Raw genomic sequence first — 72,089 nt, forward strand, 5'->3', positions numbered from 1 at the left:
TAATTTCCTTGTTGATTTTCTGTCTGGATGTTCTATCCATTAGTGTTAATGGGGTGTTGAGGTCCCCTACTATTATTGTATTGTTGTTGATGTCTTCTTTTAGTTCTGTTAAGAGTTGCTTTACAAATTTTGGTGCTCCTGTGTTGGGTGCATATATATTTATAAGTGTTATGTCTTCTTGGTGGAGAGTCCCTTTTATCATTATATACTGTCCCTCTTTGTCTTTCTTTATCTGTTTTGTTTTGAAGTCTACTTTGTCTGATATTAGTATAGCGACACCTGCTTTCTTTTGTTCATTATTAGCTTGGAGTATTGTCTTCCATCCCTTCACTCTGAGTCTGTGTTTGTCTTTAGGTCTGAGGTGTGTTTCCTGGAGGCAGCATGTTGTTGGGTCTTGTTCTTTGATCCATCCTGCCACTCTGTGTCTTTTGATTGGACAGTTCAATCCATTTACATTTAGAGTGATTATTGAAATGTGGGGGCCTACCACTGCCATTTTATGTCTTGTTTTCCGGTTCTCTTCAATTTCCTTTGTTTCTCGTCCCATGGTTTAATCTGTTCTGATGGAGAGCTGCTACTCTCTGTTGTTGTCCTTCTACTTATCTCCTTTGCTCTTGGTTTTGTAGCCCCTTTCCTTTTTTTGATTTTTCAGGAATGAGGGTTTTCCTGAGCATTTCTTGAAGAGGAGGTTTTTTGGCAATGAACTCCCTTAATTTTTGTTTATCTGGGAAAGTTTTTATTTCTCCATTGTATTTGAAGGATATTTTCACTGGGTAGAGAATTCTTGGCTGCAGGTTTTTGTCCTTCAGATTTTTGAATATATCATTCCACTCTCTTCTAGCCTGTAAAGTTTCTGCTGAGAAATCTGCTGATAGCCTGATGGGGGTTCCTTTGTAGGTTAATTTCTTCTGCCTGGCTGCCCTTAGTATTTTCTCCTTGTCGTTGACTTTTGCTAGCTTCACTACTATATGCCTTGGGGTTGGTCTTCTTGCATTGATAAAGTTTGGAGATCTATTAGCTTCTGTCACATGAAGTTCCATCTCTCTCCCCAGGTTTGGTAAGTTCTCAGCCATTATTTCTTTGAATAGGCTTTCTGTCCCTTTCTCCTTCTCTTCTCCCTCTGGTATACCTATAATCCTTACGTTGCATCTCCTAATTGTGTCAGATAATTCTTGGAGAGTTTCTTCATTTCTTTTTAGTCTTAGTTCTCTCTCCTCCTCTGCCTGCAACATTTCTATATTCCTATCTTCCAAATTGCTAATTCTTTCCTCCATATTATCGGCCCTACTGTTCAGTGTGTCTAGATTTTTCTTAATCTCCTCTATTGTGTTCTTCATTTCTAGTATTTCTGTTTGGTTCTTCTTTACAGTATCGAACTCTTTTGTGACATAGCTCCTGAACTCATTGAGTTGTCTATCTGAATTCTCTTTTAACTCATTGAGTTTTTTAATGATGGCTGTTTTGAAGTCATCATCATTTAGGTTATATATTTCATTGTCTTTGGGATTGTTTTCTGTGTGTTTGTCATTTTCCTTCTGTTCTGGAGATTTAATATATTTTTTCATATTGCTTGATGGTGTAGATTTGCGCCTCCGCATAGAGATAGAGTTAGTTACTGCTTCCACTTGTTTCTACTGGTGTGGTGGGGGAACAGCTGTTTATACTGCACCAACCAGGAATCCTATCCGCAGTTGCTAACTGGGCCTGGGCCCCTCCTCGTAGTCACAGTGGTCCTGTGGGTTCCCTCTTCAGCTGTGGGGGCCGTCACAAGGGGGCTTCAGGCTGCTGGTGCCTACTGTTGCAGACCACCTAGACGTGCTCCCTCCTTAGGGTCTGCAGTGGTGTTATGGGCTGTCCCAGCGGCCAGGGGCAGGATCACTTATATTTGCAGCTCTGTCACTGTTGGTGCCCACAAAGTCTCACTTGTCCACTATGGGTCACAGCAGAGCTATGGGAATCTTCTGCAGTCTGTGGTTAGCTCACCTAGCTATGCTACTTTTGTCCCAGGGTCTTCCAGCCTTGTGGTTGCCGGGTGGGTGCTCTCTACTAGTGCTGTGCAGAGGCTTTCGCTGAAGCTGCTGTGAGCTTGTAGAGTTTCCCCCTGGACCACAGAGCTGGGTCACTGGAACTCCACCCAGCCCCAGTCCTCTCCCCCAGGATCTCAGGGAGCCCCTTGCCCTGTTTGGGGGATAGCCGGAGACCTTGTGTTCAGTGGCAGCTGGCTGGCTGCTGCCCTGCCTGGGATTCTCCTCTCCGGGACCCTCCCGGTGTTGTGGGTGCTGGGAAGGGCCTCTCCACTATTTGTGGGTAGAGGCTATGCCTGCTGCCAGGACAGAAGCCCAGAGTTTCCCCTTGGGCCGCAGCACCAGCCACCGGAACTCCACCCAGCCCCAGACCTCTCCCAGGAGATCTCCAGTAGCCCCGTGCCCCAACCGAGTGATAGCTGCAGTCAGTGGGGCTGGCGGTGGCAGCTGGCGGGCTGCTGCCCCATTTGGGATTCTCTCCAGGAGCCTCCCAGCGTTGTGGATGCTGGGCAGGGCCTCTCCGCTAATGGCAGGTAGAGACTTTGCCTGCTGCCCAGATGGAACTGTGAAGTTTCCCCCCCCCCCCGGGCTGCGGAGCCGGCCGCTGGAGCTCCAGCCAGCCCCAGTCCTCACCCAGGAGATCTCCGGTAGCCGCAAGTCCCGGCCGGGTGGTAGCCGCAGTCAGTGGGGCTGGCGGCGGCAGCTGGCGAGCTGCCACCCTGTTTGGGATTCTCTCCGGGAGCCTCCTGGAGTTGTGGATGCTAGGCAGGGCCTCTCCGCTAATGGTGGGTAGGGGTTTTCCCTGCCGCCTCTGGTGTGTAACTCTGGAGCTTCCCTCCGGGCTTAGGTGTAATTGCGGGGGGCTTAGGTAGGGCTCTGGTCACCTGTTTCCATCGTTGCTCCTCGGGTGTGCGCTCCCTCCGGCCCTTGGTGTGTGGCGATGTTCTGGGGGCATCCTCTGGGAGAAAGCTGCTTGCAGGTACTAGGCTGTTCGGGGGTCAGGGTTGGAGAGTTTTCACCTATCTCCACCTCCTCCCAGAGGGAAGTCCGTCCACCTTCCGATGTATAGCAGCGTGGGTCTCTCAGGCGTCCTGAGATGCTATATGGATATCCTTTGTTAAGCGATGAATGTCCAATTAGTTGTAGATTCAAAGGGGGAGAGACAAAGAAGACTACTCACGCTGCCATCTTGGATCAAAAGCCCTCCCCTAAATTTTTTTAATAGGCCATTTTGAGAGAACTGCCTGGTTCACAACAAAATTAAGGGGAACAAAGATTTCCCATCTATCCCCTATCCCCACAGTCGAACACTTGTTACAACTGATGAACCTACATTCACACATCATTACCACCCAGAGTCCATCATTTACATTAGAGGTTCCACCTCTTCAGATTTTGGAAAAGTTTGACAAGGATAGACATCAGTTCTTCTTTAAATGTGTGGTACAATTCACCAGTGAAGCCATCAGGTCCAGGCCTTTCCTTATTTACTTATCCTTGAGAATGTTGCATGTACACTTGAGAAGAATGTGTATTCAGTTGTTTTGAATGGAGTGTTCTATATATGTCTATTAAGTCCAACTGGTCCAGCTTTTCATTTAATTGCACTGTCTCCTTGTTGATTTTCTGTCTGGAAGATCTATCCATTGATGTGAGTGGAGTGTGGAGAGCCTCTACTATTATTGTGTTATTATTACTATTTCCTTTTAGGTTTCTTAATCGTTGCTTTAAACACTTTAGTGCTCCTGTGTTGGGTGCATAGATATTTATAAGTGTTACGTCTTCTTGGTGGAGTGTCCCTTTGATCATCATATACTCAACCTCTTTGTCTCTCTTTACCTGCCTATCTTTTTTTTTTAAGATTTCGTTTTTCCTTTTTCTCTCCAAAGCCCCCCAGTACATAGTTGTGTATTCTTCGTTGTGGGTCCTTCTAGTTGTCTGCCTTATCTTGAAGTCTACTCTGTCTGATATAAGTATGGTGACACTTGCTTTCTTTCATTTGCCATTGGCTTGGGGTATCGTCTTCCACCCCTTCACTCTGAGCCTGTGTTTGTCATTGGAGCTGAGATGTGTTTTCTGGAGGCAGCATATTATTGGATCTTGTTCTTTAATCCATCTCACCACTCTCTGTCTTTTCATTGGAGAATTCAACCCATTTACGTTTAGGGTCATTATCAAGATATGAGGGCTTAATGCTTCCAATTTATCACTCATTTTCTCTTACTCCTGCATTTCCTTTGTTTCTTATCCCATGTTTTTTGGTCTACAAATTGAGTTAGGTAGTTTTTCATGTTGTGTTTCTGTGTTTTCTCCTTATCTATTTTTTGTGTCTCTGTCCTGCTTTTCTGTTTATGGGTTACCATGAGGATCAGATTAAAAATCTCATAGATAAGATAGTCCATTTTCTGATGGCCTCTTATTTCCTTAGACTAAATTGATTCAGTCTCTTCCTTCTTCCCCTCCTAACTCGTTTTTCTCACATCTTATGTTGTGAGTTTGGGGTTAAAATGACAGGGTTATCTTTGCTTTTGGTATTTTTTTTCACTTTATCTTTAATGCTATACTTGAGTATTTGCTAACCTGTTCTGATGTATAGCTACAATTCTCTCATTTGGTCTACTTGTCTCCTTACTCTGTGCTTTGTAACCCCTTTCTCCCTCTTTTTTCAAGTATGTGGGCGTTCTTGAGGATTTCTTGTAGGGAGAGTCTTGTGGCTACAAACTGCCTTAGCTTTTGTTTATCTGGGAATGTTTTTATTTCTCCAACACTTCTGAAGGATATTTTTGCTGGATAGAGTATTCTTGGCTGAAAGCTTTTGTCCATTGAAGACAAGAACATGTCATTCCAGTCTCTCCTAGTCCCTAAGCTTTCTGCAGAGAAATCCTCTGAGAGCCTGATAGAGGTTCCTTTCTAGGTTATTTTCTTCTGCCTTGCTGCCCTTAGTATTTTTTCTTTGTCATTCACTTTTGCCAGTTTCACTACTATGTGCCTTACAGTAGGTCTTTTTATATTAACATATTTAGGAGATCTTATAGACTCTTCCACATGGATTCCCATTTCCTTCCCTAGGTTTGGGTAGTTCTCTGCTCTTGTTTATTTGAAAGAGCTTTCTACTCCATTCTCCTTCTCTTCTTCCTCTCAAACACCTATAATTCTTATGCTGCATTTCCTAGTTGAATCAGATATTTCTCAGAGAATTTCTTTATTTCTTTTTAGTCTTAGTTCTCTCTCCTCCTCTATCTGGAGCATTTCAATATGTCTATCCTGGATTATGCTGATCTGCTCCTCTCTGATGTCTGCTCGAGCATTCAGGAAATCCATATTTTGCTTTATCTCATAGATTGTGTCTTTCATCCCCAATATTTCTGATTGATTCTTTTTTATATTTTCAGTCTCTTTTGTGAAGTAGCTCCTGAACTCATTGAATTGTTTCTCTACACTCTTTTTCAAGTGGGTGAGTTTTTTGATGATGACTATTTTGAATTCTCTCTCATTTAGATTACATACTTCTGTGGCCTCAAGACTGATTTCTGGGTACTTGTCATTTTCTCCCTTGATTGGAGATTTAATATAAATGTTGATACTGCTATGGGGCATAGTTTGTTGTTTAGCATCCTGGTAATATTTAACTGTAGTTACTACCTATCACCACTGAGAGGAGGTCAAGAGCTGCGTGTTCTGAGCCCTCTTCCTTCCACCAGGATCCAAGGTGCTGGAGCCGGCACTGGTTGGGTCTGGGCAAGGGCTGCTTTCTTCTGCGTGCTCTCACAGGCTTATTTGATCTGCTCTTGTTATCTGCTCTACTGTGGTGTTGGCTTGATGAGGTCAAACCCACAACAGTTTTCATCCCAGTAGGGGACTTTTCCCAAGGCTGCAAGGGCCCTTGGAGATCTCTGAAGTTCCCATGAACGAGGAACCCCTCACCCACCTTCCTTCTCAGAGGCCACGTGCAGTCCCAGATTGCAGTCTTTTAGGGATAGAGCAAAGTTTTCTCTTACCCTCTTCCACCTCCTCCAAAGGAGGCTCCAGCCTCTCTGTCCTCCAATGTATGGTTGTGTGGGCATCTAAGACATATTTTGTGTTGTGTGGATGTCCTCTGTTGGAGTATGACTGCCTTTTTAATTGTATGGTGGAAGGGATAGATCACTGGAAGAACTCACTCCACCATGATGCTTACGTCACTCCCTGTGTCTTGTTTCTTAATCCATCCAGCCATTCTGTGTCTTTTGATTAGAGAGTTCAATCCAATTACACTTAGAGTAATTATTGATATATGAAGGCTTAATACTTCCATTTTATCTCTTGTTTTATGGTGTTCTATATTTCCATTATTTCTTTTTCCCTTGTATTCCTGACTGCCATTTCAGTTTGGTGGCTTTCTCTTTATTTATGGTTTGTGGCTCTGCTCTAATTTTTTGTCTAGCAGTTACCATGAGGTTTCTATAAAATAGCTCATAGAGGGGCTGGCCCCATGGCTGAGTGGTTAAGTTCATGCCCTTCACTTCAGCAGCCCCGGGTTTCAGCAGTTCAGATCCTGGGTCTGGACATGACATGGCTCATGATGCCATGCTGAAGTGGCATCCCACATAGCACAATCAGAAGGACCTACAACTAGAATATACAACTATGTACTAGGGGGCTTTGGGGAGAAGAAGCAAAAATAAGATTGGCAACAGATGTTAGCTCAGGTGTCAATCTTAAAAAAAAAAAAAGAAAAAATCTCATAAAGGAGATAGCCCATTTTCAAAAAGCCTCTTATCACCATTAGCATAAATAGGTTCCATCCCTCTCTTCTTCCCCTTCTGAGTTATTATTGTCACAAATTATTCTTTTTTGTGTTGTGAGTTTGTGACTAAATTGAATTGTTTATAGTTATTTCGGTGCTTTCCTTCCTGTTATCGTTTATGGTATAATCAAGTGTTTGCTAACCTGTTCAGATAGAGAGCTGCAACGTTCTGATTTTGTCTGTCTATACATCTCCTTGCTCGAAGATTTGTAAACCTTTGCCTTTTTGTTTCAGGTATGAAGTCTTCCTTGACTGTTTCTTGTAAGGGAAGTCTAGTGGCAATGAACTCCCTCAGCTTTTGTTTATCTGGGAAAGTTATTTCTCCATTATATCAAAAGGAAATTTTCTTGGTGCAAAATGGCGAGGTGAGCTGACCCGGGATTCTCTCCCCTCCAAAATACAACAAAAGATTGGAAGAACTGAATTTCAGAGAACAAAAATAATGCCAGCTCGTTAGAGACCTACAATACCAAAAAGGCGGAGATCATAAACTTTGCTTACACCTTCAGAGGCACTGGAACGGTAGGAGAGAACATCGCTCCCTCCCCTAGAGTCTGCGATAGCTGCGGCGTGGGTCGGGAAGGAGCGGGGGAAGGGCTGCACGACCGGGGGATCATCCAGGACTCCTGCCGCTGATTCAGTGGAGACCCGCTGATGGGGGGAAAGCTTCCGTGCGCGGTGACCCCATGAATCAAGGGCCTTGGGAGACCAGAGAACAGAACTGATCTGAACCCAGACAGGCGCATGTGAGTAACAGCCCCTCCCCCCCCAGCAAAGCCAGTGGGCGCAGCCATCTTGCCCCAAGGTGGAGAGCTCATAACACACCGCTCTTGATCCCCATCTAGTGGTGACAGGCTGTAACTGCAACCGAATTCTACCACCATGAGAAAAAACCGCTCCTCTACCATCCAGCAATTTATAAAAGCCCCAGACCAGAAGGAAAACAATAAAAACACAGAATTAAGTCCTGAGGATTTGGAATTAGGTAAACTAAGTGATAATGAATTCAGAGCAGCTATAATCAAAAAACTCAATGAGGTAGAGAGAAAGATAGAGAAACAAGCCAAGTTCTGGAGTTACTTCACAAAAGAGATTGAAATCATAAAGAAGAATCAAACAGAATTACTTGAGATGAAAAACACAATGGACCAGATAAAACAGAATATGGATTCCCTGAATGCCCGTGTAGACAACATAGAGGAGAAAATTAGCATAATCGAGGACAGACAGGCTGAATGGCACCAGACAGAGGAAGAAAGAGAACTAAGAATTTTAAAAAATGAGGAAAATCTCCTAGAGATAATGGATTCAATGAGGAGTAAGAACATAGGATCATAGGAATTCCCGAGAATATGGAAAAGGAAAATGGAGCAGAAAGTGTGCTTAATGAAATTATTGAAGAGAACTTCCCAAATCTAGGGATCAACGGAGAAATGTGTGTAGAGGAGGGTTTTAGATCTCCTAGATTTGTCAATGTTAAAAGAGCTACCCCAAGGCACATAGTAGTAAAGTTGGCAAATAGGAATGATAAGGAGAGAATACTCAGGGAAGTAAGGGAAAAAAAGAGAATAACCTATAAAGGAGCCCCTATCAGACTGTCAGCGGATTTCTCTACAGAAACCCTACAAACTAGGAGAGAATGGAGTGATATATTCAAAGTTTTAAAGGATAAAAACCTTCAGCCAAGAATACTCTATCCAGCAAGAATTTCCTTCAGATATGAGGGAGAAATTAAATATTTTCCAGACAAACAAAAGTTAAGGGAATTTGTAACTAAAAGCCCTCCATTACAAGAAATCCTCAAGAAGGCTCTCATACTTGAAAAAAGAAAAAAGGGAGAAAGGGGACACAATCCACAGACTAGGGAGACCGATGGATAGAACCAGAACAGGATAGCAAATATTCAATTATAGCATTAGGGTAAAGGTAAGGAAACTACCAAAACAAGGACGATCTTAGCACTCTAACTACAAATGAATAAGACGAGTTGGAATAAAAAATGAAAATAACTATTTAGGAGGGGAAGAGCAAAGGGTCTAAATCAGTATTGGTCAAGTAGGTAAGAGACCACAAGAGAATAGACTATATTATACATGAGATTCTAAATACAAACTTCAAGGTAGACACTAAAATAAAGTACAGAACAGAGTCACAAATCATAAATAAGGAAAAATCTAAGAAACCCAGCATAAGAAATTGCAGTATTAAATGGGTAATCTAAAGCACACAGGAAAAGAAACGCAGGAAAGCAAGATAATGAGCAACAGATTGACAGCATTAAGTCCACATGCATCGATAATCACTCTCAATGTAAACGGATTGAACTCTCCAATAAAAAGACACAGAGTGGCAAAATGGATTAAAGAACAAGATCCAACAATTTGTTGCCTCCAGGAAACACACCTCAGCCCCGAGGACAAACACAGACTCAGGGTGAAGGGGTGGAGGACAATACTTCAAGCAAATAGCAAGGAAAAAAAGGCAGGTGTTGCAATTCTCATATCAGACCAAGTGGATTTCAAAATAAGACAGGTAAAGAGAGACAGAGGGACAATATATAATGATCAAAGGGACACTTCATCAAGAAGAAATAACGCTTATAAATATCTATGCACCCAACACAGGAGCACCAAGATTCATAAAACAACTATTAACAGACCTAAAGGAAGATGTTAAAAACAACACAATAATAGTAGGGGACTGCCAGACCCCACTCACATCAATGGACAGATCATCCAGACAGAAAATCAACAAGGAAATAGTGGAGCTAAATGAAAAACTAAAACAATTGGACTTAATAGACATATATAGATCACTCCACCCTGAAAGAGCTGAATACACATTCTTCTCAAGTGCACGTGGAACATTCTCTAGGATAGACCATATGTTGAGAAACAAGGAAAGCCTCTACAAATTTAAAAAAATTGAAATAATAACAAGCATCTTCTCAGATCATAGTGCTATAAGGCTAGAAATTAATTACAAGAAAAAAGCTGAGAAAGGCGCAAAGATGTGGAGACTAAACAACACACTACTGAACAAGCAATGGATCATTGAAGAAATTAAAGAAGAAATAAAAAAATACCTGGAAACAAATGAAAATGATAGCATGCCGTACCAACTCATATGGGATACAGCAAAAGCTGTATTAAGAGGAAAATTCATCACAATACAGGCACATCTTAACAAACAAGAAAAATCCCAAATAAGCAACCTTAAAGCACACCTAACTGAACTAGAGCAAAAAGAATAAATGAAGCCCAAAGTCAGCAGAAGGAGAGAAATAATAAAAATCAGAGCAGAAATAAATACTATTGAAATGAAAAAGGCAATAGAAAGGATCAATGAGACAAAGAGCTGGTTTTTTGAGAAGATAAATAAAATTGACAAACCCCTAGCCAGACTTACAAAGAAAAAAAGGGAGAAAGCTCAAATAAACAAAATCAGAAATGAGTGAGGAGAAATAACAACAGACTCTGCAGAAATACAACAGATTATAAGAGAATACTACAAAAAAACTATATGCCAACAGAATGGATAACCTAGAGGAAATGGATAAATTCTTGGACTCCTACAATCTCCCAAAGCTCACTCAAGAAGAGGCAGACAATTTGAACAGACCAATCACAAGGAAAGAGATTGAAATAGCAATCAAAAACATCCCAAAGAATAAAACCCCAGGACCAGATGGCTTTCCTGGGAAATTCTACCAAACTTTCAGAGAGGATTTAATACCTATCCTTTTCAAGCTATTCCAAAAAACTAGGGAAGATGGAACACTTCCTAACACATTCTATGAGGCCAACATCATGCTGATACCAAAACCTGACAAGGACACCACGAAAAAAGAGAACTACAGGCCAATATCACTGATGAACATAGATGCAAAAATTCTAAACAAAATTTTGGCAACCAGAATTCAGCAATTCATCAAAAGAATCATACATCAGGATCAGGTGGGATTCATACCAGGGACACAGGGATGGTTCAACATCCGCAAATCAATCAACTTGATACACAACATCAACAAACTGAGGAATAAAAACCACATGATCATCTCAATAGATGCAGAGAAGGCATTTGACAAGATCCAACAGCCATTTATGATAAAAGCTCTGAACAAAATGGGCGTAGAAGGAAACTACCTCAACATAATAAAGGCCATATACGACAAACCCATAGCCAACATCATACTCAATGGGCAAAAACTGAACCCCATCCCCCTGAAAACAGGAACGAGACAAGGATGCCCTCTATCACCACTCTTATTTAACATAGTACTGGAGGTCCTTGCCAGAGCAATCAGGCAAGAAAAAGGAATAAAAGGAATCCAAATAGGGAGGGAAGAAGTGAAACTCTTGCTGTTTGCAGACGACATGATCTAATATATAGAAAACCCCAAAGAATCCATTGGAAAACTGTTAGAAGTAATCAACAACTACAGCAAAGTTGCAGGGTATAAAATCAATTTGCATAAATCAGTAGCATTTCTATACTCCAATAATGAACCAACAGAAAAAGAACTCAAGAATACAATACCATTCACAATCGCAACAAAAAGAATAAAATACCTTGGGGTAAACTTAACTAAGGAAGTGAAGGACCTATATAATGAAAATTACAAGGCCTTTCTGGGAGAATTGGATGACGACATAAGGAGATGGAAAGACATTCCATGTACATGGATTGGAAGAATAAACATAGTTAAAATGTCCATTCTACCTAAAGCAATCTACAGATTCAACGCCATCCCAATCAGAATCCCAATGACATTCTTTACAGAATTAGAACAGAGAATCCTAAAATTCATATGGGGCAACAAAAGACCCCGAATTGCTAAAGAAATCCTGAGAAAAAAGAACAAAGCTGCAGGCATCACAATCCCTGACTTCAAAACATACTACAAAGCTACAGTAATCAAAACAGCATGGTACTGGTACAAAAACAGGTGCACAGATCAATGGAACAGAATTGAAAGCCCAGAAATAAAACCACACATCTATGGACAGCTTATCTTTGACAAAGGAGCTGAGGGCATACAATGGAGAAAAGAAAGTCTTTTCAACAAATGGTGCTGGGAAAACTGGAAAGCCACATGTAAAAGAATGAAAATTGACCATTCTTTTTCACCATTCACAAAAATAAACTCAAAATGGATTAAAGACCTAAAGGTGAGACCTGAAACCATAAGGCTTCTGGAAGAAAACGTAGGCAGTACACTCTTTGACATCAGTATTAAAAGGATCTTTTCGGACACCATGCCTTCTCAGAGAAGGGAAACAATAGAAAGAATAAACAAATGGGACTTCATCAGATTAAAGAGCTTCTTCAAGGCAAATGAAAACAGGATTGAAACAAAAAACAACCCACTAACTGGGAAAAAATATTTGCAAGTCATATATCTGATAAAGGCTTAATATCCATAATATATAAAGAACTCTCGCAACTCAACAACAAAACATCAAACAACCCAATCAAAAAGTGGGCTGGAGACATGAACAGACATTTCTCCAAAGAAGATATACTGATGGCCAATAGGCACATGAAAAGATGCTCATCACCGCTGATCATCAGGGAAATGCAAATCAAAATACACTAAGATATCACCTTACACCCGTTAGAATGACAAAAATATCTAAAACTAATAGCAACAAATGTTGGAGAGGTTGCGGAGAAAAAGGAACCGTCATACACTGCTGGTGGGAATGCAAACTGGTGCAGCCACTATGGAAAACAGTATGGAGATTCCTCAAAAAATTAAAAATAGAACTACCATACGATCCAGCCATCCCACTACTGGGTATTTATCCAAAGAGCTTGAAGTCAGCAATCCCAAAAGTCCTATGCACCCCAATGTTTGTTGCAGCACTGATTACAATAGCCAAGACGTGGAAGCAACCTAAGTGTCCAGCAACAGACGAATGGATAAAGAAGATGTGGTACATATATACAATGGAATACTACTCAGCTGCAAAACAGAACAAAATCATTCCATTTGCAATAACATGGATGGACCTTGAGAGAATTATGTTAAGTGAAATAAGCCAGCGAGAGAAAGATAATCTGTGTATGACTCCACTCATATGAGGAATTTAAAATTATGGACTAAGAACAGTTTAGTGGATACCAGGGGAAAGGTGGGGGGTGGGCACAAAGGGTGAAGTGGTGCACCTACAACATGACTGACAAACATTAATGTACAATTGAAATTTCACAAGATTGTAACCTATCAATAACTCAATAAAAAAAAGGAAATTTTCACTGCATAGCGTATTCTTGGGTGAACGCTTTTGTCTTTCAATATTTTGAATATATCATTCCATTCTCGCCTAAGCTGTAAGGATTCTGCTGAGAGATCTCTTAAAAGCTTCATAGGGGTTCCTTTGTAGGCTTTCTTCTGCCTTGTTGCCCTTAATATTTTTTCTTTGTCATTGACTTTTGCCAGTTTTAATAGTGTATGTCTTGTAGAAGGTCTTTCGCATTGATGTAATTTGGAGTTCTATTAAAGTCATGTACTTGTAAGTCTGGTTCCTTACCCAGGTTTGGGAATTCTCAGCTATTATTTCTTTGAACAAGTTCTCTGCTCCTTTTGCCCTCCCTTCTCCCTCTGAAATACCTAAAATCCTTAGGTTGCTTTTCCTGAGTTGGGTATTTCTCAAAGAATTTCTTCATTTTTAAAAAATTTTGTTCTCTCTCCTCCTCCACTGGAAGCATTTCCAGATTTCTATCTTTTAGGTCACTTATTCTCTCCTATATATGGTCAGCTCTAAGATGTATGATTTATAGATTGTTTTTTATATTTTAATTGTGTTCTTCATATTGACACTTTCTGTATAATTTTTTTAAATGTTTCTCTTTTGTGAAGTATTCCTTCAGCTCATTAATTTCATTCCTGAGCTCATTGAACTGGATTTCTGAATTTTCTTGTAACCTGTTGAGTTTCTTTATGACAACTATTTTGACTTCTGTCTCGTTTAGAATGTAAATTTCCATGACTTCATGATTGGTTTCTGGAGACTTGTCATTTTCCTTCTGCTCTGAAGTGTTACTGTAGGACCTCAGTGTTTGATGAATTGATCCTTTCCTGGCACATTTTTGGTAGTATAAGTCTGCAGATTCCACCTACCATCAGTGGAGGGAGGAGGAGCAGTGTTTTCTGAACCTTCCCCGTCTGTTGGAAGTTGTGCCACTAGGGCTGCCCTTTATTTGCACAGCCTGGCCAAAGCCAGTTGGTGGGTCACTGTCTTGCAGGCAGGGCCATTGCACTGGGCAGGGGACCAGGTGAGCTGCTGTGCTAGGAAGGTTGGGCACATTTTTTGTGCATGGGTTGGCAATGCATTCACATGTTGTTGGGCTGAGTTACTTCAGTTGGTGTGTGGGGAGCTTCTGTGCATGCTGAGCCACCATCATTCAGTGGGGAGTGTTCCCATAAGTGGAGTTCTTATGGCATAGTGGGTGCTCCCTCATGCTGGAGTACCACTTCAAAAGTGTTTGTGCATGGACCACGCTGCACTTGCCTCCTCTCACAGTCAGGCCAGCCTCTGTTTGACGCTCTGTGACATGGGTTGTTGCCACCAAGGAGGGGGAGGGGTGTGCTCACCATTTCCACTGCTTCCGAGGATCCACTCCACCTACCTGCTGATGGAAGGCTGTGTAGATACCCCAAACTTCATATTGTGCTGTGTAGGGAATCCTCTGTTGGTTAATGAATGCCCATTTAGTAGTAACTTAGAGGGGAGAGACAAAGAGAGAATTCACTCAGCCATGCTGCTGACATCATGAGACAAGTCCCTTGAGCATTTCTAATATAGGACTGTAAATTCATTGTTTTGCATTTGGCTAGCCAGTTTTCCCAGCACCATTTGTTGAAAAGTCTATAGTTTTGACCATTGCATGCTCTTGGTATGCTTGTCAAAAATCGTTAGACCACCAGTGTAAAGGTTTGTTTCTGGTCTCTCAGTTCTACTCCATAGTCTTTCTAAAGGTGAGAATCACATTGTCTTGATAACAGTGGCTTGGCACTAAGCTTTGAAATTGGGAAGTGTGAGTCCTCCAATGTTGTTCTTTCAAGTCAACACTGTTTAGGCTATTCTGAGTCCATAAATTTCCATACACATTTTAGGATCAGATTAGCATTTTTGCACAGAAGACAACTGAGGATTTCATAAGGATTGAATTGCATCTGGAAGCCAATGTGGGAGTATTGCCATCTTAACAATATTAAATCTTCCAATCCATGAACGTGGGATCTTTAAATAATTTAGGCTTTTCTTAATTTTCTTCAATACTATTTAAATTTTTATGAGTATAAACCATGCGCATCTTAGGTTAAATTTATTGCTAAGCATTTTACTATTTTTGAAATGATTGCAAATAAAATATGTTTCTTCATTTTGTTTGGATTATTCATTGCCAGTGTATCAAAGACAATTGATTTTTCAATTCATTTTGTACCTTACAACTTTGTGTATGAGTCACACTTTCTTATATCATTGTATGCCTCAATTTTCTTGTTACGACCTGGACATTTTATAGAATATATTGTGCAAACTCTGCACAATGATTACTACCTACCCAGGGCTTGTGGTTTACAATTTTGGTGACTTGGCTGGACTCTTTCAGTGATGTCCATTTTCTACACAGGGTGCCTCCATGGGCATACACCCAGTCACCCTGGAGAGATGGTCATTGGAGCAGGGCTGTCTGAGTATCTTTTCCCCTGATCTCATGATGTTGTTCATAATGTTATTTTCATCACACAGAGCTGTGGGTTGGTGTGCTTGGCGTGGATCATAAAGTAGCTCGGATCTCACAGACTCTTGTTCTGACTGATATTTAGTGTATTTTCTTGAATAAATGTGTCTCTCAAATCAGTTCAGAGGGACAAGAATAGAAATTTCTACCTGGCTCTCTGGGACCACACGAGGAGCCTTTCTACGCTCCTTTACTGGATAGTCCTTAAACTGACCTGGTTTCAGATTCCAGGGAAATACCAACTTGAACATCATAGAGGCCAAGAGTGGTAAACTCCCTGTATGGTGACAAAAGGCCATCCCCAATGCAATACCCACTATTCTAGATCTCTCTGAGGTGCTCATGCACCAGAAGAAAGATTAGGCGTTAACTTCAAGGCCCTTTTTTATTTGGGGCACATGTGAATTTTACTTTGTCTCATTCAAGCCCTGTTATGTACTGATACATTATTTTTCTAGAATATCTGTTTTTTAAAAAAGAAAAAGATAGCAGGTCTTTGAAATATGTCTGAGGACCAAGGAGGTGCCACGTTCTGCACATAACACCTTGTGCCAGGGCAAACAAGGCAGCCCATCAGGTCCTTGAAAAGATTCCAAACCTCAGAAAAATGGAAAGTTTAGTTGCAAGTACAGAGTGGATGGACGGGAAGGACATGATCAGCACTCCTTATATTGGGAGTCAGAGACTATCTCCAGGAAGAAATAACATTTCACCTAAGTCAGGAAAGAAAAGTCATTTAAGACAGGGACCAGCTCTCCATACCCTCTGGGACCCTCCTCCCACCCACACCCAGTGGACTCCACACTACACCATCAATATTCAATCAAGCCCACAGGAAAGAGAATTCTAATGTGTGTTATGTTCCATCACCACACAAGGTCTGGAGGAGGAGAGGGCCAGGACATGAAGATCCTGTGTGATCAAGCTGGGCACACTGAGACCCTCCCATTGGAAAGATGGTTCCTTTCATGAACGGGAAACAGAACCACACCTGCAGAGAAAGTGGTTTATTGATTGAATCCATGCACGGTGGGAACAAAGTGGAGTTTCAAGGAAAGGATTGCACCTCTGTTGCACAGAGCATCACCTTTGTGCTTGAGATTTCTTGATTTTCCCATGGAGATTTCAGAGGCTTCATTGCATTCATGGCCATGGGTTAGATGCACTGTACAGCAATTTAACAAGGTGTTGCTGTCCATGTTAAGGAGTTCTACTTATTTTTCCAGTCAGTCACATGAGTACCAAGCTGTTTCTCTTTTCCTCCTTGTCCTACCTGCTCTTCCCTATCTCTACTGCTGCATTCACATGCTTCTCATAAGATATTTCACTGTCTCTTCCTCTCTGTCTCTCACCTTTTCTCCCTGTACGTTCTCCTGCCACTAATCCTCCCCAGATACTCGTCGTTCCATTTTTAACCCTGCAAACTCTCTTTCTTATTCCTTTTCTAACTCTTCATCTTTTGTATTCTGTCTTTATTCCCTTACTCATCTTGTACCTTTTCTCTCCTTTTTCCTCTCCCTCCTCTCCAAACCTCTGCTCCCTACTCTTCCTCCTACATCCTTTCTACCTCTTCCCATTCGCTCAACCTGTCTCCTCTTGCCTTCTAACTTCTCTCTCTGTCTTCTTTTTCCATCTTTTTCTCCAGCTCTATCTCATGCCTGATCACTCGCACCTTTTCTCATCATCCCCAGGACACTTACCTTTTTATTACTAGCAATATTTCCAAGCTCCATGATGATCATAGTTAGGAGTGACTGAGCACCAAGAAATGCGAAAAAGACTCCCATCAGTTGTGCAACTTTCATATGTTAGGCCACGATAGACAAAGGGAAAGACACATTTGGCATAGTCTGAAAGTACAAGGAATGGGTGAGAAAGTGCTTCATAGAAAACATTTTCTGTGTGTTATCAAGAGAAAGGGACATGAATGCAACATGTTAGTTAAGACAAGGTAAAGCCTGATGCTTACATCAGTGAGCAATTATGCAAGCATCCCCTTTCAGAGGGAAGCCACATGCTCATCACATGAGGATAAGCTCCATACTCACCTGTGGCAGCACAATATTTCCAACTCCCTCTATAATCTTCAGTTAAGGAACACCAATGGTAAAACGAATCAGCCTTAGTGCAATCATAATACCGATCAGCTCGGTAGTTGAATGGGAAGACACACTTATTTTCTGCAAAAAGCAAAGACGTTGTCGCCATCAGCTCTTCAGCGTATCATTATCTCAGCAGTAACTCTTGCAAAGTTTCTATTCCAGCTAGCTCATCATCACCAAGGGCCTGCCATGTAGAAAGCCCTTTACTAAGCATCAGGGATGTTAAGGTCAACGTGAAGTGATCTCTACCCTCAGGAACTAGGAAAGGCTCTTTAACTTCCAGTGACATTTACCCAGAGGCATTTCCATGGATATTGGAGCTCCAGGCAATGGATGAGCTTGCCAGACAACAAAGTAACCTGATTTTTCATCATAATATTTGTCACCTGTTGTTCAGTTGTGTCTAGAGCTGTAGTTTCTGCTTTCCCACATTCAATACCAAAAGTCTAAAGAGATTCTATCTCTGTGAACACAGGCAATTTCTTCTTCTTGTCATTAATATTCTGCCTCACATCATATGGAAGCATGATTTTTATCTGTGCCACAATCATGGCAGATCTAAGATAGTTTCAATGTGCACTGACTTAGCCATTTTAATGGATCGAAGATGAAAATTCCAGAAAGACAGAGGGCTTTGTGGTTATGTGGACCTGGCCAAGGCATCTTTAGACTTGATGAATTCTGTCAGCCTCATCAGCGGATTTCCTGGTCACAGATGTCAACTCTCCACAACTCACGTGCATATTCCTGTTGAATACTATCTCCCTATCCAATCCTGCTTCATGCCTCTTGGACAAGCTCCCTTATTCGAACACCATCCCTTGGAATAAGGCCCTATTTACCTTGGCATATGGCACCAGCCCTGAAACACTGACCTAGGGTGAGATTCCAGTCCCCCTGTCTGTAGGCTACTTAGCCTCAATAAGTAAACACCTCTATGGAGGGCCCCTTGTTCCTCACACACACCCTAGAGATTAATGAGCAGGCAAAGTTACCTCTTGCATGTTAAATATCTCATAAGAATCTCAATCACAGTTCCCTCCCCACACATTAGTTGGATTTATTTGGTTGTTGTTTTGTTTCATTTTTTTTCAAATAGATTACCTGGTTTGACTGTAGCAGAAGGGTGAGCCCCCATCGGCTTCAGAGCTGGACAAATTCAGGAGAAGAGGAGATGAATGGAGATGGGGTCAGAACAAAATTTAAGCACTCTGATTACATTCTATAGCAGGACCTGCTCTGCATCTATAACTTTCTTTTTTTTCCACACTAAAATTTTATAAATATTTTAATCATGGTAAGAACACTTAACACAAGATCTTCCCACTTAACAAATTTCTTTTAAACATTGGCAACTGAACTAACATCTGTTGCCAATCTTCTTTTTTTTCTTCTTCTTATTCTTCTGCCCAAAGCCCCCCAGTACATAGCTGTATATTCTATTTTTAGGTCCTCTGATTGTGCCATATGGGACGCTGCCTCAGCATGGCCTGATGACTGGTGCCATGTCCGTGCTCAGGATCCAAACTGGTGAAACCCTAGCCTGCTGAAGCAGAGCACATGAACTTAACCACTTGGCTATGGGGCTTGGACCCCACTTAACACATTTTAAATTTTAGGTTCTAGTAATCTACTATACAATGTAGTGATGAGAATTGGCAATACTGTATTTTTTTTACATTTTTACATCCATGTTTTGTCTAAACAGATACACTCTGTATGTGAGTACTAGAGAGCTAAACATAAAAGATGAGTAAGATTCTTACACTTTCTCACTGTTATTATACTGCCACAAATGAATTACACCACAGAAATCATAAGATTTTACATGAGACTACATCTTTCCTGTTATTCCAAATATTGAATTATATTTCCATCAAAAACTCTTTCTTTGAACAATTTAGCTAACCCTGTATAGAGGCTGCCCATGGCTGGGACATTGGAAGGATATTTAGGAATGAGGCAGCTGTCATGAGGGTTGATAGCCAGTAATATCATTGGCTTTTACTAAGATTGACTAGGTTTACATTACAAATACTTGTTTGAAACTTAAATATAATGTAAAGGCCATAATAGCGTCTTGTCCTTGGGACATACTCAAGAATTGGCAGATATATTTCATGTCACCACTATTATTATTATTCTATTACACACCAACCCGTTTCTGGTGCAGGTTCTTCCACACCAATTCAAGCCCTTCTCCCCTCCCTCACCTCCATCCACATGGTCCAGTTGGAGAAAGATACAAGTGCCAGCCAAAATCAGAAAGATTCCCAAACGCGGTGCCATGGCAGCTTGCCTTGCTGGGACTGAAAACATCAATAGCCACTGCCTTTTTATCTACCCCCTTACACCTTACCCCACAGCTCCATGACCTGATAAAAATCAACCTCACCAGGGGAGTGCTTGTGCATTCCTAAGCCTGAGAGCATGAAGTTCAAGTTTATCTCTCAGGTAGCATGCACAGAACATTGGCTAGCTATATAAAGTCTCTGAGGTTCACTAGTTTAAAATGTAGTAAAAATGTTTGTAACATATTTTTCAGTTCCAGTGCCTGATGACCCAGCAAAGGAATCACGGAGAGATGAAAAGACCATTTTCTCTCATGGTGTTCGACACCATCCATCTCATTTCCTGACCACAGTCTCAGCATCAGGTACAAGGCTCAACCAGCTTCTTGTAAGAGACTCAAAGCAACCTGATGAGGCAGCCATGCAGGGTTCCATTTGAAGGAGGGGGAGGAAACTGAGGCTCAGAGAACTCCTCAAGGGCACAGGACGCATTGGGGAAGATCCACTGTTAGACTCACCTGGTCTAGTGGGCATTTTCATAGTGAAAGTTTCCCTAACACATGCCAAACTCAACCATATTGATTGTCTCCAAATGCCTTCCCCATCGTGGCTCAAAACTCAAGACAAATTGGAAACACAACCCATCTTCAGACGAGAGCAGAAAGACCTGGAGCTCTTCTCTACTCGTGATGAAATCATTCCCTTGCGCTGAACCTCAGTTTTCTCACTTACAAAATGCACATAACAATCCCTTCCATACAGTGTGATGTGAGTTTTGTATACTGAGAACTTTAACCTGGCATAAGGACTATGTATACAATAGGTGCTCCTTGAACACCAGCTCACCATTGGTGGGAACACATGGGTCCTTCTGTCTGTCCTCCCTGCCTCCTTCTACCCTTCCAATTTAACCACACACTGTGTAGTGAAAGGTAGAGTATCTCCACTCTCACCTCAAAAAGTGTCACCTTTTTGAAGGCAACTGCACAGGCCTAACCTTCAGAACACCTCTCCTAGATGACTCCAATTGCCAGCTCATTTTCCTTGATGCTTCAGTCATCAAATAAACACATACCTATGGACATTGGCCAAAACAACAACAACTTCCAGAGGCAAACTCTAAGACACATCTATATGCTACAAGTTTGGGGAGCTTTGGGTAAAAAAAGCAGTGATCTAGCCACATTTTAAAAGAGAAATCTAGGGAACACGATGGCCCAAGTAGGACTTGATAAGCAGCCACATATCCTTGGGGATCTAGAAGTCTGTGCTCATGGGCGGGGCTAAAAGAGAGAAAAGATTGGCCTAGCTGTCTACTTCGTCCAGGCTGAATGTAAGTCTTTGTGTCCACAAAAGTAAAACCTGATGTGTAATTGTCCACTGCCTAAACTTTAAATGTGTGTCCCAGTTCATACAGAGATCCACCAGCACATGGTGGAAGCCAAACTGACTCAAGATATTTCAACACCACCTCTGACCCATCACTGGCTCACCACTAAGCTATGCTGAAACAGAGATGTCTCCTCAGAAGCCAGGTTTAGAGAGGAAAACAAGAACTTATAAAAGAACAACTGAGCAGGGAAACCAGCAGTCATGGTGGGGCAAGCTGACTCCACTGAATTAGTCCAGGCAAGGGACTAATGCAACAAATAAGGGGCTACACATAAGGTTAGGGAGTGAATCACAATCCAGAGCGGTCACAATCTGCTATCTAAATGCATGTTTTTTGACAAAAAAAATTATGAGATATGCAAAGAAACAGGAAAAAAAAATGTCCTCTACACAGGAAAACTACCAATCAGTAGGAGCTATCTCTGAGCAGTGCAGATGGTGAACTTACCAGACAAAGACTCCAAAGCATATATTATGTATATGTTCAAAGGATGAAAAGAAGCTATGTTACAGACTTAAAAGAAAGTAGCCTGACATTGACCAATCAAACACAGAATACCAATAGAGAATTAAAAATTATTTTTTTAAAAAAAGGACCAAGTGGAAACGCTAGAGTGTAAAAGTATAATTACAAACATTTAAAACTCACTACAGGGGCTCCACAGATTTGAGATGGCAAATGGACCAGTGAACTTGATGATAGATCAATAGAGATTCTCCAATCAGAAGAAAAGAGTGAAGAAGAGAGCTTCAGAGCTTTATGGGATAACATCAGGTCTAGCAACATATGCGTAATGGGGTCACCAGAAGGAGAAGAGAGGAAAGGGCAGAGAAAATAATAAGATCCATTTGAGGAGTACCACCATCTTAACAATGTTAAGTCTCCTCAACCATGAACATGGGATGTCTTTCCATTGATTTAGGTCTTCCTCAATTTCTCTCCACAATGTTTTGTACACTATGAACACATGGATTTTGTGGCACACAGAGTTTTCTTCAGTGAAATTCTTTTTAATAACAATGGTAAAGGGAAGTTTCTTGGATGCTTACACTGAGTTCCACAACCTGGGTGGTTATTCAATCAGCAGGAGAGATGACACTGAGTTTTTCTCTTTCAGAGATTGAATGCTCTTGATAGTCATCAGAAAGTTCTAGACATCTCCCCAGGAATTGTTAACTACCTGCATCAACTTCATGAATTTTCATGATAGGACTTTTCCATTGAACTAAGAGAACGAGGGTACACCTCCTCCTCTGATTATCAGAAAGCTGGCAACTTACAGACCTTGCTTATTCACTCTTCTCTTAAGTGCTACACCCAGGTGGCCCTGGGGGGTGTCCAATGTTCTCCTCCCCCAGGCTGTGAATATATGAGACTTCTATACTGATGTCAATCTCATCTGTGTAGGTGTTGTGTGTTTGGTCATCTCACTGCATTTAAGTTGGTGTATCTCTTGGTTGGTGAATAGAAGGTGATCAGAACGATGCAGCTACTTCCCTCATGATCAAGCACTACCATCAAAGTGCAAGGAGTGTAAGCAGTGGTCCACTTCTCTGGTAATTTGCAGACCTCTATCCTCCTCCTACTATGGGGAATCTGCTATGATTCTCACTGTTTCTGTTGTTATACCCCACACTGAAAAAGTGAAAAAGTGGGGCTGGCCCAGTGGCACAGCAGTAAGTTTTCACATTCTTCTCCACTGGCCCGAGGTTCGCTGGTTGCAGACCTACGTACCCCCTCGAAAGCCAAGCTGTGGCTCGCATCCCACATATAAAGTAGAGGAAGATGGGCATGATGTTAGCTCAGGGCCTGTCATGCTCAGCAAAAGAGGAAGATTGGCAGCTGATGTTAGCTCAGGGCTATTCTTCAAAAAACAAAGACAAAAGAAAAAATTTGCCTTTCCTCTCCTTCCTCTCAGTCCTTCCCCCCAAATCCATCTCTGTCTCTATTCATCAATTTCTGTCTCTCAGACCTGACACAAATTTCTCAGTAAATTCATGATTCCACAAAATACAGGAGATTATTTGTGACACTCAAAGATGCTAGGAAAAGATTCAACGGGAATCTTGGCTTAATGGAGTTTCTACCTATTCGATCTTTTTAGAAGGGAAATAGAGTAGGAAATTTTTAGTGGGACATACAAATATATGGTTTGCAGGGGAGTTTCAAAACTGAATTATCAAAGTTCACTGTGTTTATTACGGGCTGTCCACGTTAGTCACTCTTATTATAGGTGGAATAAACTACTCCTAGAGAAAGAGTGATAAAGATAGAAAAGGAAAGAAGACTGCTCCTCCCTTTTCTTTTTTGCCATTCTCCCTTGTAGCCCTGACAGACTCCTGTCCTCAAGGAGGATCGATATTTGTTTATTAGTTATCACCCCACCCTAACACAAGAAATGAGCTATCCTTGCTGCTCACCTTGCCTTAATCAATTATTGCCGGAGTCCAGCTCCAGCAGAGTCCAGGTTCCTGAGGGAGAGACGGAGTCGGCGCAGTGAAAGAGGGGATGTGAGACTTGAGTCGGTGCAATCAAGTCTGTCTTTACTGTGCACAAGTGTCATTTTTATATTTTTCAGGATTATTACAGAAATAGCTCTACAAATATTCTCAGACAGATATGGAAGTACAAAGCAAGTCTGTCTTTACTGGTATTTACAGTGTTTTTATATCTTTTTCAGCAGGAGATAAATATAGCAGTACAGATGTTCTTGCAGAATAAACCAAAAAGCAATCATTGATAAGTATAATCTTACAGGGAACCAAGTTAACTTTTAGGGGGGCAGAAGTTAACTATCTTTTCCTGCACAAAAGCGACTTCAGCAATTAAAAAAAGACCTCTACAATGTTCCTCCAAACTCATGCAGGGGAACAATACACTTTTCAACAACTAGCACATGCAGGAACACTCCAATCAACCACAGAGGAAGAGGTACATCCACTCCCACCAGGGAAACTGGGGGAAGAGCAAAACATCAATCAGAAGGAGGCAGCTGCTTTGATCCAAATATTCTCTTCAGTACGAACCCCTCATTAGGGAGAAAAGTTCTCCCACTATCTATGTGTGTCAGGGGGAACTTGCCCCTTGCAATATTCTGAAGGCTTATGCAGGTGGTCACATATTTTTCTCAGCACCAACCCCGCGGGGGGAGCATGCTCTTTTCTTTAAAGCGGCCATCTGGAAAAATTACAGCATGAGTAGGAAAATGGGGTATAAGACAAAGGGAAGAAAAACAAGTTTTTAAAGTTCAGCATAGCTTGGGGAAAGGCCGGCTCTTCATATTCTTGCGGAGGGGTGCCCTGGACCCCTCGGCTCTTCTTGATCGGCTGGACCCTGTCCAACAGCCGATCAAATTCTGCCTTGGCCCCTGGCAAATTATGTCACTGAAACTTTCAAGGGATGTGGTATCTGTTTCAGCTGATCATGTTCTCTCCTTGCACCACCATTACTCCATTCTACACAATGTCTACCACACTTAGTTCTCCCCAGAACACAGCTCTTCGTTATTTTTCCTACTCCAGGAACCTAGTGACATCATAAAATAAAAGAGGTGACAAAGAGGTTAGTGATCAGGAATCGGAGAAGAGGAGGTCATGAGTAGGGTGTGGGGAAGGAGGGAGAGGAAAGGATAGGGAATGGAAAGAGGGGGTGAAAGCAAAGAAGGTGGGGAGATGGAGAACAATGGGAAAAGGAGGAGAGAGAGGCTAAGAGAAGAGGAGGGGGACAGGGGAGAGAAACAGAAGAGCTGTAATATAAACTACGTGCACGACACTGTGTTAAGAGCTGTATCTCATAGAATCTCACCTGAGTCCTAGTGGAAGGATTAAAGTGTCACCCTTTGATACATAAGACAGAAAAAACTCAGAAGAATTTGAATAATTTGCCTAAGATGCAATAGCTAATAAAAAGTGGGGCTGATACCCAGGGGTATCAGACTCTAAATTCTCAATCCATATATACTGTGCAGCCTTCAGGATGGGGTGAAGATACGTAGGTGCTGAAATTGAAGAGACAATGTGATGTAGTCATAAGAATATTTGTTCCAAATTCCATCGTGCCAATGAAATTGTCCTTTATGAGTCTCAGTTTTCCCTTCTATGTATGGTAACAGTCAACCTCCACTGCAAGATTTTGGTGGGGATTCTATGAGTTCATACTCAGAAGGAAGGACATTGTCAGATGCTCAAGAGAGAAACCCTGTCCTCTCCAGCGGTGTTGATTTGGGTACAACTGAGATCAAGCAGGCTTGGGATTGGTGGCAGAGAGTGAGTTGTGAAATGTCAAGTCATAGACAGTGACCCGAAGTAAGGAAAAGGAAAGAGACATTTCCAAGGAGATATATTCTGGTTCAGAGAATTCTAACCAGATCAAAGGTAAAGACTCACTTTTCAAATCAAGAAATATCAGCTAATGGAAGAAATGAGGCACAAAGGAGAATATACAGAGAAGGAAACAATGACCATTTCTAGATCTCTAATTCTATTAAGGTAGTGAAAAGCCTTTGATGTAGAGAAAGACAATGAGCCAACAAGGAAAATGCGGAGAAATATGCAGATTCAGATATGAGAGTTGGACAAAGAACACTTCCTTTGTTTCCAGAACAAGCAAAGGCACCTTCACAAATTCTCTCAATTTATTTTCTTTCTTTTTTTTTTTTTAAAGAACACTGTATTGGATTTTCTGCATAAATGTATATCTCATCACAAAAAAGAGAATGCCAAAACATATCAAAAGATCAACATACCATAGCCAAGTTGAATTTTTTGAGGCAAAGCAATGCAGGCTCAGATTTAGAAAACCTAACAACTATAGCAACAGATTAAATACAAACATCACACAAAATCAGTACCATAGGAGAACGTGATTCAATTGCCCCTTCCACCAGCCTGGGGAAATTTAAATTTGGCATTGCTGACTCCTGGACTGGGAAGTGATGTGGATAGTAGCTAACATTTGTGGAACACTTCCCATGAGGTGAGCGTAGGCTAAGAGCTTTGGAGGCATTCTCCACTTAAAACTCACAACCTTTAATTCCCCTGCTAACCTTTGAGTGAGATATTGTTTATTAATTTCTTTACATTGAAGGAAATGAACTCTCAGAGAGTTCATGTATCTTGGCCAAGGTTTCACAGCAAAGAAGTAGAGGAACTAGGAATGAAACCCCAGCTTTAATTTTTCTTTTGGTTTTTTAGCAGTAGAAACTTCATAAAATACTACAATCTATGTCAAAACCCTCTATATAAAATATAGCAGTTGTGTGTGATGGTGATTAAGACAGTAAGAAAACACTGATAATTATAATCAAGAAAATTATCTTGAATTCCTAAAATAAAAGTACATCTATCACACAGTTAAGCTGTACCCCAGGGCTCAGAACAGTACCTGGCTCTAGAAAGCATTGAATAAATATTACTGACCCCACGTGGGTGGTATTCAAACTCTCATAGATAAGAGTGTCATTTTCTGATGGCCTCTTTTTTCCTTAGACGAAATTGATTCAGTCCCTTCCCTCGTCCAATCCTAAGTTCTTTTTCTCCATCTTATGTTGTGAGTTTGGGGATAAAGTGACAGGTTTATCTTTGCTTTTGGTGTTTTCTTTCACTTTATCTTTAATGCTATCCTTGAGTATTTGCTAACCTGTTCTGATGTATAGCTACAATTCTCTCATTTGGTCTACTTGTCTCCTTACTCTGTGCTTTGTAACCCCTTTCTCCCTCTTTTTCCAAGTATGTGAGCCTTCTTGAGGATTTCTTGGAGAGGGTCTTGTGGCTACAAACTCCCTTAGCTTCTGTTTATCTGGGGATGTTTTTATTTCTCCATCATTTCTGAAGGATATTTTTGCTGGATAGAGTATTCTTGGCTGAAAGCTTTTGTCCATTGAAGACACGAATATGTCTTTCCAGTATCTTGAAGTCTGTAAGCTTTCTGCAGAGAAATCCTCTTAAAGCCTGATAAGGGTTCCTTTGTAGATTATTTTCTTCTGCCCTGCTGCCCTTAGTATTTTTTCTTTGTCATTCACTTTTGCCAGTTTCACTACTAGATGCCTTGCAGTAGGTCTTTTTATATTGACATATTTAGGAGATCTTATAGCCTCTTCCACACGGATTTCCTTTTCCTCCCCTAGGTTTGGGTAGTTTACTGCTCTTGTTTATTTGAAAGAGCTTTCTGCTCCATTCTCCTTCTCTTCTCCCTCTTGAAGACCTATAATTCTTCTATTGCATTTCCTAATTGAGCCAGCTATTTCTCAGAGACTTTCTTCATTTCTTTTTAGTCTTAGTTCTCTCTCCTCCTCTATCTGGAGCTTTTCAATATGTCTACCCTCAATTATGCTGATCTGCTCCTTTGTGATGTCTGCTCGAGCATTCAGGGAATCCATATTTTGTTTTATCTCATAGATTGTGTCTCTGATCTCCAATATTTCTGATTGATTCTTTTTTATAATTTCAATCTGTTTTGATAGGGGTTCCTTTCTAGGCTGTTTTCTTCTGCCTTGCTGACCTTAATATTTTTTCTTTGTCATTGACTTTTGCCAGTTTTAATAGTATATGCCTTGGAGAAGATTTTTTCCATTGATGTAATTAGGAGTTCTATTGACTGTATGCACTTGTAATCCCAGTTACTTACCGAGATTTGGGAATTCTCAGCTATTATTTCTTTGAACAAGCTCTCTGCTCCATTTTCCCTCCTTCTCCCTCTGGAATACCTAAAACCCTTAGGTTGCATTTCCTGAGTGAGTTGGATATTTCTCAAAAACTTCTTCATTTTTAAAAAATTTTGTTCTCTCTCTTCCTCCACCGGAAGCATTTCTAGATTTCTATCTTTTAGGTCACTTATTCTCTCCTCCATATTGTCAGCTCTATTATGTACGGTTTCCAGATGATTTTTTATCTCATCAATTGTGTTCTTCATATCCAGAATTTCTGTATAGTTTCTGCATAGTTTTTTAAAGTGTTTCAGTCTCTTAAGAGAAGTAATCCTTCAGCTCATTAAGTTTATTCCTGAGCTCATTGAACTGGATTTCTGAATTTTCCTGTAACCTGTTGAGTTTCTTTATGACAACTATTTTGGCTTCTGTCTCATTCAGAATGTAAATTTCCATGACTTCATGATTGGTTTCTGGAGACTTGTCATTTCCCTTCTGCTCTGAAGTGTTACTGTTGGACCTCAGTGTTTGATGACTTGATCCTTTCCTGGCACATTTTTGGTAGTATAAGTCTGCAGGTTCCACCTACCATCAGTGGAGGGAGGAGGAGCAGTGTTTTCTGAACCTTCCCCATCTGATGTAAGTTGCGCCACGAGGGCTGCTCTTTGTGAGCACAGCCTGGCCAAAGACAGTTGGTAGGTCACTGTCTTGCAGGCAGGGCCATTGCACTGGGCAGGGGACCAGGTGAGCTGCTGTGCTAAGTAGATGTGGCATGTTTTTTGTGCACATGTTGGCACTGCATTCACATGTTTGGCTGAGTTACTGCAGTTGCTGGGTTGGGAGCATCTGTGGATGCTGGACCACCATCACTGAGTGGGAAGTGTTCCCATGGGTTACACTGCTATGGCATAGTGGTCACTCCCTCATGCTGAGCAACCACTCCAAAAGTGTTTGTGGAAAGGCCAGGTTGCCCCTGCCTCCACTCCCAGTCAGGTCAGCCTCTGTGTGACGCTCTGTGACCTCAATTCCTCTCCCAAGGATAGGGAGGGGCCTTCTCACCTAGTTGCACTGCTTCGTGAGGATCCAGTCCACCTACCTGCAGATGCATAGCTGTGTGGATCTCCCAAGCTTCCTATGGTGCTGTGTAGGAACTCCTCTGTAGGTTAATGAGTGCCCATTTGGTAGTAACTTAGAGGGGAGAGACAAAGAGAACAACTCACTCAGCCATGCTGCTGACATCATGAGCCAAATCCCTTGAGCATTTCTAATATAGGACTTTAACTTCTTTATTTTGCATTTCGCTACCCAGCTTTCCTAGCACCATTTGTTGAAAAGTCTATTGTTTTGTCCATTGAATGGTCTTGGCACACTTGTCAAAAATCATTTGACCACCAGTGTGAAGGTTTCTTTCTGGTCTCTCAGTTCTGTTCCATGTTCTTTGAAAAGGTGAGAATCACCTTGTGTTGATTACTGTGGCTTCACACTAAGTTTTGAAATTGGGAAGTGTGAGTCCTCCAATGTTGTTCTTTCAGGTCAACACTGTTTAGGTTATTCTGAGTCCATGAATTTCCATACACATTTTAGGATCAGATTGGCATTTTTGCACAGAAGACAACTGAGGATTCCATAAGGATAGAATTGCATCTGGAAGCCAATTTAGGAGTATTACCATCTTAACAATATTAAGTCTTCCAATCCATGAACGTGGGATCTTTAAATAATTTCGGCCTTTCTTAATTGCCTTCAATACTATTTAAATTTTTATGAGTATAAATCACGTGCTTCTTTGGTTAAATTTAATTCTAAGTATTTTATTATCTTTGATATTATTGCAAATGGAATAGTTTTCTTCATCTTTTTTGGATTGTTCATTGCCAGTGTATCAAATACAATTGACTTTCAATTCATTTTGTACGTTACAACTTTGTGTATGAGTCACACTTTCTTATATCATTGCATGCCTCAATTTTCTTGTTACGACCTGGACATTTTATAGAATATATTGTGCAAACTCTGCACAATGATTACTACCTACCCAGGGCTTGTTGTTTACAATTTTGGTGACTTGGCTGGACTCTTTCAGTGATGTCCATTTTCTATGCAGGGTGCCTCCGTGGGCGTACACCCAGTCACCCTGGAGAGATGGTCATTGGAGCAGGGCTGTCTGAGTATCTTTTCCCCTGATCTCATGATGTTGTTCATAATGTTATTTTCATCACACAGAGCTGTGGGTTGGTGTGCTTGGTGAGGATCATAAAGTAGCTCGGATCTCACAGACTCTTGTTCTGACTGATATTTAGTGTATTTTCTTGAATAAATGTGTCTCTCAAATAGGTTCAGAGGGACAAGAATAGAAATTTCTACCTGGCTCTCTGGGACCACACGAGGAGCCTTTCTATGCTCCTCTACTGGATAGTCCTTAAACTGACCTGGTTTCAAATTCCAGGGAAATACCAACTTGAACATCATAGAGGCCAAGAGTGGTAAACTCCCTGAATGGTGACAAAAGGCCATCCCCAATGCAATACCCACTATTCTAGATCTCTCTGAGGTGCTCATGCACCAGAAGAAAGATTAGGCATTAACTTCAAGGCCCTTTTTTATTTGGGGCACATGTGAATTTTACTTTGTCTCATTCAAGCCCTGTTATGTACTGATATATTATTTTTCTAGAATATCTGTTTTTTAAAAAAGAAAAAGATAGCAGGTCTTTGAAATATGTCTGAGGACCAAGGAGGTGCCACGTTCTGCATATAACACCTTATGCCAGGGCAAACAAGGCAGCCCATCAGGTCCTTGAAAAGATTCCAAACCTCAGAAAAATGGAAAGTTTAGTTGCAAGTACAGAGTGGATGGACGGGAAGCACATGATCAGCACTCCTTATATTGCCAGTCAGAGACTATCTCTAGGAAGAAATAACGTTTCACCTAAGTCAGGAAAGAAAAGTCATTTAAGACAGGGACCAGCTCTCCATACCCTCTGGGACCCTCCTCCCACCCACACCCAGTGGCCTCCACACTACACCATCAACATTCAATCAAACCCACAGAAAAGACAACTCTGATGTGTGTTATGTTCCATCACCACACAGGGTCTGGAGGAGGAGAGGGCCAGGACATGAAGATCCTGTGTGATCAAGCTGGGCACACTGAGACCCTCCCATTGGAAAGATGGTTCCTTTCATGAACGGGAAACAGAACCACACCTGCAGAGAAAGTGGTTTATTGATTGAATTCAGGCACAGTGGGAACAAAGTGGAGTTTCAGGGAAAGTTTTGCACCTCTGTTGCACAGAGCATCACCTTTATGCTTGAGATTTCTTGATTTTCTTCACGCAGATTTCAAAGGCTTCATTGCATTCATGGCCATGGGTTAGATGCACTGTACAGCAATTTAACAAGGTGTTGCTGTCCATGTTAAGGAGTTCTACTTATTTTTCCAGTCAGTCACATGAGTACCAAGCTGTTTCTCTTTTCCTCCTTGTCCTATCTGCTCTTCCCTATCTCTACGCCTGCATTCACATGCTTGCTCATAAGATTATATTTCACTGTCTCTTCCTCTCTGTCTCTCACCTTTTCTCCCTGTACGTTCTCCTGCCACTAATCCTCCCCAGATACTCGTCGTTCCATTTTTAACCCTGCAAACTCTCTTTCTTATTCCTTTTCTAACTCTTCATCTTTTGTATTTTGTCTTTTTTCCCTTACTCATCTTGTACCTTTTCTCTCCTTTTTCCTCTCCCTCCTCTCCAAACCTCTGCTCCTCACTCTTCCTCCTACATCCTTTCTATCTCTTTCCATCCCTCCACCTGTCTCCTCTTGCCTTCTCACACCTCTCTGTGTCATCTTTTTCTGTCTCTTTCTCCAGCTCTGTCTCATGCCTGATCACTCGCACCTTTTCTCATCATCCCCAGGACACTTACCTTTTTATTACTAGCAATATTTCCAAGCTCCATGATGATCATAGTTAGGAGTGACTGAGCACCAAGAAATGCGAAAAAGACTCCCATCAGTTGTGCAACGGTCATATGTTTGGCCACGGTAGACAAAGGGAAAGGCACATTTGGCATAGTCTGAAAGTACAAGGAATGGGTGAGAAAGTGCTTCATAGAAAACATTTTCTGTGTGTTATCAAGAGAAAGGGACATGAATGCAACATGTTAGTAAAGACAAGGTAAAGCCTGAGACTTCCATCTAGTGAGCAATTATGGAAGTACCCCCCTCACGAGGGAATCCTCATGTTCACCACGTGAGCATAAGCTCCATACTCACCTGTGGCAGCACAATATTTCCAACTCCCTGAATAAGTGCCAGTTAAGGAACACCAACGGTAAAACGAATCAGTCCTAGTGCAATCGTAATACCGATAGCCTCGATAGTTGAATGGAAAAACACATTTATTTTCTGCAAAAAGCAAAGACGTTGTCTCCATCAGCTCATCAGGTTATCATTAGCTCTGCGGTAACTCTTGCAAAATTTCAATTCCAGCTAGCTCATCATCACCAAGGGCCTGCCATGTAGAAAGCCCTTTACTAAGCATCAGGGATGTCAAGGTCAACGTGAAGTGATCTCTACCCTCAGGGACTAGGAAAGGCTCTTTAACTTCCAGTGACATTTACCCAGAGGCATTTCCATGGATATTGGAGCTCCAGGCAATGGACGAGCTTGCCAGACAACAGAGTAGCCTGATTTTGCACCATAACTTTTGTCACCTGTTATTCTGTTGTGTCGAGATCTGTAGTTTCTGCTTTCCCACGTTCAATACCAAAAGTCTAAAGAGATTCTATCTCTGTGAACACAGGCAATTTCTTGTTCTTATCATTAATATTCTGCCTCACATCACATGGAAGCATGATTTTTATCTGTGCCACAATCATGGGAGATCTAAGATAGTTTCAATGTGCACTGATTTAGCCATTTTAATGGATCAAAGATGAAAATTCCAGAAAGACAGAGGGCTTTGTGGTTATGTGGACCTGGCCAAGGCATCTTTAGACTTGATGAATTCTGTCAGCCTCATCAGTGGATTTCCTGGTCACAGATGTCAACTCTCCACAACTCACGTGCATATTCCTGTTGAAAACTATCTCCCTATCCAATCCTACTTCATGCCTCTTGGGCAAGCTCCCTTATTCGAACACCATCCCTTGGAATGAGGCCCTATTTACCTTGGCATCTGGCACCGGCCCTGAAGCCCCGACCTGGAGTCAGATTCCAATCCTGCTCTCTATAGGCTGCTTAGCCTATAGAGGGCCCCTTGTTTCTCACATACACCCTGGAGATGTGTACACTTACATCTCCAATTATTGAGAAGGCAAACTTACCTCTTGCATGTAAATATCTCAAGCACAGTTCCCTCTCCAGACATTAATCTGATTTATTTGATTGTTGGTTTTTTTCATTATTTTCCAAATGGATTACCTGGTGTCACTGTAGCAGAATGTTTGGTCATAATCAGCTGCTGATCTGGAAAAATTCAGGAGTAGAGGAGATGGAAGGAGATGGGACAAGAACAAAATTAAGGCACTCTGAATACATTCTATAGTATGACATGCTCTGCATCTATAACTTTCTTCTTTTTCACACTAAAATTTTATAAATATTTTATTGCAGTAAGAAGACTTAACATGAGATCTTACTAGTTAACACATTTTTTTAAACATTGGCAACTGAGCTAACATCTGTTGCCAATCTTCATTTTACCTTCTTCTTTTTCTTTTCCCCAAAGCCTTCCAGTACATAGCTGTATACTCTATTTGTAGGTTCTTTGATTATGCTACGTGGGACGCCGCCTCAGCGTGGCCTGATGAACGGTGCCATATCCGCACCCAGGATCCAAACCAGTGAAACCCTGGGCTGCTGAAGCAGAGCATACAAACTTAACCATTTGGCTATGGGGCTGGCCCCCTATTTAACACATTTTTAATTGTAGGTTCTAGTAATCTACTATACAATGTACTGATTAGAAGTAGCAATACTATATTATTTTCACATTTTGACATCCATGTTTTTTCTTTTTTTTTTTTAAGTAGATTACCTGGGTTCACTGTAGCAGAATGGTCAGCCCCCGTCGTCTGCAGATCTGGACAAATTCAGGAGAAGAGGAGATGAATGGAGATGGGATCAGAACAAAATTTATGCACTCTGATTACATTCTATAGTAGGACCTGCTCTGCATCTATAACTTTCTTTTTTTCACACTAAAGTTTTATAAGCATTTTTCTCATGCTAGGAACACTTAACACGAGATCTTCCCACTTAACACATTTTTCTTAAACATTGGCAACAAAGCTAACATCTGTTGCCAATCTTCTTTTTTTTTCTTCTTCTTATTCTTTTCCTCAAAGCCCCCCAGTACATAGCTGTATATTCTAGTTGTAGGTTCCTCTGATTGTGCCATGTGGGATGCTGCCTCAGCATGGCCTGATGAGTGGTGCCATGTCTGCGCCCAGGATCCAAACTGGTGACACCCTAGCCTGCTGAAGCAGAGCACACGAACTTAACCACTTGGCTATGGGGCTGGGACCCCAATTAACACATTTTTAATTATAGGGTTCTAGTAATCTACTATACAATGTAGTGATGGCAATTAACAATACTGTATTTTTTTTACATTTTTACATCCATGTTTTGTCTAAACAGATACTCTGGATGTGAGTACTAGAGGGCTAAACATAACAGATAAGTAAGATTCTTACACTTTCTCACTGATATCATACCGCCACAAATCAATTACACCACAGAAATCATAAGATTTTACCTGAGACTACGCTTTTCCTATTATTCCAAATATTGAATTATATTTCCATCAAAAACTCTTCCTTTGAACAATTTAGCTAACCCTGTATAGAGGCTGCCCATGGCTGGGACATTGGAAGGATATTTAGGAATGAGGCAGCTGTCATGAGGGTTGATAGGCAATAACAATGTCGGCCTTTGAGTAAGATTGACTACGTTTACATTTCAAATACTTGTTTGAAACTTAAATATAACGAAAGGCCATAATGGTGTCTGGTCCTTGAGAGATACTCAAGAATTGGCATATATATTTCATGCCATCATCATTATTATTATTCTATTACACACCAACCCGTTTCTGGTGCAGGTTCTTCCACACCAATTCAAGCCCTTCTCCCCTCCCTCACCTCCATCCACATGGTCCAGTTGGAGAAAGATACAAGCGCCAGCCCAAATCAGAAAGATTCCCAAACGTGGTGCCATGGCAGCTTGCCTTGCTGGGACTGAAAACATCAATAGCCACTGCCTTTTTATCTATCCCCTTACACCTTACCCCACAGCTCCATGACCTGATAAAAATCAACCTCACCAGGGGAGTGCTTGTGCATTCCTAAGCCTGAGAGCATGAAGTTCAAGTTTATCTCTCAGGTAGCATGCACAGGACATTGGCCAGCCATGTAAAGTCTCTGAGGTTCAATAGTTTAAAATGCAGCAAAAATGCTTGTAATATCCTTTTCGGTTCCAGTCCCCCATGACCCGGCAAAGGAAGGAGGGGGAGATGAAAAGATCATTTTCTCTCATGGGTGTTCAACAGCATCCATCTCATTTCCTGACCACAGTCTCAGCATCAGGTACAAGGCTCAACCAGCTTCCTGTAGGAGCCTCAAAACAACCTGATGAGGCAGCCATGCAAGGTTCCATTTGGAGGGGGAGGAAACTGAGGCTCAGAGAACTCCTCAAGGGCACAGGACGAGTTGGGGCAGAGCCGCTGTTAGACTCACCTGGTCTAGTGGGCATTTTCAGAGTGAAAGTTTCCCTAACACATGCCAAACTCAACCATATTGATTGTCCCCAAACGGCTTCCCCATCCTGGCTGAAAACTCAAGACAAACTGGAAACACAACCCATCTTCAGACAAGAGCAGAAAGACCTGGAACTCTCCTCTTCTCCTGAATAAATCTTTCCCTTGCGCTGAGCCTCAGTTTTCTCACTTACAAAGTGCACATAACAATCCCTTCCATACAGTGCAATGTGAGTTTTGTATACTGAGTACTTTAACCTGGTGTAAGGACTATGTATACAGTAGGTGCTCTTTGAACACCAGCTCAACCTTGGTGGGGATCCATGGGTCCTTTTGTCTGTCCTCCCTGCCTCCTTCTAACCCTTGTACTTAACTACACACTGTGTAGTGAAAGGTAGAGTATCTCCACTCTCACCTCGAAAGATGTCACCTTTTTGAAGGCAACTGCACAGGCCTAACCTTCAGAACACCTCTCCTAGATGACTTCAGTTGCCAACTCATTTTCCTTGATGCTTCAACCATCAAATAAACACATACCCATGGACATTGGCCAAAACAACAGCAACCTCCAGAGGCAAACTCTAAGACACATCTATATGCCACAAGGTTGGGAGGCTTTAGGGAAAAAAACAGACCATCTAGCCACGATTTAAAAGAGAAATCTAGGGAACACGATGGCCCAAATACGACTTGATAAGCAGCCACAAATCCTTGGGGATCTAAAAGTCTGTGCTCATTTGCAGGGCTAGAGGAGAGAAAAGATTGCCCTAGCTGTCTACTTCATCCAGGTTGAATGTAAGTCTTTGTGTCCACAAAAGTAAAACATGGTGTGTAATTGTCCACTGCCTAATCTTTAAATGTGTGTCCCAGTTCATACAAAGATCCACCAGCACATGGTGGAAGCCGAACTGACTCAAGATATTTCAACACCACCTCTGACCCATCACTGGCTCACCACTAAGCTATGCTGAAACAGAGATGTCTCCTCAGAAGCCAGGTTTAAAGAGGAAAACAAGAACTTATAAAAGAACAACTGAGCAGGGAAACCAGCAGTCATGGCGGGGCAAGCTGACTCCACAGAATTAGTCCAGGCAAGGGACTAATACAACAAATAAGGGGCTACATTAATAACCCTAGGTTAGGGAGTGAATCACAATCCAGAGCGGTCACAATCTGCTATCTAAATGCATGTTTTTTGACAAAAAAAATTATGAGATATGCAAAGAAACAGGAAAAAAAAATCTCCTCTACACAGGAAAACTACCAATCAGTAGGAGCTATCTCTGAGCAGTGTAGATGGTGAACTTACCAGACAAAGACTCCAAAGCATATATTATGTATATGTTCAAAGAATGAAAAAAAGCCATGTTATGGAATTAAAAGAAAGTAGCAGGACATTTACCCATCAAATACAGAATACCAATAGAGAATTAAGAATAATGTTTTTAAAGAGGACCAAGTGGAAATTCTGGAGTGTAAAAGTATAATTGCAAGCATTTAAAATTCACTAGAGGGGCTCCACAGCAGATTTAAGATAGCAAAGGAACCAGTGAACTTGATGATAGACCAATAGAGATTCTCCAATCAGAAGAAAAGACAGAAAAGAGTGAAGAAGAGAGCCTCAGAGCCTTATGGGACAACATCAGGTCTAGCAACATGTATAATAGGGTCACCAGAAGAAGAGAGGAAAGGGCAGAGAAAATAATAAGATCCATTTGAGGAGTACCGCCATCTTAACAATGTTACGTCTCCTCAACCATGAACGTGGGATGTCTTTCCATTGATTTAGGTCTTCCTCAATTTCTCTGAATAATACTTTGTACACTATTAACACGTGGATTTTATGGCATGCAAAGTTTTCTTCAGTGAAGTTCTTTTTAATAACAATTGTAAAGGGAGGTTTCTTGGATGCTTACACTGAGTCCCACAACCTGGATGGTTATTCTCTCAGCAGGAGAGATGACACCAAGTTTTTCTCTTCCAGAGATTGAATGCTCTTGATACTCGTCAGAAAGTTCTAGATATCTCCCCAGGGATTGTTAACCACATGCATCAACTTCATGAATTTTCATGATAGGACTTTTCCATTGAACTAAGACAACAAGGGTACACCTCCTCCTCTGATTATCAGAAAGCCAGCAACCTACAGCCCCTGCTTATTCACTCTGCTCTTAAGTGCTACACCCAGGTGGCCCTGGGGGGTGTCCGATGTTCTCCTCCCCCAGGCTGTGAATATATGAGACTTCTATACTGATGTCAATCTCATTTGTGCAGGTGCTGTGTGTTTGGTCATCTCACTGCATTTAAGGTGGGATATGCCTCCCTCATCAATACAGTGAATATGAGGTAATCAGAACAACACAGCTATTTCCCTCATGATCCAACCACTGCCATCAATGTGCAAGGAGTGTAAGCAGTGGTCCACTTCTCTGGTAATTTGCAGACCTCGATCCTCCTCCTAGTTTGGGGAATCTGCTATGATTCTCACTGTTTCTGTTGTTATACCCCACACTGAAAAAAGCACAAGAGGGGCCAGCCCGGTGGCACAACGCTAAGTTTGCACACGTTCTGCTTCGCTGGCCTGGGGTTCACTGGGTGCAGACCTTCGTACCACTTGGCAAGCCATGCTGTGACATGCATCCCACATATAAAGTAAAGGAAGATGGGCATGATGTTAGCTCAGGGCCTGTCATGTTCAGCAAAAATAGGAAGGTGGGCAGCAGATGTTAGCTCAGGGCTATTCTTCTTCAAAAAACAAAGACAAAAGAAAAAACTTGCCTTCCCTCTCCTTCCTCTCTGTCCTTCCCCCCAAATCCATCTCTCTGTCTCTATTCATCAATTTCTGTCTCTCAGACCTGACACAAATTTCTCAGTAAATTCATGATTCCACAAAATACAGGAGATTATTTGTGACACTCAAAGATGCTAGGAAAAGATTCACCAGGAATCTTGGCTTAATGGAGTTTCTACTTATTTGATCTTTTAGGAAGGGAAATATAGTAGGAAATTTTTAGTGGGACATACAAATATATTGGTTGCAGGGGAGTTTCAAACCTGAATTATCAAAGTTCACTGTGTTTATTACGGGCTGTCCACGTTAGTCACTCTTATTATAGGTGGAAAAAGCTACTCCTAGAGAAAGAGTGATAAAGATAGAAGAGGAAAGAAGACTGCTCCTACCTTTTCTCTTTTGCCATTCTCCCTTGTAGCCCTGACAGACTCCTGTCCTCAAGGAGGATCGATGTTTGTTTATTAGTTATCACCCCACCCTAACACAAGAAATGAGCTATCCTTGTTGCTCACCTTGCCTTAGTCAATTATGTCACTGAAACTTTCAATGGATGTGGTATCTGTTTCAGCTGATCAAAGTCTCTCCTTGCACCAGCATTACTCCCTTCTACTCAATGTCTACCACACTTGATTCTCCCCAGAACACAACTATTCGTTATTTTTCCTAGTCAAGGAACCTAGTGACTTCATAAAATAAAAGAGGTGACAAAGAGGTTGGTGATCAGGAATTGGAGAAGAGGAGGTGATGAGGACTGTGTTGGGAACGATGGAAAGGAGAGGATAGGGAAGGGAAAGAGGGGGTGAGAACAAGGAAGGTGGGGACATGGAGAACAGAGGGAAGAGGAGGAGAGGGAGGCTAAGGGAAGATGAGAGAAACAGGGGAGAGAAACAGAACAGTTGTAATATAAACTACGTGCCCAACACTGTGTTCAGAACTGTACCTCATAAAATTTCACCTCAGTCCTAGTGGAAGGACTAAAATATGACCCTTTGATACATAAGAAAAAAAAACTCAATAAAAGTTAAATGATTTGCCTAGGACGCAATGGCTAATAAAAAGTGGGGCTGAAAAGAAGACCCAGGAGTATCGGACTCTAAATCCTAAATCTGTATACTGTGCAGCCTTCAGGATAGAGTGAAGATCCGTAGGTGCAGAAAATTGAAGAGATAATGTGATGTAGTCATAAGAATATTTGTTCCGAACTCCATCTTGCCAATGAAATTGTCCTTTATGAGTCTCAGTTTCCCCTTCTGTGTATGGTAATGGTCAACTTCCCTGCAAGATTTTGGTGGGGATTCTATGAGTTCATACCCAGAAGGTAGGACGTAGTCAGGTGCTCAATAAAGAAACTCTTTCCTCTCCGGTGGTATTGATTTGGGTACAACTGAAGACGGGAAGGCTTGGAATGTGTGTCAGAGAGTGAGTTGTGAAACCTCAAGACATAGGACAGTGACCCAAAGTAAGGAAAAGGAAGAAGACATTTCCAAGGAGATGTCTTCGGGTTCAGAGAATTCTAACCAGATCAAAGATAAAGACACACTTTTCAAATCAAGAGATATCAGCTAATAAAAGAGCAATGAGGCAGAAAGGAGAATATACAGAGAAGGAAGCAATGAGCCTTCCAAAATCACTAATTCTGTTAAGTCAGTGAAAAGCCTTTGAAGTAGAGAAAGACAGTGAACCAAGAAGCAAAATGCAGAGAAATATCCAGATTCAGATATGAGAGTTGGACAAAGAACACTTCCTTTGTTCCCAGAACAAGGAAAGGCACCTTCAAAAACTCTCTAAATTTACTTTATTTATTTATTTATTTTTAAAACACAACACTCTATTGGATTTTCTCCATAAATTTATATCTCATCACAAAAAAGAGAATGCCAAAACTTATCAAAAGATCGACATACCATAGCCAAGTTGGATTTTTCAAGGCAAAGCAATGCGGGCTCAAATTCAGAGAACCTAACAATTACAGCAACAGATTAAGTACAAACATCACACAAAATCAGTATCACAGGAGAACACGATTCAATGTCCCCTCCACCAGCCTGGGGAACTTTAAATTTGCAGTTGCTGACTCATGGACTGGGAAGTGATGCGGATAGTAGCTAACATTTATGGAACATTTCCCATGAGGTAAGCCTATGCTAAGAGCTTTGGAGGCATTCTCCACTTAAAACTCACAACCTTTAATTCCCCTGCTGTCCTTTGAGTGAGATAATGTTTATTAATTTTTTTGCATAGAAGGAAATGAACTCGCAAAGAGTTCATGTATCTTGGCCAAGGTCTCACAGCAAAGAAGTAGATGAACTAGGAATGAAACCCCAGCTTTAATTTTATTTTTGTTTTTTTAGCAGTAGAAACGTCATAAAATACTACAATCTATATCAAAACCCTCTATATAAAATAAAGCAGTACTGTGTGTAGTGGCACTTACGACAGTAGGAAAAGACTGGTAACTAGAAGTAAGGAAAATATCTTAAATTCCTTTACTGAAAGTAAGTCTCTCAAACAGTTAAGCTGTACCCCAGGGCTCAGAACAACACTTGGCTCTAGAAAGCATTTGATAAATAATGCTGAGTGAAGAAGTATATACATCATAAAGAATCATATTAATGGTACTTAAAATATATTTGATAAATTTTTTCTTCTATCACTGCTTTGTGATAAATTTTAAATAACTCTTCATTATTAAGTAGGACTCAAAGCAGAAACAAAATATTTTTAACTTGCTATGAAACTTTTAAATTTCTTATGTTCTTTTCCAAATCAAAAGCCAACATCATAATTAATGGTGAAACACAAGACATATTATTATTAAAGCAAAAATCAACAAAAGATTAAGCTGCTAAAACGAGGGCACCACCTTTAGGAAATTTGGCATAATTCCCCACAACACAGGAAAGAAGCATAACACATAAACATTCAAAAGGAAGATAAAATATTAAGGATACATTTTGTTAGTTGAGTATTTAGCTTTTAACATTATGTTAACTTTGACATAATGTTCTTTTCAGAGGGGAGTGATTTCATCATCACTCTACCTCTTTTTCCTTCTAACTTCTATTTTTAATCTATTTTAAGGCTATCCTATCAAACTTACCTATCTTATGTTTGCTAGTTGGCAATGAGCTCCTGGGGAGCAAAGAATGCTGGATTGCTATCTAAGTATTCAAGTTTCAGTGGCAGGTGTCTGAGCCCTGGTAAAACAGCCAGTTGTTTGACCAGGAAAGCAAGTTCATTTGGGAAAAGCCAAAGAATTGCAGTTTGGGTTGTGCATGTTGTGGCAGACCACAGGCAAATCTAACAATCGAAAGAGTGAAATCTTATTATATAGGGAAAGAGGGGGAAAGTTTGAGGGGTTGTTTTGAACAAGAGTCCTTTGGAGAAAAGCAAGAGTTCCAGGGTCTGATGGTTTCTCCTTGACTGAGTTACTGAGAGTCTGGATTTCTGTTTGGGATGCAAGGTCGATTTCTTCCTGCAATTGTCATTCTTTCCTGCTGATGACTTCTTTTTGTTGGAGTCTGTAATTGGCTATCTTCCTGTAATTGACCTCCAGTAGTCCTGCATGGGAGCTCCCCTTTCTTGCCTCCTGACTCAGTGAGGTTATATTTTGTTAATTTTCACACAGGGAAATTTATGCCTAATAAACAAAAGGATGAGTCCTATATTTTGGGGTGCTGGGGAGGCAACAAACACCATTCTCAAAGGTAGGAGACATTTTGACAAATTCTAAAATCACAAACCTTTAAATTCTCAAGGTTTTTTCTCAATAACTAAACAATGTGTGAGGACTTAGAGACAGTCACCATTACATACAATCATGGGGTGTCTGTTTCTAACATGAGCTCATCTCACAAATGGTGATACTGCAATTAAAACTCTGCTCAGGGGCCAGCCCCGAGACCGAGTGGTTAAGTTCATCTGCTCCGCTTTGGTGACCTGGGGTTGCACAGCTTCGGATCCCATGCACGGATGTGGCACAACTCATCAGGCCATGCTGAGGCGGCATCACACATAGCTCAACCAGAGGAAATCACAATTAGAATATGCAACTATGACCTTGAGGTCTTTGGGGAGAAGAAGAAGGAAAAAAGAAAAGAAGAAAAAGATTGGCAACAGATGTCAGCTCAGACGACAATCTTTAAAAAAAAAAAAACCAAAAACCTCTTTTCACTCTTTGAGAATCCATCAAGTCTTCAAGTGTTCTAAACCATTTGCTATTTTTCCCCTAAATTTTTTTAATAGACCATTTTGAGGGAACTGCCCAGTTCACAACAAGATTAAGGGGAACAAAGGTTTCCCATCTATCCCCTATCCCCACAGTCGAACACTTGTTACAACTGATGAACCTACATTCGCACATCATTATCACCCAGAGTCCATCGATTACATTAGAGGTTCCACCTCTTCAGATTTTGGAAAAGTTTGACAAGGATTGGCATTAGTTCTTCTTTAAATGTGTGGTACAATTCACCAGTGAAGCCATCAGGTCCAGGTTTTTCCTTATTGGAAGGTTTTTGATTATTGAATCAATCTCCTTGCTAGCTATAGGTCTATTCAGATTTTCTATTTCTTCATGATTTAGTCTTAGCAGATTTTCTGTTTCTAGGAACTTATCCACCTAGCTTATCCAATTTATTGGCGTCCAGTTGTTCACAGTACTCTCTTACAATCCCTTTAATTTCTTAGAGTCATAGTAATGTCCCCAATTTTAATCTGATTTTAGTAATTTGAATATTCTCTCTTTTTTTCTTAGTCCGTCTAGCAAAAGGTTTCCCAATTTTGTTGATCTTTTCAAAGAACCACTTTTTGGTTTCATTGGGTTATCTCTGTTGTTTTCTGTTCTCTATTTAATTTGTCTCTGCTCTAATCTTTATTCTTTCTTTCCTTCTGCTACCTTTGGATTTACTCTGTTATTCATTCTCCAGTTCCTTCTGTTTCAAAGTTAGATCATTGATTGGAGATCTTTCTCATCTCAGAACTAGCAGTTATAGCTATAAATTTCCCCATTGACATAAACATAATACCCTGAAGCTCCATCCATGTTGTTGCAAATGGGATGATTTTGTCTTTTTTTATGGCTGAGTGGTATTCCATTGTACATATATACCACATCTTCTTTATCAAATCATTGGTTGACAGGCGCTTGGATTGTTTCCATGTCTTGTCTATAGTGAGTAGTGCTGCAATGAATGTAGGGGTACATATGTTCCTTTGGATTGTTGATTTCAAGTTCTTTGGGTAGATAATGAGTAATGGGATAGCTGGGTCATATGATATTTCTATTTTCAGTTTTTTGAGGAATCTTTATACTGTTTTCCATAGTGGCTGCACCAGTTGGCATTCCCACCAGCAGTGTATGAGGGTTCCTTTCTCTCCACACCCTCTCCAACATTTTTACTTTCAGTCTTAGTGATTATAGCCCCTTATTGGGTGTTAGGTGGTATCTTAGGGTACTTTTGATTTGCATTTCCCTGATAATTAGTTCTGTTGAACACCTGTTCATGTGTTTATTGGCCATCTGTATATCTTCTCTGGAAAAATGTCGGTTCTGCCCGTTTTAGATCAGGCTGTTTGTTTTTTTGTACTTCAGTTGTGTGAGTTCCTTATATATAAAGGGGATTAGCCCCTTGTCGGATACATGATTTACAAATATCTTCTCAAAGTTGAGGGGTGGTCTTTTTGATTTGATCCTATTTTCTTTTGCTTTGCAGAAGCTCTTTAGTCTAATGAAGTCCCACTTGTTTGTTTTTCTTTTCTTGCCCTTGTCTGAGAAGACATGGTATTCAAAAAGATCCTTTTAAGTTCAATGCCAAAGAATGTACTACCTGTATTATCTACCAGGAGATTTATGGTTTCAGGACTTGTCTTCAAGCCATTGATTCATTTCGAGTTTGTGTATTTTCAGTTATTTACTTTGTGTATGGCATGAGATAATGGTCTACTTTCATTCTTTTGCAAGTGGTTGTCCAGATTTCCCAACACCATTTGTTGAAGAGACTATCTTTTCTCCATTGTATGTTCTTGGCACCTTTGTCGAAGGTTAGCTGTCCGTAGATACGCAGTTTTATTTCTGGGCTTTCAGTTCTACTCCATTGATCTGTGTGTCTGTTTTAGTATCAGTACCATGCTGTTTTGATTACTACGGCTTTGTAGTACATTTTGAAGTCAGGGATTGTGATGCCTCCAGCTTTGTTCCCTTTTCTCAGTATTGCTTTAACAATTCTGGATCTTTTGTTGCCCCACATGAATTTGAGGATTCTTTGATCTATTTTTGTGAAGAATGTCATTGGGGTTCTGATTGTGATGATATTGAACCTGTAGATTCCTTTGGGTAGTGCGGACATTTTAACTATGTTCATTCTTCCATGTGCATGGAATCTCTTTCCATCTCTTTATGTCATCATCTATTCCTTTCAAGAATGTCTTATACTTTTAATTGCATAAGTCCTTCACCTCCTTCGTTAAATGTATTCCTAGATATTTGATTCTTTTGGTTGAGATCGTAAATGGGATTGTATTCTTGAGTTCTCTTTCCATAAGTTCATTATTAGAGTACAAGCATACAACTGATTTTTGTAAGTTGATTTTGTACCATGCAACTTTACTGTAGTTGTTAATTATTTCTAGTAATTTTCCGATGGATCCTTTAGGGTTTTCCATATATATGATCTTGTCGTCTGCAAACAGCAAGAGTTTCACTTCTCCACTCCCTGTTTGGATTCCTTTTATTCCTTTCTCTTGCCTAATTGCTCTGGCCAAAACCTCCAGTGCGATGTTGAATGAGACTGGCGATGGTGGGCATCCTTGTCTTCCTGTTCTCAGAGAGACGGCTTTCAGTTTTTCCCCATTGAGTATGATGTTGGCTGTGGGTTTGTCATATATGGCCTATATTATGTTGAGGTAATATTCTTCTATCCCCATTTTGTTAAGAGTTTTTATCAAAAATGGCTGTTGGATCTTCTCAAATGCTTTGTCTGCATCTATTGAGATGATCACATGGTTTTTATTCCTCATTTTGTTAATGTGGTGTATCACATTGATTGATTTGCGGATGTCGAACCATCCCTGTCTCCTTGGTACAAATCCCACTTGATCATGATGTATGATCCTTTCAATGTATCGCCGTATTCAGGTGGCTGATATTTTGTTGCAAATTTTTGCATATATAGTCATTAACAATATTGGCCTGTAATTCCCCTTTTTTGTGTTGTCCTTGTCAGGTTTTGGTATCAGAGGGATGTAGGACTCATAGAATCTGTTAGAAAGGTTCCATCTTCCCTAATTTTTTGGAATAGCTTGAGAAGGATGTGGATTAAATCATCTCTGAAAGATTGGTTGAATTCTCCAGGGAAGACGTCTGGTTCTGGGCTTTATTTGGGGGGATGCTTTTCATTACTATTTCAATCCCTTTCTTGTGATTGATCTATTCAGATTCTCTATTCCTTATTGATTCAGTTTGGGGAGGTTGTAGGAGTCTAAGAATTTACCCATTTTCTCTAGATTGTCCGTTTTGTTGGCATATAGGTTTTCATAGTATTCTCTTGTAATCCATTGTATTTCTGTGATATCCATTGTTATTTCTCCTCTTTCAGTTCTAATTTTATTTCTCCGAGCTTTCTCTCTTTTCTTTCTAAGTCTGGATAGAGGTTTGTCGATTTTATCTTCTCAAAGAGACAACTCTTTGTTTCATTGATCCTTTCTACTGTCTTTTTTGTTTCAATTGCGTTTATTTCTGCTGTGATTTTTATTACTTCTGTCCTTCTGCTGAATTTGGGCTGTGTTTGTTCTCCTTTTCCTAATTCAGTTAGATGTAGTTTGAGACTGCTTATTTGGGATTTTTCTTGTTTGTAAAGGTGAGCCTTTATTGTGCTGAGTTTCCCTCTTAATATAGCTTTTGCTGCAGCCCATATGGGTTGGTATAGTATATTTTCATTTTCATTTGTCTCCAGATTTTTTTATTTCTCCTATATTTCTTCAATGAGCCATTGGTTATTCAATAGCGTGTTGTTTAGTCTCCACATCTTTGTCCCTTTATCAGCTTTTTTGTTGGAATTAATTTCTGGCTTCATAGCATTGTGATTGGAAAAGATGCTTGTTATTATTTAAATCTTCTAAACTTTATTGTGACTTCCCTTGTTTCTCAACATAGGGTCTATCCTTGAGAATGTTGCTTGCACACTTGAGAAGAATATGTATTCAGCTGTTCTCAATGGACTGTTCTATACATGTCTATTAAGTCCAACTGGTCCAGCTTTTCATTTAATTCCACTGTCTCCTTGTTGATTTTCTGTCTGGATGATCTATCCATTGATGTGAGTGGGTTGTTAGGGTCCCCTACTATCATGTGTTATTATTCCTATTTCCTTTTATGTTTCTTAATAGTTGCTTTACATACTTTAGTGCTCCTGTGTCAGGTGCATAGATATTTAGGTGTTATGTCTTCTTGGTGGAGTGTCCCTTTGATCATACTGCCCCTCTTTGTCTCTCTTTACCTGCCTTATCCTGAAATCTACTCTGTCTGATATGACTATGGTGAGACCTGCTTTCTGTTGTTCATCATTAGCTTGGAGTATCGTCTTCCACCCCTTCACTCTGAGCCTGTGTTTGCCGTTGGTGCTGAGATGTGTTTTCTGGAAGCAGCATATTGTTGGGTCTTGTTCTTTAATCTGTCTTGCCACTCTGTGTCTTTTTATTAGAGAATTCAATCCATTTATGTTTAGGGTGATTATCGAGACATGAGGGCTTAATACTTCCATTTTATCAATCATTTTCTGTTTCTCCTGCATTTTCTTTGTTTCTCATCCCATGTGTTTCAGTCTACCAGTTGATTTAGGTAGTTTTTTATATTGTGTTTCTTTGTTTTCTCCTTATGTATTATTTGTGTCTCTGTTCTGCTTTTTTGTTTATGGGTTACCATGAGGGTCATATTCAAACTCTCATAGATAAGAGTGTCATTTTCTGATGGCCTATTTCCTTAGACTGAATTGATTCAGTCCCTTCCTTCTTCCCCTCCTAAGCTGTTTTTCTCCATCTTATGTTGTGAGTTTGGGGATAAAATGACAGGTTAATCTTTGCTTTTGGTGTTTTCTTTCATTTTGTCTTTACTACTATCCTTGAGTATTTGCTAACCTGTTCTGACATATAGCTATAATTCTCTCATTTGGTCTACTTATCTCCTTACTCTGTGCTTTGTAACCCCTTTCTCCCTCTTTTCTCAAGTATGTGGGCCTTCTTGAGGATTTCTTAGAGAGGGTCTTGTGGCTACAAACTCCCTTAGCTTCTGTTTATCTGGGAATGTTTTTATTTTTCCATCATTTCTGAAGGATATTTTTGCTGGATAGAGTATTCTAGGCCAAAATCTTTTGTCGGTTGAAGACATGAACATGTCTTTCCAGTATCTCGAAGTCTGTAAGCTTTCTGCAGAGAAATCCACTGCAAGCCTGACAGGCGTTCCTTTGTAGGTTACTTTCTTCTGCCTTGCTGCCCTTAGTATTTTTTCTTTGTCATTCACTTTTGCCAGTTTCACTACTAGATGCCTTGCAGTAGGTCTTTTTATATTAACATATTTAGGAGATCTTATAGCCTCTTCCACGTGGATTCCCATTTCGTTCCCTAGGTTGTTCTCTGCTCTTGTTTATTTGAAAGAGCTTTCTACTCCATTCTCCTTCTCTTCTTCCTCTCAAACACCTATAATTCTTATGCTGCATTTCCTAATTGAGCAAGCTATTTCTCAGAGACTTTCTTCATTTCTTTTTAGTCTTAGTTCTCTCTCCTCCTCTATCTGGAGCATTTCAATATGTCTACCCTCAATTATGCTGATCTGCTGCTCTCTGAGGTCTGTTCGAGCATTCAACAAATGATGCTGAGAAAGGTGGATAGCTAAATGCAAAATAATGAAGTTAAAGCCTTATATTAGAAAAGCCTTATATTAGAAATAAGGGAATCCATATTTTGTTTTATCTCATAGATTGTGTCTCTGATCTCCAGTATTTCTGATTGATTCTTTTTTATAATTTCAATCTGTTTTGATAGAGGTTCCTTTCTAGGCTGTTTTCTTCTGCCTTGCTGCCCTTAATATTTTTTCTTTGTCATTGACTTTTGCCAGTTTTAATAGTATATGCCTTGGAGAAGATCTTTTCCATTGATGCAATTAGGAGTTCTATTGACTGCATGCGCTTCTAAGCCCAGTTCCTTACCCAGATTTGGGAATTCTCAGCTATTACTTCTTTGAACAAGCTCTCTGCTCCATTTTCCCTCCCTTCTCCCTCTGGAATAACTAAAATCCTTAAGTTGCTTTTCCTGATTGAATGGGATATTTCTCAAAAATTTTTTCATTTTTAAAAAATTTTGTTCTCTCTCGCCCTCCACTGGAAGCATTTCTAGATTTCTATGTTTTAGGTCACTTATTCTCTCCTCCATATTGTCAGCTCTATTATGTATGGTTTCCAGATGATTTTTTATCTCATCAATTGTGTTTTTCATATCCAGAATTTCTGTATAGTTTCTGTATCGTTTTTTAAAGTGTTTCAGTCTCTTAAGAGAAGTAATCCTTCAGCTCATTAAGTTTATTCCTGAGCTCATTGAACTGGATTTCTGAATTTTCCTGTAACCTGTTGAGTTTCTTTATGACAACTATTTTGACTTCTGTCTCATTCAGAATGTAAATTTCCGTGACTTCATTATTGGTTTCTGGAGACTTGTCATTTCCCTTCTGCTCTGAAGTGTTACTGTAGGACTTCAGTGTTTGATGAGTTGATCCTTTCCTGGCACATTTTTGGTAGTATAAGTCTGCAGGTTCCACCTACCATCAGTGGAGGGAGGAGGAGCAGTGTTTTCTGAACCTTCCCCGTCTGTTGGAAGTTGCACCACGAGGGCTGCTCTTTGTGAGCACAGCCTGGCCAAAGACAGTTGGTAGGTCACTGTCTTGCAGGCAGGGCCATTGGGCTGGGCAGAGGACCAGGTGAGCTGCTGTGCTAAGTAGATGTGGCATGTTTTTTGTGCACATGTTGGCACTGCATTCACATGTTGTTTGGCTGAGTTACTGCAGTTGCTGGGTTGGGAGCATCTGTGGATGCTGGGCCACCATCACTGAGTGGGAAGTGTTCCCATGGGTTACACTGCTATGGCATAGTGGTCACTCCCTCATGCTGAGCAACCACTCCAAAAGTGTTTGTGGAAAGGCCAGGTTGCCCCTGCCTCCCCTCACAGTCAGGTCAGCCTCTGTGTGAGGCTCTGTGACCTCGATTTCTTTGCCAAGGATGGGGAGGGGTCTTCTCACCTAGTTGCACTGCTTCATGATGATCCAGTCCACCTACCTGCAGATGCATAGCTGTGTGGATCTCCCAAGCTTCCTATTGTGCTGTGTAGGGAATTCTCTGTTGGTTAATGAATGCCCATTTAGTAGTAACTTAGAGGGGAGAGAAAAAGTGAACAACTCACTCAGCCATGCTGCTGACATCATGAGCCAAGTACCTTGAGCATTTCTAATATAAGGCTTTAACTTCATTATTTTGCATTTAGCTATCCACCTTTCTCAGCATCATTTGTTGAAAAGTCTATTGTTTTACCCATTGAATGGTCTTGCCACAGTTGTCAAAAATCATTTGACCACCAATGTGAAGATTTCTTTCTGGTCTCTCAGTTTTATTCCATGTTCTTTCAAAAGGTGAGAATCACCTTGTGTTGATTACCGTGGCTTGGCACTAAGCTTTGACATTTGGAAGTGTGAGTCCTCCAAAGTTATTGCTCTTTCAGGTCGAGACTGTTTATGCTATTCTGAATCCATGAACTTCCATACAAATTTTAGGATCAGATTAGCATTTTTGCACAGAAGACAACTGAGGATTTCATAAGGATTGAATTGCATCTGGAAGCCAATTTAGGAGTATTGCCATCTTAACAATATTAAGTCTTCCAATCCATGAACATGGGATCTTTAAATAATTTAGGACTTTCTTCATTTCCTTCAATACTATTTTAATTTTTATGAGTGTAAATCACGTGCTTCTTTGGTTAAATTTAATTCTAAGTATTTTATTATTTTTGATATTATTGCAAATGAAATAGGTTTCTTCATTTTGTTTGGATTATTCATTGCCAGTGTATCAGATACAATTGATTTTTCAATTCAATTTGTACCTTGCAACTTTGTGTAGGAGTCACACTTTCTTATATCATTGTATATCTCAATTTTCTTTTTGAAACCTGTGCTTTTTATAGAATATATTGTGCAACCTCTGCACAATGATTACTACCTACCCAGGGCTTGTTCTTCTTGTTCTTTACAATTTTGGTGACTTGGATGGACTCTTTTTTTATTAATTTTTATTTTTTTCAGATGTACATCATATTTCGAATTCTGTGTACATTACATCATGTTCCCCACCCGAACACTAATTATAGTGCATCCCCTCACATGTGAGCTTAATCCCCCTTTTGCCCTCCCCCCCTTCCCCAATGGTAACCACCAGTCCAATCTCTAATGCTATATGTTTTTTTCTTTTTTGTCATTGTTTTTATCTTCTACTTATGAGTGAGATCAGATGGTATTTGACTTTCTCCCTCTGACATTTCACTCAGCATAATACCCTCAAGGTCCATCCTTGTTGTCACAAATGGCCAGATTTTGTCATTTCTTATGGCTGAGTAGTAGTCCATCGTGTATAAATACCACATCTTCTTTATCCATTCGTCCCTTGTTGGGCACCTAGGTTGCTTCCATGTCTTGGCTATTGTGTATAATGCCGCAATGAACATAGGGGTGCGAGTATCTTTATGCCTTTGTGTTTTCAAGTTCTTTGGATAAATACCCAGCAGTGGGATAGCTGGATCATATGGTAGATCTATCCTTAATTTTCTGAGGATACTCCATACGGCTTTCCATAGTGGCTGCACCAATTTGCACTGCCACCAGCAGTGAACAAGCATTCCCTTCTCTCCACAGCCTCTCCAGCATTTGTTGTTTACTGTCTTGTTAATTATAACCCTTCTGACTGGAGTGAGGTGATACCTCATTGTAGTTTTGATTTGAATTTCCCTGATAGCTAACGATGTTGAGCATCTTTTCATATGCCTGTTGGTGGATGGACTGTTTCAATGATGTCCATTTTCTCTGCAGGGTGCCTCCATGGGCATACACCCAGTCACCCTGGAGAGATGGTCATTGGAGCAGGGCTGTCTGAGTATCTTTTCCACTGATCTCATGATGTTGTTCATAATGTTATTTTCATCACACAGAGTTGCGGGTTGGTGTGCTTGGCGAGGATCATAAAGTAGCTCGGATCTCACAGACTCTTGTTCTGACTGATATTTAGTGTATTTTCTTGAATAAATGTGTCTCTCAAATAGGTTCAGAGGGACAAGAATAGAAATTTCTACCTGGCTCTCTGGGACCACACGAGGAGCCTTTCTACGCTCCTTTACTGGATAGTCCTTAAACTGACCTGGTTTCAGATTCCAGTGAAATACCAACTTGAACATCATAGAGGCCAAGAGTGGTAACCTCCCTGATTGGTGACAAAAGGCCATCCCCAATGCAATACCCACTATTCTAGTTCTCTCTGGGATGCTCATGCACCAGAAGAAAGATTAGGCATTGACTTCAAGGTCCTTCTTTTTTGGGGCACATGTGAATTTTACTTTGTCTCATTCAAGCCCTGTTATGTACTGATATATTATTTTTCTAGAATATCTGTTTTTTAAAAAAGAAAAGGATAGCAGATCTTTGAAATATGTCTGAGGGCCAAGGAGGTACCAGGCTCTGCACATAACACCTTATGCCAGGGCAAACAAGGCATCCCATCTGGTCCTCAAAATATTTCAAACCTCAGAAAAATGGAAAGTTTAGTTGCAAGTACAGAGTGGATGGACAGGAAGGACATGATCAGCACTCCTTATATTGGGAGTCAGAAACTATCTCCAGGAAGAAATAACATTTCACCTAAGTCAGGAAAGAAAAGTCATTTAAGACAGGGACCAGCTCTCCATACCCTCTGGGACCCTCCTCCCACCCACACCCCTGTGGCCTCCACACTACACCATCAATATTCAATCAAGCCCACAGAAAAGACAACTCTGATGTGTGTTGATGTTCCATCACCACATAGGGTCTGGAGGAGGAGAGGGCCAGGACATGAAGATCCTGTGTGATCAAGCTGGGCACACGGAGACCCTCCCATTGGAAAGATGGTTCCTTTCATGAACGGGAAACACAACCACACCTGCAGAGAAACTGGTTTATTGATTGAATCCATGCACGGTGGGAACAAAGTGGACTTTCAGGGAAAGGATTGCACCCGTGTTGCACAGAACATCACCTTCATGCTTGAGATTTCTTGATTTTCTTCAGTTATGTTTCAAAGACTTGATCACATTTATGGTCATGGGTTAGATGCACTGGAGAGCAATTTAACACGGTGTTGCTGTCAATGTTAAGGAGTTCTACTTATTTTTCCAGTCATTCACATGAGTGCCAAGGTCTGTTTCTCTTTTCCTCTTTCTCCTTTCTATCTGCTCTTTCCCGTCTCTACTCTTGCTTTCACATGCTTGCTCATAAGATTATATTGTACTGTCTCTTCCTCTCTCTCATCTTCCCTCCCCCACCTTCTCTTGCTGATAATCCTCCCCAGATACCTGTCATTCCATTTTTAACCCTGAAAACTCTCTTTCTCCTTCCTTTTCTAACATTCCATCTTTTGCATTTCATCTTTTGTCTGTTACTCTCGTTGCAACTACTCTCCCCTTCCTTCTCTCTTTCCTCTCCTAACTTCTGGTCCTCAATCTTCCTCTTCCTTTCTACTTCTTCCTGCATCCTTTCTACCTCTTCCCATACCTCTACCTGTCTCCTCTTTCCTTCTCACTCCTCTTTGTGTCACCTTGCTCCATCTCTTTATCCACCTCTATCTCTTTCATGATCATTCCCACCTTTTCTCATCCTCCCCCAAGATATCTACCTTTTATCACATGCAATATTTCCAACCTCCATCACGGTCATAGTTGGGAGTGACTGAGCACCAAGGAATGAGAAAAAAACTCTCATCAGTTGTGCAAGTGTGGTATGTTCGGCCACGGTAGACAAAGGGGAAGAAACATTTGGCGTAGTCTGAAAGTACAAGAAATGGGTGAGAATGTGCTTTACAGAAAAATGTTTTTGTGTCATCAAGAGACAGGGACATGAATGCAACATGTTGGGAAAGACAAGGCAAAGTCTGAGACGTCCATCTAGTGAGCAAGTATGGAAGTACCCTCTTCAGCTGAGAAGCGACATGCTCATCACGTGAGGAAAATCTTCATACTCACCCTCAGCAACACAATATCTCCATTTCCCAGAGTAATTTTCAGTTAAGGAACACCAACGATGAAAGGAATCAGTCCTAGTGCAATCGTAGTACTGTCTGCCTTGATACTTGAATGGGAAGACACATTTGTTATCTGCAAAAAGCAAAGACATTGTCTCCATCAGCTCCTCAGGGCATCATTAGCTCTGGAGTAACTCTGGCAAAGCTTCTGTTCCAGTTGGCTCATCATCACCAAGGGTCTGCCATGTAGAAAGCCCTTTACTAAGCATCAGGGATGTCAACGACAACATGATGTGATCTCAACCCTCAGGGACTAGGAAAGGCTCTTTAACTTCCAGGGACATTTATCCAGGAACATTTCCCATGGATATTGGAGCTCCAGGCAATGGACGAGCTTGCCAGACATAAAAGTAGCCTGATTTTGCATCATAATTTTAATCACCTGTTATTCTGTTGTGTCGAGATCTGTAGTTTCTGCTTTCCCACATTCAATACCAAAAGTCTAAAGAGATTCTATCTCTGTGAACACAGGCAATTTCTTGTTCTTATCATTAATTTCTGCCTCACATCATATGGAAGCATGGTTTTTATCTGTGCCACAATCATTGCATATCTAAGATAGTTTCAGTGTGCACTGACTTAGCCATTTTAATGGATCAAAGATGAAAATTCCAGGAAGACAGAGGGCTTGTGGTTATGTGGACCTGGCCAAGGCATCTTTAGACTTGATGAATTCTGTCAGCCTTATCAGTGGATTTCCTGGTCACAGATGTCAACTCTCCACAACTCACGTGCATATTTCTGTTGAATACTATCTCCCTACCCAATTCTGCCTTATGCCCCTTGGACAAGCTCCCTTATTCAGATGCCATCCCTTGGAATGAGACCCTATTTACCTTGGCATATGGCACCAGCCCTGAAGCCCTGACCTGGGGTCAGATTCCAATCCTGCTCTCTATAGGCTGCTTAGCCTGGATGAGTAAACACCTCTGTGGGGGGCCCTTTGTTCCTCACATACAACCTGGAGATGTGTGCACTTGCATCTCCAATTACTGAGAAGGCAAAGTTACCTCTTGCATGTAAAATATCTCATAAGAATCTCAATCACAGTTCCCTCCCCACACGTTAGTTGGATTTATTTGATTGTTATTTTCTTTCATTATTTTCCAAATAGATTACCTGGCTTCCTTGTAGATGAATGGTCAGTTACAATCTGCTGCTGATCTGGAAAAAATCACAGTAGAGGAGACAGATGAAGATGGGATGAGAACAAAATTAAGGCACTTTTAATACATTTTATACTAGGGCCTGTTCTGCATTTATAACTTTCTTGTTTTCACACTAAAATTTTATAATTATTTTATTGTGGTGAGAACACTTTACACAAAATCCTCCCACTTACATTTTTCTTTAAAAAAATTGGCACCTCAGCTAACATCTGTTGCCAATTTCCCTTTTTTTTCCTTCTTCTTCTTCTTTTCCTCAAAGTCCCCCAGTACATAGTTGTATATTCTAGTTGTAGGTTCTTCTGGTTGTGCTTTGTGGGACGCCAGCTCAGTGTGACCTGATGAGTTGTGTCATGTGTGTGCCCAGGATCCAAACCAGTGAAACCCTGAGCCACTGAAGTGGAGCATGTGAACTTAACCACTTGGCCACGGGACTGACCCCCCACTTAACACAATTTTAAGTGTAAGTTCTAGTAATCTACTATACAATGTAGTGATGGCAATTAACAACACTGTATTTTTTTCACATTTTGACATCCATGTTTGTTCTAAACAGATACACTCTGGATGTGTGTACTAGAGGGCTAAACGTAACCGATGAGTACGATTCTTACACTTTCTCACTGTTATTATACTGTCACATGTGAATTACATCACATAAACCATAAGATGTTACCTGAGACTACACTTTTCCTCTTATTCCAAACATTGAATTCTATTTACATCAAAAACTCTTCCTTTGAACAAATTAGCCAACCCTGTGTAGAGGCTGCCCATGTCAGGAACATTGGAAGGGATATTTAGGAATGAGGCAGCTATTATGAGGGTTGATAGCCAATAACATTGTTGGCTTTTCACTAAGACTGACTAGGTTTACATTTCAAACACTTGTTTGAAAATTAAATATAACGTAAAGGCCATAATAGCATCTGATCCTTGGGATATACTCAAGAATTGGCAGATATATTTCATGCCACTATTATTATTATTATTATTCAATTACACATAAATCCATTTCTGGTGCAGGCTCTTCCACACCAATTCCAGCCCTTCACCTCTCCCTCACCTCCGTCCACATGGTCCAGTTGGAGAAAGATACAAACACCAGCCCAAATCAGAAAGACTCCCAAATGCAGTGCCATGGCAGCTTGCCTTGCTGGGACTGACAACATCAATAGCCACTGCCTTTTTATCTACCCGCTTACAACTTACCCCATATCCCCTCCATTTGATAAAAAATGAACCTCACCAGGAGACTGCTTGTGCATTCCTAAGCCTGAGAGCGTAAAGTTCAAGTTTATCTCTCAGGTAGCATGCACAGGACATTGGCCAGCCATATAATATCTCTGAGGCTCAATAGTTTAAAATGCAGCAAAACTGTTTGTAACATATTTTTCAGTTCCAGTGACCCATGACCCAGCAAGGGAATGAGGGGGAGATGAAAAGACCATTTTCTCTCATGGGTGTTCAACAGCATGCATCCCATTTCCTGACCACAGTCTCAGCATCAGGTACAAGGCTCAACCAGCTTCTTGTAAGAGACTCAAAGCAACCTGATGAGGCAGCCACGAAAGGTTCCATTTGAAGGAGGCGGAAACTGAGGCTCAGAGAGCTCCTCAAGGGCACAGGGTGAGTTGGGGCAGATCCACTGTTAAACTCACCTGGTCTAGTGGGCATTTTCATAGTGAAAGTTTCCCTAACACATGCCAAACTCAACCATATTGATCATCCCCAAATAGCTTCTCCATCGTAGCTCAAAACTCAAGACAAACTGGAAACACAATCCCTTTTCAGATGAGAGCTGAAAGACCTGGAGCTCTCCTCTACTCATATGAAATGTTTTCCTTGTTCTGAGCCTCAGTTTTCTCACTTGCAAAATGTAGATAATAATCCCTTCCTTACGGTGCAATGTGAGTTTTGTTTACTGAGTACTTTAACCTGGCGTAAGGACTATGTATACAGTAGGTGCTCTTTGAACACCAGCTCAACCTTGGTGGGGATCCATGGGTCCTTTTGTCTGTCCTCCCTGCCTCCTTCTAACCTTCCAATTTAACCACACACTGTGTAGTGAAAAGAAGAGTATCTCCACTCTCACCTTGAAAAATGTCACCTTTTTGAAGATAACTACCCAGGCCTAACCTTCAACATATCTACCACTCCTAGATGATTCCAATTGTCAACTCATTTTTCTTGCTGCTTCAGCCATCACATGAACACATACCCATGGACATTGGCCAAAACAACAACAACTTCCAGAGGGAAACTCTAAGAGGCGTCTATATCCTACGAGGACAGAGGGCTTTGGGGGATAAAAACAGAGCAGCAGACTAGCCTCATCTTAAAAGAGAAATCTAGGGAACAAGATGGCCCAAATAGGACTTGATAAGCAGCCACATATCCTTGGGGATCTAGAAGTCTGTGCTAATGTGCAAGGCTGTATGAGAGCAAAGAATGCCCTAGCTGTCTACTTCTTCAGCCTGAATGTAAGTCTTCATGTCCACAAAAGTAAAACATGGTGTGTAATTGTCCACTGCCTAATCTTTAAATGTGTGTCCCAGTTCATACAAAGATCCACCAGCACATGGTTTCACCTGACTCAAGATATTTCAACACCACTCTGACCCATCACTGGCTCACCAATAAGCTATGCTGAAACAGAGATGTCTCCTCAGAAGCCAGGTTTAAAGAGGAAAACAAGAACTTATAAAAGAACAACCGAGCAGGGACATCAGTAGTCATGGTGGGGCAAGCTGACTCCATAGAATTAGTACCGGCAAAGGACTAACCCAACAAATAAAGAGCTACATTAATAACCCTAGGTTAAGGAGTGAATCAAAATCCAGAGTGGTGACAATCTGCTATCTAAATGCCCAGTTTTTCACAAAAGTTATGAGATATGCAAAGAAACAGAAAAAAACGTCCTCTACACAGAAAAACCACCAATCAGTAGGAGCTATCTCTGACCAGTGCAGATGGTGAACTTTCCAGACAAAGACTCCAAAGTATATATTATGGATATCCAAAGAACAAAAAGAAGCCAGATTATGGAAGTAAAAGAAAGTAGCATGACGTTGACCCATCAAATACAGAATACCAATAGAGAATTGAATATTATTTTTTAAAAAGGACCAAATGGAAATTCTGGAGTTTAAAAGTATAATTACAAACTTTTAAAACTCACTAGAGGGGCTCCCCAGCAGATTTCAGATAGCAAAGGAATCAGTGAACATGATGATAGACCAATAAAGATTCTCCAATCAGAAGAAAAGACAGAAAAGAGTAAAGAATAGAGCCTCAATGCTTTATGGGATGCCATCAGGTCTAGCAACATTCATATAATGGAATCACCAGAAGTAGAAGAGAGGAAAGGGCAGAGACAATAATAAGATCCATTTGGGGAGAACCACCATCTTAACAATGTTAAGTCTCCTCATCCATGAATATGACATGTCTTTCCATTGACTTAGTTCTTCTTGAATTTCTCTCCACAATGTTTTGTACACTTCAAATACATGGATTTTATGGCATGCAAATTTTACTTCAGTGAAGCTCTTTTAAATACAAGAATAAAGGGAGGTTTCTTGGATGCTTACAATGGGTCTCACAACCTGGATCACTATTCAGTCAGCAGGAGAGATGAACACTGAGTTTTTCTCTTCCAGAGATTGAATGTTCTTGATACTCATCAGAAACTCCTAGACATCTCCCCCGGTATTAACCACTTATCAACTTATCACCTGGGTCAACTTGATGAATTTTCACAATAGGACTTTTCCATTGAACTAAGAGAATGAGAGTACACCTCCTCCTCTGATGACCACAAAGCTGGCACCCTACAGACCCTGCTTATTCACTCTGCTCTTGAGTGACACACCCAGGTGGCCCTGGGGGGTGTCGGATGTCCTCCTCCCCCAGGCTGTGAACATATGAGACTTCTATACTGATGTCAATCTCATCTGTGCAGTTGTTGTGTGTTTGATCATCTCATTGCATTTAAGGTGGATATGCCTCCCTCAAACCAGTGGAGTGAATAGGAGGTGATCAGAACAAGGCTATTTCCCTTATGATCCAACCAGTACCATCAAAGTATAAGGAGTGGAATCAATGTTTTGCTTCTCTGGTAATTTGCAGACCTCCATCCTCCTCCAAGTATGGGGAATCTGCTATGACTCCCACTGTCTCTCTTCTCATACCCCACACTGAAAAAAGAAAAAAGAGGGGCCAGCACAGTGTCACAGGAGTGTAGTTCACATGTTCTGTTTTGCTGGCCCAGGGTTCACTTGGTGCTAATGTCCACATTGCTTCGCCAGCCATGCTGTGGCAGCTTCCCACATATAAAGTAGAGGAAGATGGGCACGAATGTTAGTTCAGGGCCAGTCTTCCTCACCAAAAGAGGAGGATTGGCAGCAGATGTTAGCTCAGGGCTAATCTTCCTCAAAGAAAAAGAAAAAAGGAAAGAACTGCCTTCTGTTTCTTTCCTCTCTGTCCTCCCAGGCAACTCCATCTCTCTGTCTCTGTTCATCAATTTCTGTCTCTCAGACCTAACACAAATTTCTCAGTGAATTCATGATTCCACAAAATACAGGAGATTATTTGTGACACTCAAAGGTGCTAGGAAAAGATTCACCAGGAATCTTGGTTTAACGGAGTTTCTACCTATTCGATATTTTAGGAGGGAGATATAGTAGGAAATTTTTAGTGGGACATACAAACATTATGGGTTGCATGGGAGTTTCAAAACTGAATTATCAAAGTTCACTCTGTTTATTGTGGGGTGTCCACGTTAGTCACTCTTATTATAGCTGGAAAAAACTACTCCTAGAGAAAGTGATAAAGATAGAAGATGAAAGAAGACTGCTCCTCGCATTTCCCATTTGCCATTCTCCCTTGTGGCCCTGACACACTCCTGTCTTCGAGGAGGAGCGATGTTTGTTTATTAATTATCACCTGACCCTAACACAAGAATGAGCTATCCTTATTCCTCATCATGCCTTGATCAATTATGTCACTGATAACTTTCAATGGATGTGGTATCTGTTTCAGCTGATCATGGTCTCTGCTTGAACCACCATTACTCCATTCTACTCAATGTCAACCACACTTACTTCTCCCAGGAACACACCTCTTAGCTATCTTTCCTAGTCCAGGAAACTGGTGGCTTCACAAAATAAAAGAGGTGACAAAGAGGGTAGTGATGAGGAATGAAAGAAGAGGAGGTGCTGAGGAGGGTGTTGGGAAGCTGGGAGAGGAGAGGATAGGGAAGGGAAAGAGGAAGTGAGAGCAAGGAAATGTGGGGAGATGGAGAACAGTGGGAAGAGGAGGAGAGGAAGGCTAGGGAAAGAGGAGAGGAACAGGGGAGAGAAACAGAAGAGCTGTAATATGAACGATGTGCCCGACACTGTGGTAAGAACTATACCTCATAAAATCTCACCTCAGTCCTAGCAGAAGGACTAAAATATCACCCTTCTATACATAAGACAGAAAAAACTCAGAAAAAAAGTTAAATGATTTGCCTAGGATGCAATAGCTAATAAAAGGTGTGGCTGAAAATCATACCCAGGAATATCAGACTCTAAATCCTAAATCCATATACTGTGCAGCCTTCAGGATGGAATGAAGATACATAGGTGCTGAAATTTGAAGAGATACATGATGTAGTCATAAGAATATTTGTTCCACACTCAATCTTGCCCATCAAATTGTCCTTTATGAGTCTCAGTTTTCCCTTCTATGTATGGTAACGGTCACCTTCCCTTGCAAGATTTTGGTGGGGATTCTATGAGTTCTTGTCCCAGAAGCTAGAACATAGTCAGGTGCTCAATAAAGAAACCCTTTCTTTTCCAGTGGTCTTGATTTGAGTACACCTGAGGACAAGCAGGCTTGGGATGGTTGGCAGAAAGTGTGTTGTGCGACGTGAAGTCATAGCATAGGGACCCAAAGTAAGGAAAAGGAAACAGACATTTCCAAAGAAATTTCTTCTAGTTCAGAGAATTATAACCAGATCAAAGATAAAGACATGCTTTTCAAATCAAGAAATATCAGCTAAGAAAAGGACAAAGAGACAAAAAACATTCGATAAATATTGCACAATGAAGAAGTATATATATATCACAAAGAATCATATCAATGGTTTTTAAAATATATTTGATAAAGACACACTTTTCAAATCAAGAAATATCAGCTAATAAAAGAACAAGAAGGCAGAAAGGAGAATATACAGAGAAGGAAGCAATGACCCTTCCAAGATCTCTAATTCTGTTAAGTCAGTGAAAAGTCTTTGATGTAGAGAAAGACATTGAACCAAGAAGCAAAATGCAGAGAAATGTCCAGATTCAGATATGAGAGTTGGACAAAGAACACTTCCTTTGTTTCCAGAACAAGGAAAGCCACATTCACAAATTCTCTCAATTTACTTTCTTTTTTAAGAAAAAAAAAACACTCTATTGGATTTTCTCCATAAATATATATCTCATCACAAAAAAGAGAATGCCACTATATATTAAAAGATCAATACACCATAGCTAAGTTGAATTTTTCAAGGCAAAGCAACGCAGGCTCAGATTCAGAAAACCTAAAAATTATAGCAACAGATTAAATACAAATATCACACAAAAATCAGTACCACAGGAGAACATGATTCAATTGCCCCTTCCACCAGCCTGGGGAACTTGAAATTTGGAATTGCTGACTCCTGGACTGGGAAGTGATGTGGATAGTAGCTAACATTTATGGAACATTTCCCATGAGACGAGCATAGGCTAAGAGCTTTGGAGGCATTCTCCACTTAAAACTCACAACCTTTAATTCCCCTGCTGTCCTTTGAGCGAGATAATGTTTATTAATTTTTTTGCATAGAAGGAAATGAACTCGCAAAGAGTTCATGTATCTTGGCCAAGGTCTCACAGCAAAGAAGTAGATGAACTAGGAATGAAACCCCAGCTTTAATTTTACTTTTGTTTTTTTAGCAGTAGAAACGTCATAAAATACTACAATCTATATCAAAACCCTCTATATAAAATAAAGCAGTACTGTGTGTGATGGCACTTAAGACAGTAGGAAAAGACTGGTAACTATAAGTAAGAAAAATATCTTGAATTCCTTTACCAAAAGTAGGTCTCTCAAACAGTTAAGCTGTACCCTAGGGCTCAGAACAGTACCTAGCTCTAGAAAGCATTCGATAAATATTGCTGAGTGAAGAACTATATATATCATAAAGAATCATATTAATGGTACTTAAAATATATTTGATAAATTTTTTCTTCTATCACTGCTTTGTGATAAATTTTAAATAACTCTTCATTATTAAGAAAGACCTTTAAAGCTGAAACAAACTACTTTTTACTTGCTATGAAACTTTCATCTTTCGTATGTTCTTTTCCAAATCAGCAGCCAACATCATAATTAATGGTGAAACACTAGAGATATTATTATTAAAGCAAAAATCAACAAAAGATTAAGCTCCTAAAACGAGGGCACCACCTTTAGGAAATTTGGCATAATTCCCCACAACACAAGAAAGAAGCATAACACATAAACATTCAAAGGGAAGGTAAAATATTAAGGATACATTTTGTTAGTTGAGTATTTAGCTTTTAACATTATGTTAACTTTGACATAATGTTCTTTTCAGAGGGGAGCGATTTCATCATCACTCTACCTCTTTTTCCTTCTAACTTCTATTTTTAATCTATTTTAAGGCTATCCTATCAAACTTACCTATCTTGTGTTTGCTAGTCAGCGATGAGCTCCTGGGAAGCAAAGAATGTTGGGTTGCTATCTGAGTATTCAGGGTTCAGTAGCAGGTGTCTGAGCCCTGGTCAAACAGCCAGTTGTTTCACCAGGAAAGCGAATTCATTTGGGAAAAGCCAAAAAAATTGCAGTTTGGGTTGTGCATGTTGTGGCAGATCACAGGCAAATCTAACAATCAAAAAAGTGGAATCTTATTATATAGGGAAAGAGGAGGAAAGTTTGAGGGGTTGTTTTGAACAAGAGTCCATTGGAGAAAAGCAAGAGTTCCAGGGTCTGATGGTTTCTCCTCGGCTGAGTTGCCGAGAGAGTGGATTTTTCTTTGGGATGCAAGGTCAATTTCTTCCTGCAATTGTCATTCTTTCCTGCTGATGACTTCTTTTGTTGGGGTCTGTAATTGACTATCTTCCTGTAATTGACCTCAGTAGTTGTGCATGGGAGCTCCCGTTTCTGGCCTCCTGACTCAATGTTAAATGATGTTACTTTTTATTAATTTTCACACCGGGAAATTTATGCCTAATAAACAAATGAATGAGTGCTATATTTTGGGGTGCTGGGGAAGCAACAAACGCTATTATCATAGTTATGAGACATTTTGACAGATTCTAAAGTCATAAACCTTTAAATTCTCAAGGTTTTTTCTCAATAACTAAACAATGCGTGAGGAATACTTCTCACCCTGACCCCATCCCCGGTCGTGGGGGGCATCAGTCACCATTACATACAATCATGGGATGTATATTTCCCACATGAGCTCATCTCAGAAATGGTGATCACCCAGTCAAAACTCTGCTGAGGGCATGGCCCAGGGTCTAGTGGTTAAGTTAGCACGGTCTGCGTTGGTGGCCCCTAGTTTTGCCAGTTCGGGTCCCGTGAGCGGACATGACACCACTCATCAGGCCATGTTGAGGCGGCACCCCATATAGCACAACCAGAGGCACTCACAACTAGAATATACAACTATGGACTTGGGGGTCTTTGGGGAGAAGAAAAAGGAAAAATTGTAAGAAGAAGATTGGCAACAGATGTTATCTTAGGTGCTAATCCTTAAAAAAAAAAATCCGCTAAATCTCTGAGGATCTGGCCAGTTTTCTCGAGTTCTAAACTGTTTGCTATTTTTACCCCTAAATTTTTTAATAGACCATCTTTTTGAGAGAAGTGTCAGGTTCTTCTCCATTAACAACTTCCTGCACCAGAGTGGAACACTTGTTACCACTGATGAACCTACATTCACACATCATTATCACCCAGAGTCCATCGTTTACATTAGAGGTTCCACCTCTTCAGATTTTGGAAAAGTTTGACAAGGATAGACATCAGTTCTTCTTTAAATGTGTTCTACAACTCACCAGTGAAGGCGTCAGGTCCAGGCTTTTCCTTATTGGAAGGTTTTTGATTATTGATTCAATCTCCTTACTAGCTATAGGTCTATTCAGATTTTCTATTTCTTCATGATTTAGTCTTAGCAGATTTTCTGTTTCTAGGAACTTATCCACTTCACCTAGCTTATCCAATTTATTGGCGTCCTGTTATTCACAGTACTCTCTTACAATCCTTCTTATTTCTTAGAGTCATAACAATGTCCCGATTTTTATTTCTGATTTTAGTGATTTGAATGTTCTCTCCTTTTTCTTAGTCCATCTAGTTAAAGATTTCTCCATTTTGTTGATCTTTCTAAGAACCACTTTTTGGCTTCATTGATTTATCTCTGTTGTTTTCTATTCTCTATTTAATTTGTCTCTGCTCTAATCTTTATTCTTTCTTTCCTTCTGCTACCTTTGGATTTACTCTGTTATTCATTCTCCAGTTCCTTCTGTTTCAAAGTTAGATCGTTGATTGGAGATCTTTCTCCTCTTTAAAGTAAGCAGTTATAGCTATAAATTTCCCCATTGACATAAACATAATACCCTGAAGGTCCATCCATGTTGTTGCAAATGAGATGACTTTGTCTTTCTTTATGGCTGAGTAATATTCCATTTTAAATATATACCACATCTTCTTTATCCAATCATGGGTTGATGGGCACTTGGGTTGTTTCCATGTCTTAGCTATAGAAAAGTGCTTCAATGAACATAGGGGTACATATGTTCCTTTGGATTGTTGATTTCAAGTTCTTTGGGTAGATACCCAGTAGTGGGATAGCTGGGTCATACAATATTTCTGTTTTTAGTTTTTTTGAGGAATCTCTATACTGTTTTCCAGAGTGGCTGCGCCAGTTCACATTACCACCAGCAGTGTATGAGGGTTCTTTTTTCTCCACACCCTCTCCAACATTTGTTATTTTCAGTCTTAGTGATTATAACCACTTTAATGGCTGTTAGGTGGTATCTTAGGGTACTTTTGATTTGCATTTCCCTGATGATTAGTTCTGTTAAACATCTTTTCATATGTTTATTGTCCATCTGTATATCTTCTCTGGAAAAATGTCGGTTCATATCCTCTGCCCATTTTTTGATCGGGCTGTTTGTTTCTTTCTTCTGCAGTTGTGTGAGTTCCTTATATGTAAAGGGGATTAGCCCCTTGTCAGATATATGATTTACAAATATTTTCTCCCATTTAGGGTGTTGTCTTTTTGTTTTAATCCTAGTTTCTTTTGCCATGTAGAGGTTCTTTGGTCCGATGAAGTCCCACTTGTTTATTTATTCTTTTCTTTCCCTTTTCAGAGAAGACATGGTATTCAAAAAGATCCTTTTAAGTTCAGTGTCAAAGAGTGAACTACCTATATTATCTCCCAGGAGATTAATGGTTTCAGGATGTGCCTTCAAGTCTTTGATCCATTTTGAGTTTGTGTATTTTTAATTATGTATTTTGTGTATGGCGTGAGATAATGGTCTACTTTCATTCTTTTGCAAGTTGTTGTCCAGATTTCCCAACACCATTTGTTGAAGAGACTTTCATTTCTCCATTGTATGTTCCTGACACCTTTGTTGAAAATTAGCTGTCCGTAGCTATGCGGTTTTATTTCTGGGCTTTCAGTTCTACTCCATTGATCTGTGTGCCTGTTTTAGTACTAGTACCATGCTGTTTTGATTACTACAGCTTTGTAGCACATTTTGAAGTCAGAGGTTGTGATGCCACCAGCTTTGTTCTTTTTTCTCATTATTGCTTTAGCAATTCTGGATCTTTTGTTGCCCCACATGAATTTGAGGATTCTTTGATCTATTTCTGTGAAGAATGTCATTGGGATTCTGATTGAGATTGCATTGAATCTGTAGATTGCTTTGGGTAGTGTGGACACTTTAACTAATTTTGTTCTTTCAACCCATGTGCATGGAATCTCTTTCCATCTCTTTATGTCATCATTTATTCCTTTCAACAATGTCATATACTTTTCATTGTATAAATCCTTCACCTCCTTGATTAACTTTATTCCTAGATATTTTACGCTTTTCATTGCGATCGTAAATGGAATTGTATCCTTGAGTTCTCTTTCTGTAAGTTCATTATTAGAGTACAGAAATGCAACTGACTTTTTTAAGTTGATTTTGTACCCTGCAACTTTACTGTAGTTGTTAATTATTTCTAACAGTTTTCCAATGGATTCTTTAGGGTTCTCTATATATATGATCATGTTGTCTGCAAACAGCAAGAGTTTCACTTCTCTACCCCCTGTTAGGATTCCTTTTATTCCTTTCTCATGCCTAATTGCTCTGAACAAAACCTCAAGTACTATTTTGAATAAGACTGGTGAGATTGGACACCCTTGTCTTGTTCCAGTTCTCAGAGGAATGGTGTTCAGTTTTTCCCCATTGAGTATGATGTTGGCTGTGGGTTTGTCATATGTGGCCTTTATTATGTTGAGGTAATTTCCTTCTATCCCCATTTTGTTAAGAGTTTTTATCATAAATCGCTGTTGGATCTTCTCAAATGCTTTCTCTGCATCTATTGAGATGATCATGTGGTTTTTATCCCTCATTCTGTTAATGTTGTGTATCACATTGATTGATTCACGGATGTTGAGCCATCCCTGTGTCCTTGGTACAAATCCAGCTTGATTATGATGTATGATCCTTTTGATGTATCACTGTATTCAGATGGCCGATATTTTGTTGAGGATTTTTACATCTATGTTCATCAGCGTTATTGGCCTGTAGTTTTCTTTTTTTGTGTTGTCCTTGTCAGGCTTTGGGATCAGAGTAATGGTGGCCTTGTAGAATGTATTAGGAAGTGTTCCCTCTTCCCTGATTTTTTGGAATAGCTTGAGAAGTTTAGGTATTAAATCCTCTCTGAGAGTTTGGTAGAATTCTCCAGGGAAGCCGTCAGGTCCTGGGCTTTATTTTGGGGGATGCTTTTGATTACTGTTTCAATCCCTTTCCTTGTGATTATTCTATTCAGATTCTCTATTTCTTCTTGATTCAGCTTTGGGAAGTTGTAAGAGTCTAAGAATTTATCCATTTCCTCAAAATTGTCCATTTTGTTGGCATATAGCTTTTCATAGTATTCTCTTGTAATCCATTGTATTTCTGTAGTATCCATTGTTATTTATCCTCTTTCGTTTCTAATTTTATTTCCCTGAGCTTTTTCTCTTTTTTTCCTTCTAAGTCTGGCTAGAGGATTGTCAGTTTTGTTTATCTTCTCAAAGAACCAGCTGTTTGTTTTGTTGATCCTTTATACTGCCTTTTTTGTTTTGATAGCATTTATTTCGACTCTGATTTTTATTATTTCTCTCCTTCTTCTGACTTTGGGCTTTGTTTTCCTTTTCCTAATTCAATTAGGTATAGTTTGAGATTGCTTATTTGGGATTTTTCTTGTTGTTAAGCTGTGCTTGTATTGTGATGAACTTCCCTCTTAATACGGCTTTTGCTGCATCCCATATGAGTTGGTACGGAATGTTTTCATTTTCACTTTCAATTGTCTCCAGACATTCTTTTTATTTCTCCTCTAATTTCTTCAATCAGCCATTGGTTATTCAATAGCATGTTGTTTAGTCTCCACATCTTTGTCCCTTTCTCAGCTTTTTTGTAGTAATTAATTTCTGGCTTAATAGCACTGTGATTGGAAAAGATGCTTGTTATTATTTAAATCTTCTAAACTTTATTGAGGCTTCCCTTGTTTCCCAACATAGAGTCTATCCTTGAGTATGTTCCCTGCACACTTGAGAAGAATGTGTGTTCAGGTGTTTTTCAATGGAGTGTTCTATATATGTCTACTAAGTCCAACTGGTCCAGCTTTTCATTTAATTGCACTGTCTCCTTGTTGGTTTTCTGTCTGGATGATCTATCCATTGATGTGAGTGGGTTGTTGAGGTCCCCAACTATTATTGTGTTATTATTACCATCTCCATTTAGGTTTCTTAATAGTTGCTTTACATACTTTAGTGCTCCTGTGTTGGGTGCATAGGTATTTATGTGTGTTATGTCTTCTTGGTGAGTGTCCCTTTGATCATTATATACTGCCCCCTTTGTCTTTCTTTACCTGCCTTATCCTGAAATCCACTCTGTCTGATATGACTATGGTGAGACCTGCTTTCTGCTGTTCATCATTAGTTTGGGGAGTATCATCTTCCACCCCTTTGCTCAGAGCCTGTGTTTGTTTTTGGAACTGAGATGTGTTTTCTGGAGGCAGAATATTGTTGGGTCTTGTTCTTTAATCCGTATCACCACTCTGTGTCTTTTTATTGGAGAATTCAATCCATTTACGTTTAGGGTGATTATCGAGACATGAGGGCTTAATTCTTCCATTTTATCACTCATTTTCTCTTACTCCTGAATTTCCTTTGTTTCTTATCCTGTGTGTTCCAGTCTACCAATTGAGTTAGGTAGTTTTTTATGTTGTGTTTCTTTGTTTTCTCCTTATCTATTTTTTGTGTCTCTGTTCTGCTTTTTTGTTTACTGGTTACCATGAGGATCAGATTCAAAATCTCATAGATAAGATAGTTCATTTTTTGATGGCCTCTTGTTTCCTTAGACTAAATTGATTCAGTCCCATCCCTCTTCCCCTCCTAAGTTGTTTTTCTCACATTTTATGCCATCTTACATTGTGAGTTTGGGGTTAAAATGACAGGGTTATCTTTGCTTTGGGTGTTTTCCTTCACTTTAACTTTAATGCTATACTTTAGTATTTGCTAACCTGTTCTGATCTATAGCTACATTTTTCTTCTTTTGTCTACCTATCTCCCTACTCCATGCTTTGTAAACCCTCTCTCCTTTTTTCAAGAATGTGGGCCTTCTTGAGGATTTCTTGTAGGGAGGGTCTCGTGGCTACAAACTGCCTTAACTTTTGTTTATTTGGAATGTTTTTATTTCTCCATTATTTCTGAAGGATATTTTTGCTGGATAGAGTATTCTTGGCTGAAAGCTTTTGTCCATTGAAGACATGAACATGTCATTCCAGTTTCTCCTAGTCTGTAAGCTTTCTGCAGAGAAATCCTCTGAAAGCCTGATAGGGGTTCCTTTGTACGTTATTTTCTTCTGCCCTGCTGCCCTTACTATTTTTTTTTTTTTTTGGTCATTCACTTTTGCCAGTTTCACTACTAGATGCCTTGCAGTAGGTCTTTTTACATTAATATATTTAAGAGATCTTATAGCCTCTTCCACATGGATTCCCATTTCCATCCCTAGGTTTGGGTAGTTCTCTGCTATTGTTTATTTGAAAGAGCTTTCTGCTCCATTCTCCTTCTCTTCTCCCTGTTGAATACCTATAATTCTTATGTTGCATTTCCTAATTGAGTCGGATATTTCTCAGAGACTTTCTTCATTTCTTTTTAGTCTTAATTCTCTCTCCTCCTCTATCTGGAGCATTTTAATATGTCTATCCTCAATTATGCTGATCGGCTCCTGTATGATGTCTGCTAGAGCATTCAGAGAATCCATATTTTGTTTTATCTCATTAATTGTGTCTTTCATCTCCAATATTTCTCATTGATTCTTTTTTATACTGTCAATCTCTTTTGTGAAGTAGCTCCTGAACTCATTGAGTTGTTTCTCTACACTCTCTTTTAACTCTTTGAGGTTTTTTATAACTATTTTGAGTTCTCTATCATTTAGATTACATACTTCTGTGTCCTCAGGACTGATTTCTAGGTACTTGTCATTTTCTCTCTGGTTTGGAGATTTAATATAATTTCTGATACTGCTATAGGTCGTGGCTTTGTTCTTTAGGATCCTGGCATTATTTGGCCATAGTTACCACCTATCACCACTGAATGGGGATCAAGAGCTGTGTATTCTGAGCCCTCTGCCTTCCACTGGGATCCCAGGTGCTGGAGTCAGCACTGGATGGTTGGGAGTGAGGGGTCCTTTCTCCCCATGGTCTCACAGGCTTATTTGCTCCTCTCTTGCTATCTGCTCTACTGTGGTGTTGGCTTGATGAGGTCAAATCCGTGATAGCTTTCATCCCAGTAGGGGACATTTCCCAAGGCTGCAAGGGCCCTTGGGATCTTTGATGTTCCCATGAATGAGCATCCTCCCCCCGCCCCCGTTCCTTCCCTCTCAATGGCCAAGTGCTGTATCAGATCGCAGTTTTGGGGAGAGAGAAAGGTTTTTCCTACCCCACTCCACCTCCTCCAAGGGAGGCATCAGCCTCTCCACCCTGCAACATACGGCTGTGTGTGTGTGACTCAGACGTCTTTTGTGTTGTGCAGATGTCTTCTGTTGGAGGATGACAGTCTTTTTTGTTGTATGGTGGAAGAGAGAGATTACTGGGAAAACTCACTCCATCAAGATGCTGACGTCACTCCCTGTGTCTTGTAGTTTAATCCATCCAGCCACTCTGTGTCTTTTGATTAGAGAATTCAATCCATTTACATTTAGAGTGATTATTAACATACAAAAGCTTAATACTGCCATTTTGTCTCTTGTTTTATGGTGTTCTATTTACCCATTGTTTCCTTTTCCCATGTATTTCTGACTGTGATTTCACTTTGGTGGTTTTCTGTTTATTCATGATTTGTGGCTCTGCTCTGATTTTTTGTCTAGTGGTTACCATGAGGTTTCTATAAAATATCTCCTAGAGAGGCTGGCCCCAGGGGCAAGTGTTTAAGTTCACCGCCTCTGCTTCAACAGCCCAGGGTTTGACCAGTTCAGATCCTGGGCATAGACATGGCACCACTCATCAACGCCATGCTGAAGCAGCAGCCCACATAGCACAACCAGAAAGTCCTACAACTAGAATATACAACTATGTCCTGGGGGCTTTGGGGAGAAGAAGCAAGAAAAAAGATTGGCAACGGATGTTGGCTCAGGTACCAAACTTAAAAAAAAAAGAAAAAATATCTCATAGAGGAGATAGTCCATTTTCTGATAGCCTCTTATCTCTATTAGCATAAACAGGTTCCATCCCTCCCCTCTTCCCCTTCTGAGTTATTGTTGTTACAAATTATTCTTTTTTGTGTTGTGAGTTTGTGACTAAATTGAAGTGTTTATAGTTATTTTGGTGTGTTCCTTCCCTTTATCTTTTATTTTATAATCAAGTGTTTGCTAACCTGTTCAGATAAAGAACTGCAATGTTCTGATTTTGTCTGTCTGTACATCTCCTTGCTCAAAGATTTGTAAACCTTTGCCTTTTTGTTTCAGGTATGAAGACTTCCTTGATTGTTTCTTGTAAGGGAAGTCTAGTGGCAATGAACTCCCTCAGCTTTTGTTGATCTGGGAAAGTTTTTATTTCTCCATCATATCAGAAACATATTTTCACTGACTAGTGTATCCTTGGCTGAACGTTTCTGTCTTTTAGTATTTTGAATATATCATTCCATTCTCTCCTGGTTGTAAGGTTTCTGTTGAGAAATCTACTGAAAGCCTGATAGGGGTTCCTTTGTAGGCTAATTTCTTCTGTTTTGCTGCTCTTAATATCTTTTCTTTATCATTGACTTTTGCCAGTTTTAATAGTATATGCCTTGGAGAAGATCTTTTGAATTGATTTAATTAGGAGCTCTATTGAATTCATGTACTTGTAAGTCCACTTCCTTACCCAAATTTGGAAATTCTCAGATATTTCTTTGAACAAACTCTCTGCTCCATTTTTACCTCCCTTCTCCCTCTGGAATACCTAAAATCCTTAGGTTGCTTTTCCTAGTTGAGTTGGATATTTCTCAAAGAATTTCTTCATGTGTAAAAAAATTTTAGTTCTCTCTCCTCCTCCACCTGAAGATTTCTAGATTTCTATCTTTTAGGTCACTTATTCTCTCCTCTATGCAGTCAGCTCTATTATGTATGGTTTCTAGATTATTTTTTATCTCATCAATTGTGTTCCTCATATCCAGAATTTCTGTATAGTTTTTTTAAGTGTTTCAGTCTCTTTGGAGAAGTATTCCTTCAGCTCATTAATTTTATTTCTGAGCTC

General features: G+C 40.3%; 3 protein-coding genes across 4 annotated transcripts; all 3 read right to left on the reverse strand.

Annotated features, from left to right (window-relative positions):
• Positions 1–16,562: 16,562 nt before the first annotated feature.
• On the reverse strand, positions 16,563–19,969 carry LOC111775478 (seminal plasma protein HSP-1-like). The gene is made up of 5 exons (XM_070225620.1): positions 19,880–19,969; positions 18,771–18,815; positions 17,613–17,744; positions 17,265–17,414; positions 16,563–16,729 (listed from the first exon to the last, which is right to left on the reverse strand). The coding sequence occupies exons 1-4, from the start codon at positions 19,953–19,955 to the stop codon at positions 17,275–17,277; spliced, it is 393 nt and encodes a 130-aa protein (XP_070081721.1). The 5' UTR covers positions 19,956–19,969; the 3' UTR covers positions 16,563–16,729; positions 17,265–17,274.
• An 11,231-nt stretch (positions 19,970–31,200) lies between these two features.
• BSP1 (binder of sperm 1) lies at positions 31,201–35,227 on the reverse strand. The gene is given in 6 exon segments (NM_001081933.1): positions 31,201–31,374; positions 31,913–32,062; positions 32,262–32,393; positions 33,411–33,455; positions 34,027–34,071; positions 35,135–35,227. Coding segments are annotated over 5 exon segments (438 nt in total). The 5' UTR covers positions 35,211–35,227; the 3' UTR covers positions 31,201–31,374; positions 31,913–31,922.
• On the reverse strand, positions 31,228–56,212 carry BSP2 (binder of sperm 2). Of its 2 annotated transcripts, none has more exons than XM_070222701.1 (5): positions 56,131–56,206; positions 55,018–55,062; positions 53,840–53,971; positions 53,503–53,642; positions 31,228–31,381 (listed from the first exon to the last, which is right to left on the reverse strand). In XM_070222701.1, the coding sequence occupies exons 1-5, from the start codon at positions 56,204–56,206 to the stop codon at positions 31,298–31,300; spliced, it is 477 nt and encodes a 158-aa protein (XP_070078802.1). In that variant the 3' UTR covers positions 31,228–31,297.
• Between the last annotated feature and the right edge of the window lie 15,877 nt (positions 56,213–72,089).

This window comes from Equus caballus, chromosome 10 (assembly GCF_041296265.1).
Source record: "Equus caballus isolate H_3958 breed thoroughbred chromosome 10, TB-T2T, whole genome shotgun sequence".
NCBI classification, from domain to species: Eukaryota; Metazoa; Chordata; class Mammalia; order Perissodactyla; family Equidae; genus Equus; species Equus caballus.

Coding starts and splice junctions, on each gene's coding strand:
- LOC111775478 (XM_070225620.1), bottom strand. CDS start 19,955: ATGGCACCGCGTTTGGGAATCTTTCTGATTTTGGCTGGCACTTGTATC. Junction 18,816..19,879: donor ACTGGACCATGTGGATGGAG/GTGAGGGAGGGG, acceptor GAATTTGTCCAG/CTCTGAAGCCGATGGGGGCT. Junction 17,415..17,612: donor GAAATATTGTGCTGCCACAG/GTGAGTATGGAG, acceptor TTGTACTTTCAG/ACTATGCCAAATGTGTCTTT.
- BSP2 (XM_070222701.1), bottom strand. CDS start 56,206: ATGGCACTGCATTTGGGAGTCTTTCTGATTTGGGCTGGTGTTTGTATC. Junction 55,063..56,130: donor ACTGGACCATGTGGACGGAG/GTGAGGGAGAGG, acceptor GATTTTTTCCAG/ATCAGCAGCAGATTGTAACT. Junction 53,643..53,839: donor GAGATATTGTGTTGCTGAGG/GTGAGTATGAAG, acceptor TTGTACTTTCAG/ACTACGCCAAATGTTTCTTC.